Raw genomic sequence first — 72,089 nt, 5'->3', positions numbered from 1 at the left:
CACACGTAATGGTTGCACTTGCAATGATTTTTCACCCGTTTTCTTCAAATACGAAACGTTAAATAGGGTCATAACATGTATGCAGATCATTATGACCTTTTTTACGACTTCATTCGCGTTTATAAAACACGTGAAGAGTCGAATTTAAGCTTGTCGATGCATAGCTTCAAGCACAGTGCAGCAGACGTGCGTCTCGCTGATCGATCCGGAAGTCAGAATTACCCAGCGTGCTTTGCGGCTCGTTCAGATTGGACACCACCTATTGCTGGCGCTCCGGGCAGCGACATTCCGTTTCCAGCCCAGGGTAAAGTGAGCTCACTTTACCCAGGACTCGTAATCCATTATTGAAAGCATAGAGTTAATACAAAGACTCTAGAGGGAAAGCTGCCCGTTCACCCAATTCATTCGAGTGGTGACCGCGTGATTGCCGCCATTGTCACACTGTTTAATGGTTGCCAGATGAATTTTACTTGCTAAACCTGGCACATGAAGATGGTTTGAAGCTGGCAACGTAAATCGTGGGAAGATGGCGGCGTGCAGTTAACCGACGGGTACTGTTTAGTAGGTCCTGTAAACAACGGCAGAATCGTCGCGTCTGGAGCATTTCTTGTGGTATGCTGCGTCGCGTACCTACTGTAACATCAAATAGGTGTCCTGCTTCTCCTGAGTTGTTATCACAAGGCCGGCTATCTCTGCGATTGTTTCGCGCTTCGCATGCATTTCGTCCGTCGAGCGCACATGCATCTCCTCTGTGCCCGATCACCTGAAAACACGTCAGAAATTTACTTTGGTGCAAGACGACAACCACAGTATATTAAAAAAAAAGTGACGAATTCCACAGCAACGGCCCTTGGTCTATCCGGGATGGCTAGTGCTGCATACAGTAAATGTCAAAGGGTGCTCGTGTGTGTTTACTGTTTATCTGCTACGTCTGCTCGCAAACATGGTTTCCAATCGTTCTACATCATTCCTTTACGACCAAGAAGGTGCCTGAAAGATCATATAATATGCTTGAAACTTGAAAACAATGTACAGAAATTTCCTATAGTTGTGTTATTGGCAGCGGTTTTTAAAAGTTTTGTTCAAACCTTTGTTCATTTTTGACGCAGTGAGCAGAAACTGTGCTGGCCACAATGATAAATTTGATGATGGCGGCGAACCAGTGGGAAGCGCGTTGCCCTGCTCAGCTTTCCCTCTAGAGTTTGTGTATTAACTCTATGATTGAAAGTGTCGCTATCTCACGTGACCTCGAGCCATTTGATTGGTCGAAATGCCGGAACCGGATGTCAGTTCAGTTGTCATTCCAAACGGTGATAGTAAGTGGATGCGTTCCTGTTGTAAAAGTCAAAGGGACGTAGGAATTTTTGCACTTTGCCGATCAGCGAACAACAATCAAGAGAAAAATAAGGCCAGTTGACAGTTTCGTATGGAATGATGCAGTAGATGAAAGGTAAAAAGACAGTGCGATAGTAAAGCTCTGTAAGAACTGCGGGAAATAATTTAGAAAGTCATCTATGTAATAAATCGACATAATTTACGTTGAGAAGAAAATTTAACTACACAACTGATAATAACCTGGCAGTGACCGTTTGGTGATGGCTGCTCGCAACGGCGGCGGCGGGGGTTTGTAAACCATAGAGTTAATACAAAGACTCTAGAGGGAAAGCTGGGCAGGGAAACGAGCTTCCCACTGGTTCGTCCCCATCATCAAATTCGTCATTGTGGCTAGCACAGTTTCTGCTCACTGCGTCAAAAATGAATAAAGCTTTGAACAAAAGCTTTAAAAACCGCTACAGATAACACAACTGAAGGAAATTTCTATACATTGTTTTTAAGTTTCAAGCACATTATACGATCTTTCAGGCACCTTCTTAGTCGTAAAGGAATGATGTAGAAGGATTGAAAAACCACGTTTGCGAGCAGACGTAGCAGACGCCCTTTGAGTTTCGGTTTCAAATTTCAGTTTTCGAGTGCCTCGAGGTCAGGCACTTGAAACAACGAGAAGTTTATAGCAAACAGGTGCTTGCTCTTTCATGCATCGCGATGGCGCCTTCCTGCACTGTATGCAAGGCAACAGCTATAAAAAGATCCGGCATATCGCTTCACGTGTGAGTAGACGTGCCACATTTTATATTTGCAAGTTTCATAATAGGTGTTCATAACAATACCTTCTACAAGGAGAGGTATGCGTGAAAGTCGAAACTATGGACTGCAAGGCGTGTAGTACATGAACAAAAACCTTCCTGTCTTTGAACTGTTTCCTAAAGGCAATTAAATGACACCAGGCGAGCTGAACATTTTTATTTGCAGCTTTCCTCACAGGAATAAGGAACAGCTGGACAGAATATACTTACATGATCTCGTTTAATGCTACATGGCTGTGAAATTGCACACTATGAGATGACTAAAATGCTCAGTCCCTAACTTCGGGCTGCAACTCGAATAAAAGGTCTTCAGTGATATGCCTTACCGCTGTGTGCATGTCTTGCCATGAGATGCACAAAAACCATTATGATCCTGTTTATTTTTAAGTAGATTCAGCTTCCTTATCGCCATTTCCCTAGCCTGCTAGGGGACACATTATGCTAATTTTAAAAGGTGAATGATCGAGTGTTTTCAGTGACATCTAAATTTGTTTTAGAGCAATGTTTTGCATCGCTAATACATGCGGTAATAAAGAGAATATTATTTAGCGCATTTCTGATTTCTCATAACTGCTACTGCGTATACCTGTTAAAATGGCTGGAAATGATGCTGTGGTGAGATAATCCCATTGCGACATCGTCCCGCCCCAGAAAAGATACCTCAACTTAATCCTATGCGAAACGCAAGGTAAAAAAATGCACAAGATCCACAGGAGTTAAGAAGCCTTTGACATTTATAAAAGGCTTGCTGGGGAATTCGTCACTGTTTTTTTTAATATACTGTGGTCGCCGTCTTGCGCCAAAGCAAGTTTCTGACGTTTTTTCAGGCGATCGGGCACAGAGGAGATGCATGTGTCCTCGACAGACGAAATGCATGCGAAGCGCGTAACAATCGCAGGGATAGCCTGCCTTACGATAACAACTCAGAAGAGGCAGGACACCTATGTGATGTTACAGTAGGTACGCGACGCAACATACCACCAGAAATGCTCCAGACGCGACGATTCTGCCGCTGTTTACAGCACCTACTCTACAGTAGCACAGTAGCCGCCAGTTAACTGCACGCCGCCATCTTCCCACGATCTACGTTGCCAGCTTCAAACCATCTTCATGTGCCAGATTTAGCAAGTAAAATCATCTGGCAACCGTTAAACAGTGTGATGATGGCGACAATCACGCGGTCACCACTCGAATGCATTGGCTGAACGGGAAGCTTTCCCTGTATGGTAGTAGACATGTTCTTGAAATGGCTAGAGGTCATTATGGTGAAGACTGCTTCAGCTGCAGTCAAGAACGTGGAAGGCTCCTTGTTGAACACGAACTTCCCAACGCAATTGTAATTTCATCTGGCAATGGTTCTGCATTCATGTCGGCATAATTCCAGTAGTTTCTCGCCAGAATCATTTTTTAAGATTTAGTTGTGCTCTACCATCTGTCTTCCGCCCCGCCGGAGTGGCGCAGTGGTTACGGCGCTCGACTACTGTTCCCAAGAATGTAGGATCGAATCCCGGCCTCAGCGGCCGCTTTTCGATGCAGGCGAAAAGCAAAGCGCCCGTGTCTTGTGCGATGTCAGTGCACGTTAAAGAACCCCAGGGGATCGAAATTTCCGGAGTCCTCCACTACGGCATCTCTCATAGCCTGAGTCGCTTTGGGACGTTAAACCCCGCAAATCAAACTAAACCAAACCATCTGTCTTCCAACGGACAGACCAGATTGGTTCAGAAAACAAAGAAAGTTCCTAAACCACTGAAAGTGGACAATGTCAAACTTAGCTGAGCTATTTTCTGTTCTAGCAACACTTGCTACAGAACCGATGGTCGCTTAGGGTAACAAACTGGATTCTAAGTGAAGGAAAGCGTAGCAGGGGGCGGCAGAAAGTTAGGTGGGCGGATGAGGTTAAGAAGTTCGCAGGGGTCAAGTGGATGCAGCTAGCACAGAACCGGGTTAATTGGAGAAATATGGGAGAGGCCTTCGCCCTGTCAGGCTGATGATGATGATGATGAACACTTGCTACCATGTACAACAGGAAGAGGCTCAGTGGATGGAACTACTGCTCTCACGTCAGCTAAAGTCTGCGTTAGATTTTGATGCTTTCCGTGTGTGGGGACATGCTGGTGCTCCTCACAATCCAATCTGGTTTCGAAAGTTGTACTGAATTCCATTCCACTCGGTGCATGTATGTGCTATGGTAGCTTAGTGGCTGTGGCATTTGGCTACTCATCTAAATGACATGGGATCAAATCTTGGCTGCAGTAGCCGCATTTTCAAGAAGAAAAAAATGCCAAAGTACCCATGTGCTTTGCGATGTCATTGTTTGCTAAAGAGGCCTTCTGAGGGTTGAATGAAACTTATAGCCCTTCATCTCTTAGCCTGTATGCAGTTTCGGGATGTTAAACGTTACATATCCCATCGTATGCCAGTGAGTGGAACTTGCTTTTTGAAAGTAATGTAATATACTAAGGATAAAGATCATATCCTAAGCTAACCTTTCAAATTTCATGTCTCTCTGACATAACACACTCCTGAACCGATCAGGTGCGAGAACTGTGCAACCCTGTGAGCTTAATTTGAACGTGTAAGGCCAATTTAGGCAAAACAAGGCGTACAAGATGGGTACACAAGCTCCGCCACAGTGGCTCAATCGTTACGGCACTCGAGTGCTGAACCCAAGGATGTGGGATCGAATCTTGGCCATGGCGGCTACTTTTCGATGGAAGCGAAAAGCAAGGTGCCTGTGCACTGTGCGATGTGATGTCAATGGTTGTTAAAGAGCCCCGGTTGGTCAAAATTCCTAGAGCCCTTCACGGTGTCCATCGTAGTCTGAGTCGCATTGGGACATTAAACCCTACAAATAAAGATAAGGACACTAAGTCATAGGAAACCAAACGAGGTTTGAGGAGAGCCTCAGTCCACTGCCCAACATTTCGACAAGCGAACTTGTCTTCGTCCGGGCAGCGTGGCCTTCATCAGTGGGGTTTAATACTCTTTTGCTTCCAAAGAGAAAAAATAAGGGAGGGCTGAAGAGATGAGTAGGATAAGAAATGAAAAAATGTTGCTTGAGAGATGGCTTTCTCTGAAATGGGAACCTTTGATCCCCTGGCTGAAATAAAGATAGTACAAAAATGGTTGCAGCAAAGAAAAGAACAGTGCTGAGAGCATGATGAATCACCACAAGAAACAGGCTTGATGCTAGCACGTGTTTTGTAGGAGAGGTTAGGTGATTCCCAAGTGGACCTGATGAGACAGCCACAATAAAATACTTGAGATTGCTCCTGAAATGGGGGAATACCAATATGGGTTGGCAAAGAATGCTTATGCAGAAAAAGAAAAGAAAAAAGAAATAGAATGCAGGTGGGTGACCTAGTAAAAAGTGCATCTACAATGGATTAAAGGTCAGCAGAAACCGGCGAAAAATCACTCATAAGCTACATTGACATTTTCACGATATGTGACTATGAATCGGAAATACTCCATTCGTACGTTCCCCTTCTGAATAATTATTACATTAGCACTAAATTCATTCCCCACCCCTCCTGATTTTTCAGGCAGTCAATTTTCTTGACACTGTGCTGTGGGTGAGAAATAAGAGAACTTGGAACTTCTGTGTATGAAAAGCCAATAGGTTGAAAATAATGCCTAGATTTCACCAGCCATCATATAAAACATTGTAAGCAAGGTATATTTGTAAGACAAGTGACATGGCTAAGGAGAGTGTGTAGTGATATTAATGATTATTTGAATTACCTTTAGCCTTTAAAAGCCACCCAAATTCAAAGAAAGTGTCCATGTAAATTGCTTAATATGACCCTTAAAAAAAGCAACCACTGTAAAAATCAACAAAGTGATCAGAATCCAACTTTGAATGCCCGCCTCATTTCATAATAAAATACTCTAACGGCCTTTCCGACATAATATTATGCAGAAGTTCCATGTTAATATGTAAAGACCACCTGAAGCAAATTCCTAGAGGTGGTGCACGTACAAAAACATAACACAAAGCTGAGGCGCATTTTGGTACATTTTAAACTTGATAACAAGCATACAACTCAACCATATTCTTGTTCGCAACATTTGTAAAGTGACATCACAGTCAAAAGCATGGCAAATGATTTTGCTATTCATTTAAAATTAAACTTCGGTTGCATACTGTCAAATTTTGTCTTCTAGGATACTCCTCCTGCCAGAAAAAAATATATTGGAGGGACAGGAAAGTCAGCGAGAGCCAGGTTAAGTGCTCATTACGCAGATACAGGCAGAAACCTCCCAAAAGCAGCTTTTCAAAAATTTAATCAGGATGGCCAATAACTTAGTTAAATGAATTTATTTATTCTCCAGTCATAATTTAAATTTTCAAGGGACAGAAAATAAAGGTAGGCATTTACAATCCATAAACTTAAAATGTTGCAATGAGCAGGAATAAGTATCTCGAAAGGAGAATTGGAATCTAAGAATGTTCTGTCTGTGTCATGATCATTTTGAGGCCGTTCACATAGAGCCTCAGTCGTACACGTTTCTTACATTATTTGTGCCACCTCTGCAGCATGCCTTTCATGCCTTTTTTCATATGTTAAAATTTTTCTTTCTTTTTGAAACCTTTTCTTTTGATATTTCCCCCTTTGCAGGTGTGACGAACCATATTGTATTCTTTTCTTCCTTTTTTCTTCTCTTACTATCACTCCTTAAATATTCCTAACAAATGCTTTCCTACCCCCAATATATATTCTCCTTCTTGATAATCCTTTCCTTGCAGTAGCTACAAGTATTCTGGCATGGTGATTCTCCATCTGATTTCCACTGTACGCAATCCACTGCAGGTGAACTTCTGACCAGTCACAAACTCAACTTCGATTTTTACTGCAAAAACATTTTTGGCTTAGCACAACGGATTTCGACAATTTATGGGTTCTGTCTCCCTAACGATGTGTTGCTACCGTTATACATGGTTATATTATGCCTTGTGATGACTACAAATACCATGACCATGGTGAAGGTGACATCTAATTAGGCTAGGCCTGACTAAGTCAGGTGAGGAAATGAAGTTAGAGCATCTTTGAACACGCACTGAAGTATTGACACCTTTCTAATACCCCTGTCACACAGTTAATTTCAAAGGCGATTGAGTCGATAGCCTTCGAGATTTTCGGTCGCGATTGAACTCGAATGACTCGTGCCACTGCTACATGGCAAAACTCGAAGGCTGTTTAAATAGTTCTGGTGTTTGGCGTCAAACTTTTGTGGAGCCACTATTGTTGCTTTCGGTTTTGCTTAAAGAACTAAAATCTTTCCATAAATTCAAAATAAAATGTAACTGTTATCTCTTTTAGTAAAAACAGGTTTTTTGTTGTTATTAAAGAACAACTTAGTTTTTTTTCTTTTTTGAAACGCGTTGACGTTCATATGGATGTGCTTTTTATTGTGTTTGTTTTTCTCGGCAGTGCAGGTTACAGTGGTAGAGAGTACAAAAATAATGCACCGTAAAAAGATCGATGCTATTTTTAAATTACGGATACCAATATTTTACCATGTAAATTAAAGATATGAAATAATAACCATTGTTCATGTTTTTGTATCATAAACACGCTATGCACGAGAGTGCATGTGGCGCTCCTCGGAACAACACTAGCAACCTTGCACGCCGTTTGAAGGCCTTCAAGATCTCAGTATAGTTCTTAACTGTTCCATTGACTCGATATACTATCAACTCAATGGCCATTGAAAACGCCCGTGTGGCAGCGTTCGAAGGCCTTTGAGTCGATGGAAAATCGGTTCGAGGGCCTTCGAAATGCCCGTGTGACAGCGGTATAACCTATACTCCGTCCCATAACTAACTTGCAGCACTATGGAAGCTAGAGGCCTCAGCCAATCATGAGAACCAGTTAAGCTTGTTCCTGCGCACCTCGTCATCTGCTTGCGGCATATACATATATGGCTCGAAAAAGAGTGTAAATAGATTCTACGTACAAAACACAGACAGAACATTAAGAATTTGTAGCATTGCATTTTATGTGACGTTACGCTGTTAACCACATTCTCACATTTAGTTCAATGTACATAAACGAAGCGGTGTAAAACTAAGTTCATTACTGCCATCTGGTTTCTAGCAATGAAATTTCAATAATCCAGCAACTTTCTTTAGGGCTAAGGGTAGCAGAATCGTCATTCGAAATAAAAAATAATGGAAAGTAATATCTCGTTGATGTTGCTGTAGGTGAGATAAGGCCGAACAAAAGTCTGATATGCCATTTATGAGCGGTGAACATACTAAGATATATAGAAACGACAATTTCACTCCTAACAGAGACATCCTGCTTCGAAGCATGCCACAATATTTGCAACAGTATTTTAGCGCATGCGAAAGTCATCCATGCTCTGCTCAGGAAATCACACTTCGAATGCGAACAAGTATTAAAACTTGCTTCGAAGTAATGTTTAGTGAGTGTACACTTTAAAGCAGCATGTTATTCCATATGTTCTGATACTAATCCAATTTTTTACTTCTATATTTCACAATGATGGAATTGCTTTTGTACTCATTGCAACTCAAATGCCTACCACAAGGTAACTTGGGATTGTGTACATTTTTTGGCAATGTAATTTAATGTCTGAACTTGTCTGCATTTTCTGTGAAAAATTGCAGTCATCTGTGACGGAACTTTTTGTCATGGTGAGCAGATCAGCCAATCTGACAGGCTGCACCATCTGTTGAACTGCAAGACAACCAATATTCTGCATGGGGCACGGCGGGCATCACAGCTCGCCAGATAGCGTAGCCTGTTGAATTGGCTGATCCGCTCGCCACAATGAAAAGTTTCGCTCCAGACTGCAGTTTTTCGCCGATTCTGGAAAATGCAGGCAAGTTCAAACATTAAATTACATTGCCAAAAACATAAAAATCACAAGTTACCGTGTGCATAGTTGGCATTTGAGCCCAAATAGTCCTGTAGAAGGCGCAGGAGAATTTTTCACAACTCTGACAGATAAACACGGAATGTCCTATATAACTGAGTGTGTTAGGCTTAGTTAAGCCTAAGAGGCCTAGCTAAGCCTAAAAGCTCTCTATACTCACATTACTATAGTACTCCATATTGCCCATTTATACACATCCCATAGACTACTTTTCCCAGCTGAACCACTGAATCCTTAGAAATAAAATTTTGCTTGATATGGGGGTTTAGTCAGTAGTCTCGTTTTGTACTGAAAAGGTTGGGGTACTTGCCTGATTGAATCTGAAGCAGTTAGATAATTTCATTGTCTGCAGTAATGGCGATGCAAAACATGCTGCTGTCCCAGCAATGACACTAGTGGCACAATCTGCTTGAGTTCCGAGCTCGAAAGGTCTTATTGCGAGACACAAACAAAACTGTTCAAATTCAGTGCAGTTTTGGCCAAACTAAGCTTTGATGTTAAATATTGATAAAGCTCTTCAGCCCTTGTGCAAAATAACCCTTTCACCTACCTCACTTCGCTGAATATTTAAGCCAGTGTTGTTGCAAAAAAACAAATGATGCGACCGGTGCCATAGCTGGGATGGCAGCTTACTTTTCTTTACTCTTGCAACAGACAATGCAAGTATCCAACTCTTTTCGATTGAACAGGCTAGTACCCCAGATATATGTGTAAAACAACACTAGTGTGCAAAATTCTGGGCTCTAAGGATTCAGTACTTTAGCTAGAAGCAGTCTATGACGGGCATATAATTGTGCAACATGCAGTATGCTGTTGCCTGAACATAAAATTAAACCTTCATATGTATAATTCACCTTTCTTAGGCTCAGGTAAGCCTAATAGGCCAAGCATATTTATGTGAAACCACTTCTAACTATTACTAGTAAAACTTGTGTTTAAACTATTTCTGCATTAATATCGTTGGTCAGCCTATGCTGGCAGGTCACCATTTCAGGAGCACTGTCCTCAAGTATTGTGCTGCAACTGTATTTCTCTTCAGGTCTGTTTTGGGAATTGCTAACCCACTCCTACTAACGTGCATGCACTGAGCCTGCTTCTTGTAGTGATTCATCATCAGACTGTTCTTTCCTATGCTGCTACCAATTTTGTCTCTTGCAAGTCAGGGAATAACAAATGTCCAGCTCAGACAAAAGCAACATTGTTCTATTTCACTATTCCTCACCCTACTTACCTTCTCCCTCCTTCCCTGAATTTCTTCATTGGAAACAAAAGCCTATATAAGCCCCAGCAGGGATGACCACACTGCCGAGGAGAAGACAAGTGTTACTGTAGAAACGTTGCCTACCTGGCTGAGGCTCCCCTTCAATCCTTTGGTTTTCTTTGACTTTAAGGCCCATTCAGTGACATTTGGCCACTGGCACGTTTTCTCGTACACAGTGGCTCAACTTGTGTGTGCGTTTTGCCTTTCTTGGCTGTCCTGGCTTGGCTGGTCGACCGGCCGTAATCCGTGCTGAACCCCGCGGTTGTCCAGCACGACGCCTCGCCACACTTTTTGGCTGCACCTTTATCTTCCTGCCCCTTCGCCTGTCCGTGGCAGTCGCAGCCTTCAGCCGCATCATCGTTGTGAATGCGCCACAACTGCTGTTCACCTTGTTAATTTCGGTTGTGACGTTTTCTAACAAGGCAATGTAAGCAGAATTTCCATCTGCTAGACTGTGCATTCGGCGCAGTGCCTGTTCAAGACCAGCATACGTCTCTTCAACAACCTGTAAAACAATTTTTTGAAAGTTAGGTTTGCCATGCAGACAATTTTATTGCTTGCAGTGCAGCATGAGTAAGCATGGAACCATTAAATTCACCCCACCACGGTGGTCCTATGTTTTAAACACTCAACTGCAGTGCTTGAGGATGCGGTATTGAATCCTGGCCACATTTGCCCTTTTTCGATGGAGTTGAAAAGCAAGGTTCTTTTTATTGTTAAACAAATGTGCTTTACTGTATACTTTCAGTATTGTAACATGCTCATTTTAGGTATTTTTTTCCGTTATTGCCCCCCCTGCTATAATGCCCCTGGGCGCTGCAGGTACTTGTATAAATAAATAAAAAAGGTACCAGTGTGCTGTGCGATGTCAGTGCGCTTTAAAGAACCTCAGGCGGTCGAAATTTCCAGAGTCCTCCACTACGGTGCCCTTCATAGCCTGAGTCACTCTGGGACGTTAAACTCCACAAAACAAACCAAACCAAAATCATTAAATTCCTTAAAAGAAGAGAGCACCTACTCATGACTACAATATCTTCATGGCTGTCCACTGTTCCACATGGCTACTAGGTGACAGCTACCTAGCGAGGGGCAAAAAAAAACAGGAAAGACTTTTCTTTTACTGATAAGCTCATATTGCATGACATGTGGTACTTTCCTACTGTCACTAATGAGTGGGAGGAGTCTGACTATGGACTCCATCTTGCTCTCTGTGTCATTAATGAACATAGCAATGGCTTATCACCGCAAGGCATAATTATTTTTTTTTATCATCACATGCCTCTTCAATAGCTTGGGTCATGACTGCTGAACCATGATAAAAATCTTGGGAAGCACCATTATAAAGCGGTCGTCAAAACTATGTCATAATTTGAGGCACACTTATCAAGCCTTGTTAGCCTTTGTTGCTTTACAATCTGGTGCTAACACCTTATGGGTGGGATTCAATGGTAATGCCAGTTAGGTACCTCAGGTTGGAGACTTGAGCAAGGAACTGAAGATGGACCCTGTGACACTAGAAGTAGCTCACTGCAGCTGCGGTCATCCTCCATGCTTCGTTCATCGCAGCTTGTGGAAGGGACTGCAGTCCCCAAACCTTGCTGGCTACACCTCACGGGCATGGGAAATTCCTCACGGGCATGAGAAATTTCAAGGGTGGGCATTTCTTGCCGAACGCAAGGTGTCCAAGCTGGCAGTAGTCTTCAGGTGTCAGCTCGGGACTGTTGGGAAAGGGCCCCCAAAAGCTTTCTGATGCTTGAAGAAGGCCCATTGGTTCCCTCTCCAGCAGCTGCAAAAACCTATGTCGGTATGAACTTCGTATGCTGTGGTATTCTCAGCATTTGGCACTGCATAGACGTTCTTGCCAACTTCTGGTATGGATGCAGCAGATATTTCTGGGAGTTTCTGGAGCAGGTGCTCAAACGTGAGGCGATGAGATGCTTCTTGGTGGTGAGCATGCCGGAGAAGCCTTGCTTCAAAGTACTTTTCCCATGTTGTCGCAATTTTTTTCCACCAAAGCAACTGCATTATATGCCTTGGTGCGGTGCGGCAGAGCACAATGTCCTTGAATACTCGGATTGAGGCCTCCGAGTAATAATTTGTGTTGTGGCCTCTAGTTGATGTGAAGCCAGTTCGGTACAAAAGCACCCACTCCTTCTCACACCTGAGGAATGTCTTAACCATTTGAATATATGAAGGGTATGGGAGAGAACTTAGGTGCTCCTTTGATTCCTCAAGTGCCTCAGTATCCTTTGAATACAGGATCTGGAAATAAAATAGAAATTACAGTTAGGTACAAAGCATTATTGTTTCACTGAACTTTAAAGCATGTGCAGCCAATGCACATTCTGCTTGTAACCTCTAAGACTCCTCATTTAGCAAGATAGCGTGAAAGGTCCCATGCTGCAGATAATCCAGCATTATTGTTGGTTTTTGCATTAGTGTTATGAGCGAAAAATAGCGGGCATGTCTCTAGCAGGCGGTATTTTGCAGGTGAAATTGCCAGCGTGTGTGATGTAATGAGACCACATCATGTGACAGGGTTGGGAGGAGCTGCGAACTCAAGTTGCTCATTTGTGGTCGAAAGGTGATACATGATTCATCCTTTCAGGAACCTTGAATACTGTGTCAGGCATGCTGCCCTTAGATCACGCAGGCACATTCGTACAGCTTGTTTAAAGCGGGGATTGGTTAAGGAAGTGACATAGTGCATGTATGCAAATGAGGATCTGTAAGGGGAGCCAAAGACACTGGTTTCGTACCCTGAAGGGTACAGGCAAATGTCCACCAAATTTCTTGCACTGTATTTTGATTTCTACCATATTATGCAACCAAATCTCTCTGTGGCTGTTGAATGAGCGGCCGAATCTTTAGAAAATAAATAAATGCAAATAAGCTTGTTATACCTGTTGGAAGGCTGCCATCAGTTGTTGCCTGTTGTCTTTGGCCACCTTGTTGTGCGCAGATGTCAACCTGTGCCACTCGGCTTGGAGCACATGGAAATGGCAGAGCAACTGTTGAGCTGCAGGCCATGGCTCGTTCAAAACGTCCTTCTCTGGCCTGGAGTTGTCGCTCATGAATGCCATAGGTGCCTGCAGTCAGAAGTTTTATGTGTTACAAGTTCGATAAGTGCATTTAATGTGAGCTTTAAAAGGCTTAAACTTTGCATGTAGCATCACTTCATTGTGATGACAGGCAGTGATCCAAATGGAACTGCAACTTGTTGGAACATGTGATTCCTGGTGAAAGAAATGAGGTTCAGCGGGATGGAAAGCAGGTTGAATAGGTTGGCACTCAGTAGGGTTTATGCCTTATTGGTTCTAAGTAAGACTTCGTCCTTTCATCATAAGTGAGAATCTCAAAGGTTGAAAAAATTATTCATGAATGTTTTCCTTCCAAATATATTTTTGGCCTGGGGCTTCTTGTAAGTAAACAAAATTGTTGAGTAGTGATAAAAATATAAGCCAACCTTCAGTACAAATGTATATTGTGCTTGTCCAGTAATACTTTGCACACCTTGTGTTTGGTGCATGATGGCCTTAGTTGCTTATGCATCATAAAAACCAACACAGCACAGTAAGACCTCGTTACAACAGACACTCATAGGACCCGAGAAAGATGTTTCTTGTAACCAAAACTTCTAACCACATGAGGAGTCTGACCAGATCTATGCAGATCAGCATATGCGTGCGTATAAACACAAGTAACTCAGTTGTTCAGTAACTCGAGATCAACTGCAACTAATGATAAATGATCTAGACGGGAGAAGCATAAGTGTAGGCCTAAAGATTAATATGCAGAAGACTAAGGTAATGCTGAACAGCCTGGGAAAGGAATAGCAGTTTAAAATAGGGAGCGAAGCGTTGGAAGTGGTAGGCGAATAGGACAGGTAGTGACCGCAGATCCAGACCACAAAAGGCAAATAACTAGGAGAATAAGATTGTGATGGAGTGCATTCGGAAGGTACTTGAACTTTATGACTAGCAGCTTACCGGTATCACTCAAGAGAAAAGTGTATGACAGTTGCATCCTACCGGTACTGACCTATGGGGCTGAAACACGGACAATACCGTAGCCGTCTGGGCGTGTTGGTTATTCATGATGGAAAAATACAGCGCAGAGAAGGACGAGGACAAAATGAAGACACATAGGACACATGAGCGCTCGTGTGTCCTATGTGTTTTCATTTTGTCCTCGTCCTTCTCTGCGCTGTATTTTTTCATCATGAAACACGGAGGTTAACAGAAAGGGCTCTACTTAATTCAAGGACAACGCAGAGAGCTATGGAACGGAAAGTGGTAGGTGTAACGTTAAAATATAAGAATTGTGCAGAGTGAGTCAGAGAAATAACTCAAGTTACTAATACTCTAGTCGAAATGTTAAGGAGAGGAAATGGGTATGGGCAAGGCATATAGTGCGAAGAGAGGCTAACCGATGGTCTCTAAGAGTAACCAATTGGATTCCAAGGGAAGGTAAGCCTAGTAGGGAATTGCAGAAAATTAGGTAGGTGGATGAGATTAAGAAATTCGCAGGGTCAAATGGATGCAGCTAGCACAGGACCGGGTTAACATTTTTGAAGAAAATCTGTTAATGTTTAAACTATGTGAAAGTACATGAACTCTCCACATCATTGATTTTTTTTGCCTCCTCGAATCTTGCAAACGAGCAGTTATGAAGACGAGAAACCGGACGACCATCCGCTGCCACAGAAGCAAATGACCAGGAAAGGGGGGGCGGGGCACAGCTTGCATAGAAGTATTTGCTCCCAGTCCGCGGGCCATATGAAACTGTGAGTCACTGTGACTAAAGTCCACTCGTGTTTCATGTTTCATGCAGCTATATTGTTTGTAACTTGGAGTAAAAAAAAAACTAACCTGCTCTGGTGGCTCAGTAGTTAGGGCACCTAGGTACTATTGGCTGTGGCGGCTGCATTTGCATAGACACGAAAGGCAAAAAGTGCCCATATATTGTACAATGTCAGTGTGCATTAAAGGTTCCCAGGTGGTCTGGAGAGTCTGGGGCCCTCCACTGTAGCATCTTTAATAACCTGAGTCTATATGAGACTGAGGTTATACCATATACCATACCTGTTAAAAACTGTAAATCTTTCCCATAGTAAGGAATGGGTAAATATATGTACTGATATCAAGATCTTAGAAACCAGTGTACTATCATCAGAAAAGTATGCCAGAGGCCTTTTATGAAAATTTCCAGGAAATTTGTATAAATTGCTGCCTTAGGAGGGCAATGCTGATCCCCTGCTGTCATCACCAAGCATTTGATGTTCCTTCATCATAAGTAATTTAGCATGCTCTGTAGGCAAGATACTTCAGGAATGTTTCCTTCTACTAGCTCTAGTGCAATCAGATAATACCACATACCTGTTTCCTCCCAAAGCATAGAGGATAGGGCTCCTTCAGCAGGTGAAATACTAGGCTGTAGCCCTCCTTGGTCTGTGAGCTGTGTAGGAGCACAGCTATCGGCACTGGTCCAGCCTTGGTTGCCGTGGAGTAGCACAGTTGCTGTGCTTCTCGTTGAGTCACATGACGCAGTAGAGTCAACAAAAATAATCTCTTGTGCTGAGGCTAAGCTCTGAGCACGGCGCATTATTGGTGTTGTGACAAGTACTGCCCAGCAGTTTCTTTGGTTTGATGTGGTGTGCACCATTACTCCTGTGAAAACAGAAAGTAGTATAGATTTTTTTTTCACAGATATTTAGATATTCTGGAAAAGCATGACAGGCTTTGTTATAAAGAGTTTCTTCTGGAGAGATGAAAAAAAAAAGTTTCTGGAGAGATTCAGATAGTGGGGGCTTTTATGAATGTCAGTCTTGCAGCATTCTATTTTTAATGAACAGATGTGCTCTGCCATGTTTTAAGCGCTAGACAAAACTGTCAGAAAAAGCTTCCTGGCTTGTATATGTGACTTCTTTATGTAAACTTTAAATATTGTGTATTAATTGCTTCAACCCACATTAAAAGTAAGGAAGTAATGTACCGTAGAACCCCTTTTTAGTAAAGTCACTGGGACTAGCAAAAATCTGTACTATATCTGGGTCTTTACTATATCAGTTGTTGGTAATGACATTGTCTTGAAGATGTTGTGTGATAGTTAAATGGCCACTTACTGAACATTTCTTGTCGCTTAATGAGAAAAAAACACTCTGATATAGTTTTCATCTCCCTCTTATCTGTTCGTGCAATTTTTTTCAGTTAAAAAAATTTTTTACATCTATTGGAAGTACCTCTTAAGCATGACGACAACATGGCTACGAATACAACCGAGTTCGATTTCATGTGAAAACCAAAACCTTGCAGAAACACAGCGTCTCTTTTTGGTGTTTCTGTCTTTTAAAAGGCAATAAATGATAAATGCGCATGGCAGTCAAGTGCTGCAAGACCGCACACGCTGCACGTCCACTTCTTGCCTCCGCTTCCTCATGCTTTGTGCTGCACAGTACTGTGAATACTCACCAGTTTCTTCCCCTTTCCCATTTATTGCTGCACGTTTACTCTCCCTTCTTTCTTAATGGACTGCGCCGCCTCCTTTTTATGTTTGTAGACAGCTTTACTTTATTTGTCCTACGCGCTGCATGCTTTCCCTCACGGCTCCAGTGCCTTTGTAAAGTAGGCTTCTTCTGAATGCTGATAAGTCTGGTGGTAAAGCTACTTAAAAGGACACTCGGTGTTATTTTTGTGTTTTCAGATACAAATATATATATATATATATATATATATATATATATATATATATATATATATATATATATATATATATATATATATATATATATATATATATAATATATTTTTTTTTTCTTCGCGATTCTAGGTAGTGCGCGGGCGGCGATGTCATATCGTGGGAGTCGTCGCCGCGGTCAGGCGCACTTTACTATAACCGATTTTTGCCAAAAATGTCTTTACTCTATAGGGGGAAATATGTACAGTTGTCTATGGAAGATGAACTGGGACTTCAGTTTCACTTTACTATATCAGAGTATTTACTATATCCGAGTTTACTATAGCGGGGTTCTATGTAATAGAATTATAGGATTTGAATATAGCAAAAAGGTTATGAGTCTGTTTGAGGCAAGCTTCTCCTCAGCCAGTTAATTGCATTGTTTCAGCGACAGTGTTTAAAGGAGTAGGAAATTTCAGATAAAAAAAAACATTTTCTCATTTACACAAGGTTTTTGTATGAGCAATCTTACCTTGAGCCATTTTTTCATGAATCTTGGGCAAGGGATCTCCCACCGGACCATACTTGTTGTTTTTCCATTGTTCATACCAGTAGTACACAGTTCCCTTGGTTGATTTAAGGCAGCATTTGCCAGTAGAATGTGACTCTTGGCACCTTGGGTGAGCACCTCTTCGTGATGATGAATGGCACCTGCTACCGTCATTCCGGCTTCAAAGTAGCTTGCAAATATTTCTCGTGTTTCTGGACTAGCACGAAGCATCCTTAATGCATCGGCTGATTGCGTGCTATGATTGTGGTGGCCCATTACTTTGATGACGGCAGGAAGTGGGGTATCACTGCATAGGTATTTTGTCTTTTTTTTTGGTGTCTGTATTCAGCTTTTTTATCTTGATGTCAAGCTTTGCAGGGCAGTTCGTGTTGCGCCCGTCTGACACCTTGTTGCGCCGGTGGTGCTGGCACCGCCAGACTTTGTGGAAGACCATTCTTCAATGAGAAAAGATGTTGTTAGTGCAGTTCAGAAATTATTATTTTTGATTGGCACGAATTATAAAAGATTATTTTGCTGGCAGTGAATGCAGTACTAGCCTAAGACTTTTGCTTACGGGTTCCCACCTTTAGTATTGCAGATTTTGCAGAGTTATGAGAACAGTACTTATCAGATTTGCATACCATTGCACTGATGCTGTTGAATCTGTGTAGTTGATAAATATTATACACCCTGATGTTGTTCTGCTGTGTAAGAACCAAGGAGATATATCAGAGAGAAGAAAGGGCGGTTTTTACAGTGTAAACTAAGAATTATATGAAATCCGGTTTCAGTTCTTGCTTTGTGCTCAAGCCTGTGAATGGCAAGAGGCATATGTGATGGCGGTCTGCAGTAAAAAGCAGGAAGAGAAAGAACAAATAAAAATGAGATATGATAAAAGTGCACTTTTCAGATGGTAAACTATGGTGCCGCATGGGTAAAACGCTGCCCCCTATATACATATATATATATATATATATATATATATATATATATATATATATATATATATATATATATATATTGAGCTTTCCGTGGATGTTCTTTAATTTGTTCATGCCATGATCTTCCTCTTTCATTTGTACATACCATCATCATCGTCCCGTGGCGCCGGCTCCGGAACGCGCCTGGGTTTTTGTCATCGAATTAAAAACGCTAGACTAGGCATCGCTGGCCTTGCCGTCACCACCTTGCCGTCTCAACCTAGCCTTCTTTCACAAGTGGTGGAGGTCAAATTCGATCCTCTTGCTGCCTGGGGCCCTGCCTCTCGCTGGAGCTACGTTCCGGTCGCCGTTTGGCAACTTCCACCATAATCATGTCCACCGAGAGCAATCCCGAACCGGCCGGACCCTCTATCTCGGCTGCACCGACGCCTCCGACTCTGCCCCCACGTCAACGTGACCCGCCGCTGTCCGCTGGTCGTCGCGACGAATACTTCGATGGCTGGCTCGACACATATGAACGCTGCAGTGCCTATAACCGGTGGGACGATGCTTTAAAATTCCTCAACGTTTCGTTCTATCTCACTGAGGTCGCCAGAAACTGGTTCATTAATCGCGAACCCCACACTACTAACTGGACCACTTTCAAACAGCAGTTCCGACAATACTTCGCTGACCCGGCAGTTCGGACTGAGATCGCGAGAAACAAGCTCGCTTCCCGCCTTCAAGGTCCCGATGAATCATATGCGTCTTACATAGAGGCTGTTCTTGCACTTTGTCGGCGCATTGTTCCCACCATGACAGAACCTGAACGTGTGCACCACGTCTTATAATGAATCAATTTTATGGCTTATCATACCTTAGTTGTCCAGAATCCTTCAAGTGTTGATTCAATCATAACGACCTGTCAACGCCTCGACCAGCTGCAGTCCTCTCGATTACAGCCCGGCTTCGCAACTGGTCCGACCTTTGCTGACCTTGATCTGCGGGCAATGATTCGAGCAATCATCCGCGAGGAGCTCCAAGCCCTCAATCCTTTTTGTCGACATGGGTGCGATCATTTTTCCGCACCTTCTAATGACGCCGTTCTCCGCAACATGATTAAAGAAGAGTTATCAACTATCAGCCACCCTATGACATACGAACCTTCTGCAAACCGTAAAGCGCCGACCTACGCGCACGTCGCTGCATCCACCCCTTCTTTGGTTCCCCCGCCCCGACCGGCACCAACCTACAATCACGTCAATGCAATGGCGATGGCTCAACCTACACCACCCTATTACGCACCTTGGCGTCCCTCCCGACCAGTCTGCTATTACTGTGGTATTAGAGGACATATATTCCGCTTCTGTCGTCGCCGCCTTCAGAACGAGCGCCGTGGTTACGACACCTTCGAAACTGACATGCCTTCAACCTAATAATATCAAGGCCGGTCTATTCGAAGCCCACTTAGACGATCCTTCCCACCTCCAGTATCTTCCTCTGAGCCTCGTGGGAACCATGTATCCCGACGCCGGTCCACATCCCCATACCGCCGCTCAGTTTCCCCTCTCCGCCCCGCAACCGCTCTCCCTGTCCGCCATCCGGAAAACTAAGTGTTGCAGTTTCCGGAGGTCAAACTGCACTCTGCGAACTTACTAAAAGTCCTCCTGATCGCCCGTATAATGTGATTGCTGTTATCGCTGAAGGTTTACCGGTCGAAGCTTTGATTGATACAGGGGCTGCAATTTCTGTCATTCACGCTGATTTGTGCTACCGTTTGCGAAAAGTGACAACACCATATGATGGGCCTGAACTCCGTGGAACCAATGACATCCCTTTGCGCCCTTCAGCGAAGTGCACCGTACGAGTTGTTATCGACGGTATCCGCCATCATGTGCAGCTTGTTGTGCTCTCACCTTGTGCGCATTTGATGGTTTTTGGATGGGATTTTTTATCAACCGCTTCAGCGTTAATTTTTTGTGATGACCGTGTTATCCATATGACAGACAGCGATTTTTCATCTGACTTTTCTGAACGACATCATCCCCTCGTTGCCGCCGCTGATACTGTTTTGCCTCCTCAGTGCGAAAAACTGCTTACTGTTGTTTCTGACCACATCACTGACGGGGACGTACTCATAACACCATCATATAGTCATCTTGCACGCGGCATCGCCTTCCCGTCAAGTCTTGTCCGGTTCCACTACGGCTCAGCGACAGTAGTGGCCACTAACACTTCACGTGAATCCCTCGTGCTCCCAAAAGGAACTTCTCTGCATTGCATGGTGGATGTTCAACCTTTTTCCCTGATGGTGCTCACCGCCCCTCCGCCTCAGCAAAGTGTTTCGTCAGACGTCTCTCTTTCTTTTCTCGGAAATACTATTAATCCTAAACTCACGCCGAACCAACGCCAAGAACTGCTTACATTGCTTCGACATCACCAAGCCATTTTTGATGCCACTTCCACACCACTGGGACGGACTAGTGTTGCGCACCATCGCATCATTATTGAAGGTAACTCTATCGTTCGCCGACGGCCTTATCGGGTTTCCCTCTCTGAACGAAAAGTAATTGAAGAAAATGTAAATGACATGCTCCATCGCAATATAATTCGTCCCTCAACAAGCCCATGGTCCTCCCCGGTAGTGCTAGTTAAAAAAAAGGACGGCTCGGTACGCTTTTGTGTTGATTACCGCGCACTCAACAAAATTACCCGCAAAGATGTATATCCGATGCCGCGAATTGATGACGCCCTTGACTCTCTCCAAGGCTCCGAATATATCTCGACCTTGGACCTCCGCTCAGGTTATTGGCAAATACCTATGCACGAGGACGACAAAGAAAAAACCGCTTTCGCAACACCCGATGGCCTTTACGAATTGTTATGCCTTTCGGACTTTGTAACGCACCAGCGACATTTGAAAGAAGGATCGATACTGTGCTTTGTGGCCTAAAATGGAGAACCCGTTTGTGTTACTTGGACGACATTGTTATCTTTTCGGAAACCTTTAATGACCATCTCACGCACCTGAATGAAGTCCTCACCTGTCTCGCTTCGGCAGGCCTTCAGCTCAACACCAAGAAGTGCCACTTTGCACAGAAGGAAATTAGAATATTGGGACATCTGGTCAGCCATGACGGCATTCGCCCAGATCCTGAAAAAATAATCGAGGTCTTGAACTTTGCTCGTCCACAACGGACTACAGATTTGCGCAGTTTCCTCGGCCTCGCGTCTTATTTCCGGCGTTTTATAAGGCATTTTGCAACTATTGCTGCACCACTTCATGAGCTACTTAAAGCACGCAGCCCTTTCGTGTGGACTGAACAGTGCGAAACTGCTTTTAATGACCTAAAGCACGCCCTCACATCAGATTCTGTTCTTGGCCACTTCAGTGACAGCGCTCCAACTATCCTGCACACCGATGCCAGTGGTCACGGTCTTGGTGCTGTACTCCTGCAGCGTGATGCAACATCGCGTGAGAAAGTGATTGCCTTTGCCAGTCGGACTCTGACTCCAGCTGAGAAAACTACACCATTACCGAGCAGGAGTGTCTTGCCGACGTCTGGCTGTCCAAAAATTTCGCCCTTACTTATACGGTCGGCACTTCACAGTTGTGACCGACCACCATGCTCTTTGCTGGTTGTCATTACTCAAAAATTGGACAGGCTGACTTGGCCGCTGGATTCTACGCCTGCAAGAATACCACTTCGACGTCACTTATAAATCTGGTCGCCAAAACCAAGACGCCGACGCTCTCTCTCGCTGCCCCCTTTCGGAATAAACTTGCTGTTTTTCTTCCCAATGCATTTCCACCTCTGACCTGAGCCGACCATCTCTTTGCCCGACGTATATCACAACCGTTTGTTTTGATGGCTCTGAGAACAAGCACGCTCTCCGCTCACAGCAATTAGCCGATGCCTACTGCCGTCCTATCATCGACCGCCTTATCGGCGCTTCGGACCCGCCCAATGCTAGGCTTCGCCGACAACTTCGCAATTTCAAGCTCGAAGATGGCATGCTACTCCGTTACGTGTATTGCCCTGATGGAACTCGCTGGATCCCAGTCGTGCCGCGTGTGCTTCGCCCACGTATACTGGCGGCTCTCCACGATGACGCTACTGCAAGTCACCTTGGTTTTGACAAAACCTACGACCGCGTGAGAAAACGATTCTTTTGGCCTGGCTTATCTTCCACCGTTGCCAAATACGTCGTATCCTGCCCTCTGTGCCAACGTCGCAAACGGCTGACTTCTTCGCCCGTTGGCCGTCTACAACCTCTTCCTTGTCCCGCCACGCCATTCGACGTAGTCGGCATCGACTTATATGGTCCCCTACCTCTCTCCGATGGGGGTAACCATTGGATTATAACAGCTGTCGACCACCTCACACGATACGCTGAGACAGCACCTGTACCGACTGGTTCCGCTGAAGAAGTAGCAAATTTCTTTTTGCGATCAATTGTATTGCGTCATGGCGCTCCTCGGGTGCTCCTAAGTGACCGCGGTACAGCCTTCTTATCGAAAGTCGTTGCCGAAGTTCTTCACGCGTCATCCACCCTTCATAAGACAACTTCAAGCTGCCATACCCAGACTAACGGTCTGACTGAGCGACTTCATCGCACCTTGTCAGACATGATATCCATGTACATCACACCAGATCATCGAAATTGGGACACTATTCTACCATTCGTCACATTCGCCTATAACACAGCAGTACAGCGGACTACCGGCTATTCTCCATTTTTCCTCGTTTATGGCCGTCCTCTCACTACAATTCTCGACGCTTCCTTCTTCTCTACGCCCGACTACTCCACATCAGTACCTACCCATGTTTTATCTCGTGTGGCCAGATTCCGTCATCTTGCCCGCCTGAACACGGCAGCGTGCCAGGAAGACCGCAAGACTCGCTATGATTCTACACATCGAGTGGCCCCTTTTCGTCCTGGCGAGGAAGTACTGCTTTATACACCATTGCGAACCCCTGGCCTTAGTGACAAATTCCTTGTGGAACAATGCACCAATACACTTGGATATGTGCTCATCTCTGTGTTCACAAGACAAGAAAGCATACTATAGCTTACCGTGTGCATTTTGTGCTCACGTTGTCAATAATCCAGGATGTGTTTGTCGTCATGCTGTACAGCTGCATCCGTTGTTCAGCATCTGATGCATCAAGCAAACTTCCCCAGTGAACTACAAAGTGACGCCTGTTGATCCCCCAGCTGATCGACGCCACCGTGGAACTGAAATTGTTCATGTGTCTCGCTTGAAACCGTTTGTGCGCCGCGATGCATCGCTTAGTTAGGAGCGGCCAGGCTGGCCGCTTCCGACCCCCCGGGCAGATTGTGTGAGCCTTCCGTGGATGTTCTTTAATTTGTTCATGCCATGATCTTCCTCTTTCATTTGTACATACCATCATCATCGTCCCGTGGCGCCGGCTCCGGCACGCGCCTGGGTTTTTGTCATCGGTTAAAAAACGCTAGACAAGGCATTGCTGGCCTTGCCATCACGACCTTGCCTTCTCAACCTAGCCTTCTTTCACAATATATATATATATATATATATATATATATATATATATATACAAGGTACAGAAGCTGTACAGGTGAATGTTTTCATTCATTTTTTCAGTATTCTTTTTTACCTGCTCTTTGCTAACAGCCTAAGCAAGGGCTGCAGTATGTATTAATAAATTAATAAAAACAAAAACAAAACACTGAACAATGTAGCTGTGGTTATCTTGCATGTCCGGAATATTTTGCATCAAGGGAATTAGGAAAAAAAAAATAATTCGAAAATTCAAGGCCTTGTGAAACAATGCACCAATACACTTGGATATGTGCTTATCTCTGTGTTCACAAGACAAGAAAGCATACTCTAGCTTACCGTGGGCATTTCGTGCTCACGTTGTCAATAATCCAGGATGTGTTTGTCGTCATGCTGTACCGCTGCATCCATTGTTCAGCATCTGATGCATCAAGCAAATTGCAACGCAATACATTTATCTCGGAGGTAGAGAACTCTCGGTCCTCCACACATTCAAAGGTGCCTGCCTCCGCCATTATTCTCTCCGAAGACGCTCTAGCAATAGAATGCTACGGTGTAGCTCTGTCCAGAGGAGGCGTGGTGAAATTGATGGCTTTCTTGGTTTTGGCGGCCAACCTGGCACACACGGGCGCAAGTCTGAGAATGACAGTTCCGCGGGCCCAAGTCGGAGGCGCACTCAGTGAAGTATACGACCTTCGGTAACTAGGAAAGCGCAGTAAGGAGGGACAAGCAAAGCACTTAGAGCCACCGATGGTCACCGCAGGGACCACTGTCCAAACTAGCTACCAGTTGCCTTGACAGGTTGAGCGAGCAGCACTGAGAACGGTGGACTGAAATCGGAGATCTCGGAACGAAAAACGCGCGAGCTTGGTTTAGTTCGTGTTTCGGTTTCGTTTGTGATAATCGACTCAGTTGTTTTTTTCTTTAGTTTTGCATTTCTGCTTCTTTATTGTTGGCATGACTGTCAGTAAAAAACATTGCAGTGAACATTTCCACTGCTGATTATGTTCACATTCTTTTAAAGTTAACTCTTTCCCACAGCGCTGCGAGAAATCCTTCTAGGCACTATACCCTAGCGGTTCCAATTACGGAACTACTCGTTTTCTGGCACCTGAATTCGGCAGTAGCGCATCTAATCTCTGAGCGCATCTCGAGTAATGCGATGCGGGAGTGTTTTCGTGCCACTCTTAATTTCGTGGAGTAGGCAAAGCAGCTCATCTGGCGCCGAACTCGCTGAACATGCCACTTGGCGAAACCTGTTTACTGAACAAAATGCCCGACTCTATCATTGGTATTTATTAAGCAAATTACACCGAACAGCGCAGTACATGTTAGCAGATATTGTGATGGTTTTGAAAAATATTTAGCACATATTTAATGGATCGTTTAACTTTAACCTGTTCTGGCGGAACACTTGGCAAAGAGGTGACAACACTGGGACGGCCGACACCGACAGTCCAATCCACCGTGGTCCAATCCAAAATTTACGATGCGAGCACGGTGGATGCGAGTGCGGACTGTTAGGTCTCAGTTACATCAAACGGTTGCACAAAATTGAACGTTGCGCTGTTGTGCGATGTCGTTTTCGCACGTTCTACTGCTTTCGATGGCATGGACAAACTTTCACATCCTTCTTTGCGGTGTCGCTTGCCTGCCCTACCATCAGAGTTTAGTTTGCGGAGTAGCGGTAAGTTTAACCATCTGAATGGTTCATGAATGTTTCATTGACGACGAAGGAAATAGCTTGATGTGTTTTTCGAAGTTTTGTCTGTTGGTCACGAGAGTAGTGTGTGAATTTTTTCTCCTCGAAAATTTCGTGTTTCGAATCCGCGATTCGTGCCGCCTTCACTTTCTCAATCAGAGAAGCATGCGTTCGGTTGCATCGCGCGCGCCTGTAGCTGGCAATGCGCATTTAAATAATTTCTTGCTCAGCTTCCTAGCCTTGGCTATGTCGTTGAAAACATCAGACCGACTTGTATTCTGATGAAAATGATAGAGCGCATAAACGCACCGGGGTGGCGCAGTAGTTAGGGCTTTCAACTACTGTGCCAAGGATGTGGGATCGAATCCCGGCTGCGGCGGCCGCCTTTCGATGGAGGCGAAAAGCAAGGCACCGCGTGCTCTGCGATGTCAGTGATGTCAGTGCACGTTAAAGAGCCCTTGGTGGTCAAAATTGCCGGAGCCCTTGACTACAGCGTCTCTCATAGCCTGAGTCGCTTTGGGACAAACCCCACCAACCAAACCAAACAGATCTGGCTGTTTGGATCTGGAAATTCCCCAGCCATGTGTTCATACTGCTATGAACCTGAGATGTCTGATCATTTTTCCTGTCCTGTCGCCGTTGTCGCCTCCCTCCAAAAACTCTTCTCTAAAATTCCTTGTAAAAATTTATATCCTTTACTCTTCCAGATTTACTTTCGTTGTGCTCTACTCAGCTGGACTTCTGCTGCAGGACAGTTCACTCCGCGGTACACAAATCTGTTAATGCCTCTGTTAGGATTCCCTGCTAGGTGTGCCGATTCCAACTTTGTCACGTGCAGTTTCCTATTGAGTTTAATCGTTTTTTAAACAGTAGGGCCTTTTTTTCTATCGAATTGCATACTTATATGTATCAGCGTATATATCGTTAATCTTTTATTAAACAGCATAATCCACATTTCTGCTGGATTCATGTGAGGCCAATCCCCCTTTGAGGGTATGTGCCATTATCTAAGGGCATAACAACAGCAACAAAGACACTCTTTGGCGAAACATCATCAAGCCTCTGTCGCTACTGCCCGAAACCGTCTGCAATTTCCCAACATTTCCGAACGTGCAGCGAAAAGAAAATCTGTGGATCTGAAGTCCTTTCCACATTGACATAGCAGTTTTCTCATAACGCGCGAAATCATGCTGAAAATTGCTGAATTAGCAGGTTTGTAATCCAGAGAAGGCTGCTGCTGAGACGGCCAGCCTGAAGCGTGTGCCGTGCTATGTGGATTATGATGCACTGAACGAGGAAGCTGGTGTGATTTTTCAACTCATGTAAACACTATCAGCACTGTTTTGGCCGTTGATCATGTACCATCGTCATTGAGGAGTTGTAACTTGATACTGCTTCGAGGTGGACCTATATGTGCCGAACACTAGGTGCTGTTTTATGAACTTTTTTTTATGAAGAAATACTCTTTCAAAGTAGAGCTGGTTCTGCAAAGTGCTGTTTGTTGTCACTAGTATGAAAGCTGTTTTCATAATGACATCAGTGCTACTTCCCGTCAGCGTGGGGAAAAAAAGCTGCTCACCATCAATGTCTGCGTGCGCATCTGTCTTTTCAATAAACAGCTTTGAAATTTTTCGCTTGAAACACCATTCAAGCTGTCACCTGTGGTTCTGCATAAGTGTCCTGCAGAACTTATGCTAGTCCGACGGAAAGAAGTATGACTGTATAGGTCAACAGAAAAGCTGCTCATGAGAGAAAGTTTTTCGTGTAGTTTCATTTTAGAAATATTGTCATCCTCAGCATTTGGACCTGTGCTATCTACAAACATCCTTCCATCACCTATCCATCGTAGACCTTCCTGGTTATAATTGTATTTGTGGATTTGTACACGGCATCCCTACTTTCGTCATGGGGCCACCATTTATATTCCACAAGGTGGTGCACCCAGATGCTTAAAAACCTGACCACTGCCAATCGATATGCAGAAGCTACTCTCGAGGGCTCTATAGGGCAACAGTTTGCTTCAGTTACAAATTACAAACTTATCAGCACCAATTATTTTCAGTACTAAAAGACACAAGGGGTATGAAGATCTGCTGTTATTTAAACGTGGTTGGGGATCCAGTAGGAAGTGAATTCTACAAAATAATGAGCTATGCTATCAAAAAATGGTACCACCGTAAATTCTTGAACCACAAAGAATGCTACGGCCCTCGTGCGCATGGATTTGCGCCAGTATGTCTGCCTTGAGGTTAAAGTGTTGTAACCCCACTCTGTCCTATCGGAAGGAAAAATGCCTGCTTCGGGATTTCTGGCATGTTTGTTTCAATTATATTGCTACGAAGATGACGAAGCGGGCAGTGGCGTGGGGCGGAGCGCTCGCGCCAGGCCCGCTGGCCATTAAAGCATATTTTATCGTCATGTCATCACGTCGTTTTGTTTCTGTTGTGTCCCCGTGTTTCATCACTTGTCATGCCACCACGTAACATTTGGTTGAGGTGCGGTTCATCCCCATCCTCGCCTTGCACCGTCGAAGCCAACCGTACGCCGGGTCCATCTGTCGAAATCCCGTGGAGATCGCCGCTCAGCTCTGCCCCAGCCCTTTTTGCTCAGACCCGACCAGCCGCTGTCCCCAGCCTCGTCCCCAGCCCTGACCACAACACACGACGACCAGGAAGAGCCCAAAGCCGACCCTACCGACCCTACCGACCCCACGACCAAGCGACCTCACGACCACTCGAGCGAAGACAGCACCCCCGCCCAAGCCGTTCGGCGTGTCCATGAGCCTTGGCCTTCGGCAAACGGTGAAGATTGGACTTGATGCTCCGGTGCAAGCAGTCTTCCCATCTTCGCATTCATTGTGGTGTCCAGCGTTTTATGTCCCAATCCTGTGTCTGTGTTCATCGTCACGTCATGCATTGAACTTCTAGCAACCGATCGGGACGATCGCTCGGTGGCCCCGGGTAATGCTACGAAGATGACGAAGCGGGCAGTGGCGCGGGGCGGAGCGCTCGCGCCAGGCCCGCTGGCCATTAAAGCATATTTCATCGTCATGTCATCACGTCGTTCTGTTTCTGTTGTGTCGCCGTGTTTCATCACTTGTCGTGCCACCACGTAACAATATCCACAGCCTTGTCATTGGTGCATAAAACAAGTCAACTTTGCTGCCCGCATTTTGTCTTGGTTTTGGTGATGCAAAAAGGCTAATTGGGGCCATGACATGCTCATATTGCAAAAATATTGTGACTTTGTACTCCTGCAAATGATGCTCTAACTTATTATTCATCCTGTTTTTAAAGATTAAAATTCCTAATTCCACACTATATTCTGAAACTATTTCCTGTTGTGACTGCACTAGTTTTCCCACCAAAGCAACTGTTATGTTGAAACGGTTTGTGTGGTGTCACAGACTTATGCGTGTCATCACATTGTCTGGCGTTGCGTGCCGAAAGAAACTGGTTCCGTGCGGTGATGCTGCTGCTGCATGGGTTGGTGGGGTTGTATGACTGGTCAGAGGCTTCAGTATTAGAGGCTGCACAGCGACTGTTTCTCGTGATCACGAGCACTTCACTAAAGTTATCCTTGCGATTCTTTTCAGATGTGGTATTTAATGCTGGCCAGCCGACAGTGAAGCAGTGGTGAATCGTCAGCGGAAAAGGTGCTGCTTCGCACTACCTGTGAAATAGATTATCAGTAGACTGGCAGTGAGCAGCTCTTCTAGCTGCTCAGAAAGGTGGTTGGTTTGTGAGAGATTTATGATGTGACCGTAGTGTAATATGGCCCCAGGTCACTGCAGTATGTGTGCTTGCAAATAAACAGTTTACTTGGTAAATTGAGTGAGATCACTGTTTCCGCAGCACTGCAGTTTGCCATCATAATCATCATCATCAGCCTGACTATACCCACTGCAGGGCGAAAGTCTCTCCCATATTTCTCCACTTAGCCCGGTTCTGTGCTAGCTGCATCCACTTGACCCCTGCGAACTTCTTAACCTCATCCGCCCACCTAACTTTCTGCCGCCCCCTGCTACGCTTTCCTTCCCTTGGAATCCAGTTTGTTACCCGAAGCGACCATCGGTTATCCTCTCTGCGCACTACATGTCCTACCCATGTCCATTTCTTCTCAATTTCCGCTAGAATGTCAGTAACTTGAGTTATTTCTCTGACCCACTCTGCACGCTTCCTATCTCTTAATGTTACCCCTACCATTTTTAGTTCCATAGCCCTCTGAGTTGTCCTCAACTTAAGAAGAACCCTCTTGGTTAGCCTCCACGTTTCAGCCCCACGTTTCAGTTTGTACGACGAATAAATAGTTTGCTCGTCCTTCTGTTGACTGTTTATTCCAGAACAGACCAATGGTAGTATCCACATCAATCTTCTTGCACCTGTTTGTTGCATTTATTAATAAAAATTGAATACCAAGCCGTGCTCGGAGCAAGGACAAAAATGGAGGAAGTGGGGCAATGTCCAGTTATTGCAGCATTTTCATAAGGTACCTCTGCTCCAGGGTTCGTATATGCTCCTTTCATGTTTCTAAAATTCTGATGTCTTTCATAGGCCTAGTTACAAAGAAATTAGACGGAATTTCGTTTCTGTAATTTGGACTCTCGCTGTCGTCTGCAAGCCCTGCCACTTTCTTTTGCACTGTGCGTGAATTCCCTTATTGCAATTCATTTTGTCTGGCACCAATGTAAGATCACAAACCTTCACAGGGCATACATACTATTAGTGTTTGCAGATTTTAAAGCAGAAACTTCTTACTATTTGAAGTGCCACTGCACTAAGAGCGGTGCACGCAAAACATGATGCGACAGCCCATACATCAGTTGCGCCATCTCTTGGTTTTGTCATCAACAGTGTTAGCCGCGGGTCCTCTCTGAACACACTACCCCATATATTAGTACACTGCACTTGCATTTAAGCCATCGCAACTGCTAATGGCCACTTGTCAGGATCATCTAAAGAACTCAGATTGTTGTGTAACAAAAGTGTTTCTCTTGCTTCACAGCTATCTACAACACAAATGACATAATCTATACTGATGGTTGCAGCATGAGTCATGAGCAGGGTGTCGAACCGGAATTTTTTCTGTTTTGGTTCGGGTTCAGCTCCGGAGACCCATTCCGTTCCGGTTCGAACCGGTTCGACCCTGTCCGAACTGGTTCAAACGGGTTCATAAAAGAAAAAAAATTACGGTGTATTTTTTTTACTGCAATTTTTTATACTGAGTTTTATTTCCTATTTCAGTAATATTAAAAAAAATGAAAATTCGTATAGTAATCCGTCTGTTGCTTGTGTCATCGTCCTCAGAAAAATGTTTATAATGAGTGGTTGATGATTAGAGCAGGATGGGGAGGTAATAATGATTATTTTCATTGGCACATGACAAAGTGAAGCTGTCATGCTCCCGAAGTTACAAGAAAATGTTTCCTGCTGCGCTTTACAGGCACACAAAAATGCACATAAATTTTACTTTAGAGCGAAGCCTTTACTGTGACATGTAAAACGTTTCGTCCGGCTGCCACTAAAGGAGTTTTAAATTAGATAAAGGCCGAACCAAGCACACCCCCCAAGGTTGATGAAGTTCTGACTGATGAGAAGCTCTAGCTTCTGTGAGAATATATATACCCAACGTGTGACTATTTATCGCACAGAACGCGAACGCCTTTGCATTTCACTTTTCTATGGAGGTGAAACACAAAGGTAACCGTGTGTTGTGGCCCAAAAGGCGCTGGGAAATGTCCCCTCCGCCACGTATTGTGGTTGGAATCATTGCATTTGTCGGAAAACCGGATTAATTCATTGTCTCAGTCCTCTGGCAGTGACGCGATACAACCACCGTCTTGATGCGCGTCATGATTCCCTTTATAGGCGTGCTATGCACCTTCTTCTAGAGCCGCTCTGAGACTAGAGTGGTATGTTTAGCAGCAACAAGCATGACGTGACATTATGGCTGCTCGCAAGTATTTTATTATGTGCTCAGTAAATGCTGTCAACATTTTTTTTGCCAGCATGGATAGACAGAAGGAATAGAACATCGTCGAGGGTTGTTGAAACCATCCGGGTTCGATGACAAGAAAGGATATACTTCAGTGCACAAAATGCTCTCTCGACGCTGACTTGTGTAGATGGCACAGCAAGTGCTACTGTAGCTAGTGAACATAGTTCTGGGCGTCGCAACGTCTCCTCCTCCCAAAAATCAAAGCACTGAAGTTTGGTGCTTATTCTGGGCACCTTTCAAATGAGTAGAGCAGGCACTCTACTTCTTAATTTTGAGAGAACTGCTGCTGTCTCAGAGTCCTTGCAGGCAGTCTTCTCGTTCCATGAGAAACATTTCAGGCTCATTCTCAGCTTGTATGCTCGATATTAGGGGGAGATTCTGCTGCCGCCTGTAGCGGTATACTTGATCGCCGCCAGTGACAAAGAAGCCGCTTCCTTGGAGTGACCAAGTGCTGTTCGTTTTGCTCGGCACCTTTTCTCGCTGGTCAGCGTCAGGACCGCCATTCCCTTTTCTGTTTTTTCCCCTTAAGGACCTAATCGCAGGCTTCTTCGGTCCGCCAGACCTGGCCCCTCTCCCTGCTTTTCAAGGTTTTCGTCCCAACCTCCCTCGTCCCCGCTCAACCCGTAGACCAGGTTACTCATTAGTTGCGCTTTCTCTCGTATATAGCGCACGCCTACCTTTCAATGCCACCTTTCTAGACTGTCCTGTCTTAGGTATTCGCATCAGTGATGGTGTTAAAGCAATGAAACGCACTTTTTCTTTCGACGCCCTAGTTGTACGGGCCGGAACGATATCACAACAAATAGAGTTGTGAATTATTACTCCTACCAGTAATTCCACTCAGTTCCTTTGTCGGTGTGTAAATGGCTCCATGCCAGAAGCCGAGCGGGTCCGGCATGTCATTAAGGGCATTGGATTACTCGCCTTCAACGCCCTGGCTGTGCAGAACCCTACCACCATCGACGCCATCATCTCGACCTGTCAACAACTGGATGGACTTCAGTCCATCTGCCTCCGGCCTGATCAGCCTTCCTTCAGTTCTGCTGAAGCCTTCGACCTCCGTGTGTTTATCAGCGGACTAATTCGCGAAGAGCTTCTAGCTCGAGGTGATTCGTGCCGCTCCGCACCTCAGCCACATCCTCCAAGTGCTGGCCTGCGCAGCATTATCAAATAACAGTTGGCATCCATGTCTTCTTCCCCCTCACCGTCGGCCGCCCTTACCACCTGCTCTGTGTCTACATACGCCCAGATCGCATCCTTCCTGCCTGCATTTGGAGCGCCTACACCGCTGGTGCCTCCTAGTGCTCATGTCACCGCATTGGCCACGTACAACGGCGCCGTCATACTACCCCACCTGGCACCCAGCCCGCCCTGTTTGTTATCACTGCGGCTACCGGGGTCACATTTCCCATTTCTGTCGTCGCAGACTCCACAATGAACGACGCGGCTACGACTCATTGGAAACAGATTATTTTAACTGCTTATCCAGCTATAACCACCGCTCATGCCCTGATTATCCCCGACGTTCATCACCCCTTCCGGAAAGTTCTGCAGCGCCGCATGGTTACCGGCCTTCCAGACGCCGTTCCCCTTCGCCTTTTCGCCGCTTCTCCAATGCCCCCCCCCCCCTCCTATCGGAGAACTAACCACTGCAGTTTTAGGAGGAAAAACTGCAAACTTTGGCCATCGAAAAAATCTTCCGGAGCATCCCTCCAATATGATTTTAGTTTGGGTAGAAGGTTTACGTGTTGAGGCTTAGATTGACACGGGCGCCGCTGTTTCTGTGATACATGCTGACTCGTGTTCCCGCTTGCGCAAAGGGAATATGCCCTACGATGGTCTTAACTCCGTGAAGCTAATGGCGCAATCATTCAGCCTTCTGCTAAGTGTACGGTGGGAGCTTTTGTTGATGGTGTCCGCTACCGTGTACAATTTGCTGTGATGTCACCTTGCTTAACACCTGCTTGTCATAGTTTATGGTTTTAATTAAGACGAGAGAACACACATCACAGGTCGAGCTGTCGTTCTTTCTTGTTCTCGTTCTTTCATGCCAAGTTTTTGTTAAGAGCAGCAAGCTGACTGGCTCAAAGTTCTTATTACCGTGTGTGTGTTGTCATGTGACGAACATTGTGGAGGGCTCTGTGCTTATGGCTTCTCTTACTGTTTGAATAAAGTCAGTTATCTCTGAACAAGGCCAGATCATGAATGTGTGAGCAGAGCCTACATGGTCAGCTGCTGGTGGTAAGCAGGGCTAACAGCACCAGTGTAGCTGGCATCTTGTAATTGCCTTGCTAGAGGCATCATAACAAAAGAAAAAGAAAATGCAGGAAGAAATTCTCTCTATTCTGACTACAAAATGTTTATGCAGAGGAGTTTTTTGTACGGTGGCAGCATGTGAAAACATGTGTAGTGCTGTCCCAATGGCAGCAAGTTCAAGACATGCATATTTATTTATTTCTTTTTTTATATATATGTATATATTTCTTGAAGGCCAGTGCTTGTAGCAAAGGAGACAATAACTGCTAAGTGTGTGCATGCTAACCATCTGCATCCTGCTTCTGCAAAAATTCTAGATAGAGGGCACTTTGGACCACTAAAGCGAGATGAGGTGAAAGCCATTATGTTGTTGTTGTTGTCCAAATAACTTATGGCACATACCCAAAGAGGGGGATCGGCCAAGAATTGGGTAGCAAAGAATTTTTTTATTATTATACTTGCATAAAAAATGATTTATGGTTTTAATTAAGACGAGAGAACACACATCACAGGTCGAGCTGTCGTTATTTCTTGTTCTCGTTCTTTCATGCCAAGTTTTTGTTAAGAGCAGCAAGCTGACTGCCTCAAAGTTCTTATTACCGTGTGTGTGTTGTCATGTGACGAACATTGTGCCATTATAGCGTAGTGGATCATAGTCCTCCACTACGGCACCTCTATCTTCCTCTTCCTTCACTCCCACCTTCCTCCCTTCCTTTGTGTCTGCAGAGGATTGCGACAGATACTGCGCCTTTTCTATCCTGTAAATTAATTTCAAACTCCGCTGATGCCTGCTGTACTAATGCATCCTAGATATCTGGGTCTGCTTCTGTTTGCTGTGTGGTGTGGCTGGCTTTATCATTGTAGCGAGGTCAATTGACACAGCAATGATTATATTGCTATATTTTCATCCCTTGCATGACCTAGACTTGACTGTGACGTCACAACCATTGCCCGACTGTTGAAACCGAAACTGAAACAGATGAATAAATAAATTCGATTATAAATTATTGAGGTGTCGTAGGTGAATGTGACATGGTGATCCGTGTACAGTAATGTCCTATGCATCATTACAAATGGTAAAACACCAACCCAAAAATTAGGTGTCTATAGTCCTCTAACTACCAGTTCTAGTTAATTGATGATGCATGTTTCATTGTGAAGAGTGGTAAACCCGTAATAGATAATTTTATATGCAGCCTGCATACTATTATGTCTGTCCGTTTTAAATTGTAGGCCATTAATGGTAACTCGTGTGAGCAACAATCTGAATATGAATGTGAAGCTAAACCTGAGGTGAGATGGCCAGTGGGTTTTGATTTCCACTGGAAAGTACACACTGTATATAGTTAAATGGTACAGACGGCGAGAAAGGCATTTTTAGACTAAATATGACAAATTTCAGGTGTATATGTCATTTTAGTTTAGAATGATGTACTACATGGTATCAGTAAACATCGATCACAACATGAAATAGCAAAGTAAATGGTTACTCATGCTATTTCAGACAGCCAAATGGTGGCTATGATATTGCAGGTGAGAAAACGATAAGGTCAAAAGAGACATAGAAAAACGGATGTATTAGCTGCTTGTTTTGTTACTCTCCTGACAACTCTTGGGCTGTACAGTCATAAAGGCTAGAGTAACTGAAATTAAAAAGCAGCGGCTGTGTTTTTGTACCCCTCATATGGCCTCAATATTTGGTCATTCCAGTTCTTATAGGTGGCGCGGCGGCAGCACGACATGGCGGCTAAGTCGGTGATAGCGCCGCTGCCGTATAGCGCATATTTTGACAAGCGGGCCTGCTTCTTGATGTTGCGGCGTCGTTCGTGTGTGATTTGGCGTTTAGGTAAGCAGCAGTAAGTCATATCAGTCATAAATACGAAGCTATCTATGAGTTTATTCACACTTGCTTTAAAATAACGTTCATTTATACGAGTGGGCGTGGATTCGCTAGCTCGCAAGTGAGAACTCCGTCAGTATTGCCGCACGTACCAAACATACCGCATTAAAGGGGGGCAATCTCTTTAGGCGCCAGTTTTTATTATAGTCGCCTTTTATTTTATGGCCTGTTTCAGCGCGACGATTGAGTGGAAATATTGTTCACATGCTCATATATCGAGTATATAACAGCTTGTTTGTCTTCAGCGTATACTGTATGCTAATGTTAGAAACAGTAGCTAAACGACGACTTGAGCTTAAAAGAACAGCCGAAATTGACACTCGATGTGTGCTCTTTGCCCTTCGCAAGAAAAGCGCGCGATCATTTAGGGAGAAAATATCGGCAAATAAATGACTGCGTTTGTTCAGACCCATTGCTCACCCCGTACAAAAAACTCTAAATTACAACCGAAACGTTAGCGCACTTCAAATATATCGCTCACACTGCTCACCCTGTCGAAAAAATTAAAATACGTCTGAAAAAATGTACACATTTCATATTGTTATGCGCCGCTGTATGGCTAGGAAGCCACCCTTACAAATCTTGTCCTTCGTATTTTTTTTTTTTCAATTAACCCCGTGGTGATGAATCAGAATAAACTAAATCTGAACGATGGCCGTAACGAACAGCTGCACGCGAAGTATAGGCGGTTATTAATGACGGAAAGGGCTCCCCCTTTTGCACGTCCGCCTTAAGAGATATAGCCATATGTTTGATATCAGCTTGGTGTTTAAAGAGTGCAGCGCTTTCGCACCACTGCGATGGCATGATATTAATAACAAATTTAATGCGATTCGCGAGCATGAATGCACTGACGACGCGGATTTTTGCCTCAACAAAATGCGTTACTCAGAACCCACATGGGGCGCCAAGTCAAAACGCCTAACAAACCGGCCCAGCGAACCGAAACTTTGATTTTTACACATTTGCTCCGCGGCAGGAACAACATATTTGCTTTGTCAAAGAGTTTATTGATTTGTTCATCTCGGAATAGCAAAAATATTTGTTTCTTGCTCGCATCTCCACGCTCCAAACCAATGCGATCGCCCGCGCCGCGATGAGCGACCACCTGCTCGCTGCTTCAAAAACAGGCCGCGCGGCGCCGCTACCGTCGCTGAAACGACCGAATTGCCTGTTGAAAATGTAACATAAAGGAACAAATCTAGTTTTACTTTAGTAGAGCAAAGAGCTGGGCCAGTTGGCACATGGCAACAGAAGAAAGACATAAGGGGCACAAATTTAAGATGCACAAAGAACATCTTGTGTTCTTTGTATTATCCGCTGTACTGTGCACTCATCCGCTATCCACTGTACTATCTGCATTCTATCCGCTGCTTTTACTCTGCATTGCGGATCATATTGTGGATGTAGGACATGCTTACCTTTGCATATTAGTGTCTTTCAGACCATTTCACACAAAAAAAATTTTTAGGGGGACACACTAGCTCTGCCTTTAAGCGTGTGATGCAATAGCGTCAATGGCTACCTACCACCTGCGACTCCCCTTGCGGTTCCTCATTTGCGCACGTCTTTGCTTGTTTAATTACTAACCCCTAGCATTTCTAAAAGATTTCACTTGGGATTTCATTCAGGAGAAGTCCAGGGAGGCTAAAGAAGAGGCCATCAGACTCGAGGCTAAAGAAGAGGACATCAGATTTGAGGCTAAAGAAGCAGAGGAGAGGAAAATTGCACTCAGGCAGTTAGATCTTCAAATTGCTGAGGCAACGCGCGCTGGAAAGAATTCTAACAATCGGGCTATTGCGACGGGCGCAACAATTTAAATGAAAGATCTTCTGCAGCCCTACAAGACAAACGAGGACATTGGGATGTTCCTCGTGAATTTTGAAAGGATCTGTGAAAAGGAGGGAATTCAGCGGGACATCTGGCCCCAGAAAATATAAACGTACTTCCTTGTGAAGCGGCTGAAGCAATTGCCAGATTGTCGAAAGAGGATGCCGAAAGGTACGATAAAGTTAAGGCAGCTCTCCTTAAAAAGTACCGGTTGTCAGCTGATGCATTCCGGCGCCGCTTTCGAGAGGCAGCACGGAAGCAAGGCGAGACGTTTCAGGACTTTTCGTACAAATTGAAAGCAGATCTGATCGAATGGCTGAAAGGTGAAAAGGCTTATGACAGTCGCGATAGCGTCATTGAGGTAATCTGCCTTGAACAGTTTTACGGTAGCCTGAGAGAGGAAATGCGCCAATGGGTGCAGGACAGGCCCTGCAAAAAGACTTTGGAACGCGCGGCAGAATTAGCTGACGAGTTCGCGACCTGTCGAGAATCGGAGAAAGCGCGCATCAGATCCAGTGCGAAAGTCGGTAGGGATAATCGGGCGCACTCTCACACACAGGGAAAAGTGGGAGTTGCGTCATCTAATATCCCAGTTGCACAACAAAAAGGTGCAGTAAGCAGCTCGAAGGAAGACGCGAGGAAAGAAAAGGTTTTCGAATCTAAGAAGCCGGTCGTCTGCTTCCGCTGCCAGCAGCCTGGGCACGTAGCAGCCGGCTGCCGTAATCCAAAAGTGGTGTTTTCGTTTCTGAATAACGAGGACGACAACTTGCGATTGTCGCAGCCTTATCTTAGGGTTCTGACCGTAAATGGTAAACCATGCAATGTTCTCCGCGACTCCGCTGCTACAATGGACGTCATCCACTCTGAATACGTTAGGGCTGGAGAATTCACGGGTGAATGCTCCTGGATACGGCAGGTGGTTGAGGGGAATAGCGTGTCTGCCGATTGCCCGTGTCGAGATCGAGGGACCGTTCGGGGTGCTTCACACTGAGGCAGCCGTCTCTCAAAACCTACCCAAGCAGTATCCCTACATATTTTCCAATCGCTCGGACATGCTGCTCAGGGAAAAGGGGCTGAGTTTTGGAGACCATGCTGTCCAACCTCTCACACGTGCGAAGGCGCGAGAAATCGCAGCGCAGACGAAGCTAGAGGAAAAGGGCAAGCATGAAACTGTAAGCCAAGTGCAGGATCACGGTGGCGAGCAGCAACAGGATTTACTCACTAATAGCGCTGATCTAGAAAGCACTGACTGTCCCGAATTATGTGCAACTGCTCAATCTGAGCCAGGAGAGGAAGTCAGTACGAAGCTGGTGCTGCCGTATTCAGAGGGTTTTCCCGAGCTCCTTCGGGTGGACCGAGAAATGTTTGCCGCTGAGCAAGAGAGAGATCAGCCTCTGCAAAACTTGAGCGACGAAAGAGAAACGGGTGTGTCACGCAAAAACATCACTTTCCAGCGCCGGTCTGGCCTATGGTATCGCCAGTATAAGGACAGGAAAGGAGTAGAACACGGCCAGCTTGTTGTCCCGTCTAAGTGTAGGACTCAAGTTCTCGCCCTCTCGCATGGAAAAGGTTGCGCTTGTCACTTGGGTTTATAAAAAATTAAGACAGGCTGCTGAGAGAACTCTATTGGCCCGGATGTTTTAAAGACGTCGAAACATTTGTTCAGACATGCGACACTTGCCAGAGAATTGGCAAACCACACGAGACCAGAAAGGCACCTATGAAATTAGTGCTCATAATCACAGAGCCCTTTCGGCGTGTTGTTGTAGATGTAGTGGGACCGTTGCCTGTAACTACGTCAGGTTACAGATATAATTTGACTATAATATGTCCGGCCACCAAATTCCCGGAAGCCGTCCAACTTAAGAAAGTAAGCTCGGTAGAGGTGGTCGAAGCGTTGCTTTCTGTGTTTTCTCGAGTGGGTTTTCCGGCCGAAGTGCAGAGTGATCAGGGCAGCGTCTTTACCAGCGCTCTGACAACTACCTTCCTTGGGAGATGCGGTATTCGCATTATACACAGTTCCGTGCGGCACCCGCAGAGCAACAGTGTAAAGGCCTGGCACTCAGTGTTGAAAAGAGTGCTAAGGGCTTTGTGCCATGAAAACAAAACAGATTGGGAGGCTTCCTTGCCAGCTACCATGTTTGCGTTGAGGTCTGTGCCACATGAGGCTACCGGCTTCAGCCCAGCAGAAATAGTGTACGGCCGTTCCATGAGGTCCCCGCTTCAGATGCTCCGCGAGGCATGGGAAGGGCGCGGAGAGGACCCCACAGTGGTTGAGTATGTGTTGCAGCTACTAGAACGTCTTCAGTCATGTCGCGAGCTAGTGGAGACTAACATGAAATTAGCTCAGGGCAAGGCGAAACTATATTACGACCGGAACGCCCAAAAACGAACTTTTGCTGTTGGAGACAAAGTGCTCTTACTGACTGCGTCGCGGAAGAACAAACTAGATGTTTTATGGGAGGGTACCGTAGAGGTTGTACAGCAGATTTCGGACACTAACTATGTTATAAGAATGCCGGGAAGACGCAAAGAGGTGAGCATCTACCACACCAATTTAATGAAACCGTACAGACAGAGGGAAGCCGTTGTGCAGCTCGCTCTAAATGTTCCTGAAGAGATGGAAAATGAGTTTTTTTCCCAGTAGTACAACTAGATTCCGCACTCGAAAAACTTTGCCAGAAAATTGAATGCGACGCCAAACTGGAAGATAAACAGAAAGAAGACCTAGAAACGCTTCTGCGAGAGTTAGAGATTGCTTCGTTGACCGGCCCTGCAGGACTAACGTGATCGAACATGATATAGAGCTAAATTGCGACAAGCCCATCCGGTGCAGGCCTTACCGGGTTTCACCCCGGCAGAAGGAAATATTGGCAACTGAGATTCAGCGGATGTTAGACATGGGGCTGATCTCCCCCATCATATTGGTTGAGGCGCCAGGTAAAGACCCTCGTCCATGTATCGACTACCGCCGTCTGAATGACATCACACGTGATCAGAGCGCCCCGATTCCGAATCTTGAGAAAAGGGTTGAGGCCATAAGTGGTGCTCATTATATATCCACGCTGGACCTCACTAGGAGGTATTGGGAGGTTCCTCTGACCGAGAAAGCGAGCCGAATCGCCACTTTTATTTCCCCTCTAGGAACGTTTCGTCCTCTCGTCCTTACTTTTGGCCTCAAAAACGCGCCCTTTTGGTTTTCCCGTCTCATGGACCGTGTGCTGCAGGGCATGGGGGAATATGCTCTTCCATATTTAGATGACATATCTGTCTTTTCTAAGAGCTGGGAGGAACACCTCTGTCATTTGAGGGATGTACTGACACGGTTACGTGAGGCAGGCTTGACTGTGAGAGCGGAGAAATGTCAGTTGGGAAAAGCTCAAGTGACTTACTTGGGTCACATTGTCGGACGCGGTTATCGGCACCCGCTAGAACAAAAAGTAGCGGCAATATCCGAATTCCCCAGGCCAGTCACCAAGACAGATATTCGTTCATTCCTTGGACTAACCGGATACTACCAACATTATAGCCGCAATTTTTCCGAAATTGCCAGCCCCCTTACCGACAGTTTGCGAAGGAATGAACCTGTCAAAGTAGAATGGAATTCGGACAAAGAACGCTCTTTTCTGGCCCTGAAAGCGGCTCTGGCTAGTCAGCCTGTTTTGAGAATTCCAGACTACGCGCGTCAGTTTGTGTTACAATGGGACGCGAGTGACCGCGGTATGGGGGCCGTCCTTAGCCAGCAAGACGACAACGGGGAGGAGCACCCTGTTGTATTTGTAAGTAGGAAGCTCACCTTACGCGAGCAGGCATCCGAAAAGGAATGCGCCTGTCTCGTGTGGGCGATTCAGAAGCAGTTATTTGGGAGGGTCTCCGTTTCTTGTAGAAACTGACCATTGTCCTTTGACTTAGCTTCGTAATATGTCGGCCAAAAATGGCAGGCTGCTTCGTTGGAGTCTAGCCTTGCAGGAGCACGCATTTGACGTGCGTTATAGAAAGGGGCGCGATAATGCTAACGCTGATGGCCTCAGCCGAAGTTTCCCTGGGTAAGGCTCTCTGGTTGGGCTCCCAGATGTTAACTGGCTACGCATATCATATATTTTTCTTTTTCGCTTGCGTAGTTGTCTTTTTTTTTGTTGCTGATGCTGCTTTTACTATCGTTTACCTGCCGCTCCACCTTGGGATATATTCTCACAGGAAGTGGCCTTCTATGGCATTTTTCATGTCACGACATGGATCAAAATTTTAGCTAGCATATTTGCAAAGAAAATAATATTGTTTTTTTCCTTGTCTCAGACATGGTCACTTTTGGAAGAAAACTTAAAATTTTCCGGACGAATTTTATTTTGTTTTGTTTACTTTGAAATGGCAATCATTGTTATGAAGGCAGCCTGGCCCTTCTCAGAGTGTTTTGCGCTCGCTGCTTGCTGTGTTTTGGGCTTTGAGTGGCTGAGTCTGCTAGCGCTGTTCAACAAGGAAGCAGGAACCAGATGGCCAGGTTTGACGTGGCCAGATCGACCAGGCTGAACCAACTCCAGGTCTCTACGGGGTGCAGCGTTGGCTGCTAACACTACGAGACATCTTCGGGCGGCGGACGGGCTGTTGTGACAGGAGTTCCGGCTAGGCTTCAGCAGCTGACAATGGAGGCGTACTTAGCGGACGCCGGCGAGCGACCGCGAACAAAAGCAGCGAAGCGACGGCGACCCTTTCTTGTGTTTCATGGGCACGAGACGCGTCGCCGAGCAGCATTGACCACGCTCGCCGAATTCTCGAGGCAAGCAGGTGGCCCCCTTGGAATTTCGCGGGGTGAATGACCACCGTCAATAGGCGACTTCTCGGACCATTTTGCCCTGGTACCGAAACTCCATCGCCCGCACAAAATCGTCATCGACATCAGAAGATTTGCCCTCACCACCGGAAGATGTGCAAGGAGGTTCACCCTCGGCAGTGGGCGGCACCTCGAGTGATCTTTTGCCCCCACTGATTGGATAGCATCGATGAACTTTGTTTCCTCAGCTAGGGAACTGGGGATACGAAACCATATTTAACTGGCGGATTTTGTTTGGACAGATAGCTCCGTTTTCCTCTCATGACTTGTACCCTCTTCAGTATGTAGAAAGTATATATAAACTTTACTTTTTGCCTCTCCTCCCTGGCTGTCTTCCGCCTCGATGCATCGTCGCCTCCTGAGCCCGCTGCGGTGAAGCTCGCCCCCTGAACCAGACACACATCAACATGTACACCGATCAGGTAAGTCAAATCAGCGCTGATTTTCTTCTATACGATAATGTACTGCAACTAGGTATGTATTGTTTTGAGACTTATGCGCATCTTGTTACTGTAAATGCATAATTTTTAATTGGTGTGCGCGCCTTGCGCTGATCGTGCAGGGAGGCGATGTCAGCTGATCTGGAAACTGCGACAGTGGAAACTCGTTTCACCGAAGCCCGAAGTCCTTGGTCTCCTCTACACTAAAACGCTGGCATTTCACTTCTTCATGGCGGTGCACTTGCCGGACAGGTATTAGCGCTGATTTTGTTCGGGAAATTCGATTATCCGACTCACATCGATAGAACGCATGCAACCCAGTTAAATGTCAAATGCTATCACTGATATAAATATTGCAGCACCCCTCGCCATAGGAGCGATCAGAAGTTTTACAAGCATCGTCGCTGCTGCCAAGCCGAAGCTCGTGCCAGGACTGAGTACAAGATTTATGCCAAGTGCTTTTTTTGCTGCTGTAATGATGTCTATACGGAAAAAATGATGATTGAGTGATGCGGTATGCTGGCAAGGTAAGTGAGCCAGAGCGTTCATTTTGTGGATTTTGGAATTATATACATGTGATGCACACAGAATGAGCCGTTTCCACTGCCATATGATTGATTTTGCTCTGTGCGCTTCCTTTCTGGGCAAGCAGTTGTATTTTCGTCGTGCGGATTATTTCTTGCTGCTCACATGCTCATGAGGTGTTCAGCTAACTTGTTTCAAGCTTTAAAAATTTACAACGGGTTCTATAAGCTTCTACGAGTTGGGCTGTCTAAATCAGTCGTCTTGGCTGCTGAGACAATTTTTTAAATAATGCTCGGTTGTTAAATAACTAAAATAAATCAGATGACTTATCGTTAAATATCCGGTCGCTTTTGTTGTAAAAGTTCCATCTAGTTTGAGAAAATTAAACTGTATTCTACGGAATAAACTAATTGTAGGTTTCATGTAAATATCGCGGAAACTGTTTGTTCTGCCGCGTTGGAATCCCTCATACGCGCTCCATGACAAGCGCGGACGCTTGGTTTTCCTGGAATTATTAAACTGCAGCATTAGCATGCAAGAACGCGCTTCGGGAGGATAAGGCTTGAGTGCGTTGCGGTTAAATTTGAACATCATGACTCCAGCAAAACCAAGTGAGCGCGCCTTTCTCACGGATTCACGGATCCTGATTACCTATTGCGGCTTTGCGCTAATGCGTTTTCTGTCGGGTCGCATGAAAGTCAGGCGCATAAAATATATTGATGTGATAGTGCAGTTGGTGGCAGTGAGCAAAGACATTTGTAAAGAAGACAAAGAACAGAAAACGCTGCGGCATCGCCATCACCATCGCTTGTCTCCGGCGCCCATCTCGCTCGCGCTGAAGCTGTGCCCTGCGGCTGGTAATTCGATCCCTTGTGCCCAAAGTACTGCCAGCGCTAGACGTTCCAACCAACCATTAAATCCACATTTCACTTGGTGGAGGTCAATCTGAAGTTCCCTGTACCCATCTCGCCCTGGAACTTCGCAGCAGAACATTGACTACCCCAATGACGGAGCCGACTTCATTGCACCTGCCTCCGCCCGTCACCTGCACAGGTGCGCTCCGTCAACGGGACCCGACTACCTTCAGCGGAAGCAGCGATGACGACGTCGACGATTGGCTGACCACTTACGAACGGGTCAGCCGTCACAATAACTGGGACGACAACCGTAAGCTCAACAATGTCATCTTTTACTTGAGCGACGTCGCTAATCTGTGGTTTCGAAACCACGAGTCGGACTTTTCCACCTGGGCGAATTTCAAGACTAAATTTTCTGATGTCTTTGGCCGCCCCGCCGTCCGAAAACTCCGCGCGGAACAGCGTCTTCGATCGCGACTACAGCTGCCCGGTGAAACGTTCACCAGTTATATTGAGGACATTGTTGATTTGTGTCGCCGCGTTGACCCGACCATGACCGAGGCCGTTAAGATACGTCATGTCCTCACAGGAATTGATGCCGGCGCTTTCAACATGCTTATCGCCAAAGGTCCCAATACGGTCAAGGAAATATACGACCTCTGTCAAAGCTACGACGAACTCCGCAAGGAGCGTGCTTTGATTCGCCAGCCTGATGCATCACTCGCTGGATTAGCCGCGGAGAGGGAGTCATCTAGCCTCTCTGAAGACATCAAGGCTTTTATACGTCAGGAGGTCGCGCGCCAACTGTCCCTACAGCCATATGTTAAGGAGTCCTCAACAACTGGCCTTGTTCCGGAGCTTCGCCATGCAATCCAGCAGCATGTCTCTGAAGTCCTCCCTACTCCTGTTCCTCAATCAGCTGCTGTCGCACCCTCAATGCCGTTACTCACGCCCACAGTTTCATCGTCCGGCGTTGCGCCACTGAGCTACGCTCCAGCATTCGCGCCGGCTCCTCCTCAAGTATTGCGTCGCACGTATGCCGAAGTCACTTCAAGTCCACCGCCTGAGCCAGCATATGCCTATGCTTCGCCCCCCATGCGGTCCGCACCAACAGCCTTTGCTCCCCCCTTGCGTCAGACACCATCTCCATGGCGCACTGCGGACAACAGGCCTATTTGCTACCACTGCGGCATCCCCGGACACACTACACGCTACTGCCGGCGCCGAATAAATATGGCCTTTGCTGCACGGCCTGCGCCACCTTATTTGGCCCCCCAGTTCCCAGTCCCATCGGGTCCTCCAACAGCACCCCCTGAACCTCCGGACTTCCGCCCTCGTCGTTCGCCATCACCACGTCGCCGCTCCATTTCGCCAATGCGCCGACGACCCGCTACCCAGCCGGAAAACTAACCGCCGCAGTTCGCGAGGCACGAAGTGCGTATCCGACCGAATTTCAAAGTCCTCGTCTTAATCCCGCGAATGTTATTCCTGTCATCGTTGAAGGTGTTCATACTCTTGCGCTCGTCGACACCGGTGCCGCTGTATCAGTTATCAGCCAAAAACTCTGCCGCTCCATCCGAAAGGTGACTACGCCTCTCGAGGGACTATCGCTTCGTACCGCATCCGCTCACAGTATACAGCCGACAGCTATCTGCACTGCTCGCGTCGTCATTGCTGCAGCCTTGTACATCATCGAATTCGTCGTTCTCCCCACATGTTCTCATGACGTCATTCTCGGCTGGGATTTCCTGTCCCAGCATCATGCTATCATTGACTGCGCCAGTCCTCAAGTAGAGCTTATTGAATCGAGTGATGCACCGTCTGATGCCCTGCTCCACGAGCCGTGTCCTCGTTTTGCGACCAAACTCCTCGTAGCACATGACACAACCATCCCACCCGTTAGCGCTGTTCTGGTTCCCCTCACTGCCTCTTTTACCACCGCCGCGACAGTCCTCTTTGTGCCCTCTAACGTTGTCTGCCGCCGCCGCCACTTACCGCTGCCGTTTGCCGTCCTTGACATGAAAAACGGCGCTAGCACACTTCTGGTAGCCAATCCTCTTCCCTCTCCCGCTATGTTGATCGAAGGGGAGTGCCTCGGCCGCATCGAGCCCGTGGACCTTCTGTTCACCTTTGATGATGTGTCATTCCCTGCTTGCCAAGTTGACGCCTTGACTCCAACTCGTGTGGCTTCAGATCCGCTACAGCGGGACCTTTTTGACCATTCCGTGGACAGCGCTCTAGAACCGCGCCACCGCGAGCAACTTCTTGACCTTCTACACCAATTCCGCGCCTCCTTCGACATTCCGCAATCTTCCTTGGGCCGCACGACGACCGTTTCCCACCTCATCGACACTGGCGCTCACCCACCTCTCCATCAGCGGCCGTATCGGGTGTCCCCGACTGAGCGCCGTGTTATTGCCCAACAAGTCGATGACATGCTGCAACGCGGAGTAATTAGAGAATCCTGTAGCCCATGGTCGTCTCCTGTGGTTCTAGTTAAAAAGAAGGATGGCTCCATACGATTTTGTGTTGATTATCGCCGCCTCAACAAAATCACTCGTCGTGATGTGTACCCCCTCCCACGAATCGACGATGCCCTAGACTGTTTGCAAGGCGCAGAATTCTTTTCCTCACTCGGGTATTTTCCTCCGGGTATTGGCAGGTGCCCATGGCAGAGGCGGATCGTCCTAAGACCGCCTTTATTACTCCAGACGGACTATACGAATTTAATGTTATGCCATTCGGACTCTGTAACGCCCCAGCCACATTTGAAAGAATGATGGACACTGTACTGCGCGGCCTGAAATGGAACATCTGTTTATGCTACCTCGATGATATCGTCGTCTTTTCAACCGACTTCCCGACCCACCTGACTCGACTTCGCCAGGTCTTCACCTGCCTAACCCGCGCCGGTCTTCAACTCAACCTCAAAAAGTGCCGCTTTGGTGCCCGCCAGCTCACAATACTCGGACATGTTGTGTGTAAAGATGGAGTTCTGCCTGATCCTGAGAAGCTGCGCGCCGTCGCTGACTTTCCGAAACCGACCACTTTGAAACAACTGCGAAGCTTCGTGGGCCTCTGCTCGTACTTTCGTCGTTTTGTTCGGAATTTCGCAACCATCATAGCCCCCCTTACACAGCTCTTGAAAGGCACCCCTAACCTCTCCTCTTGGTCGCCAGCCTGCGATGATGCATTCGCGACACTGCGCAATGTTCTGACGTCACCCCCAATCCTTCGCCATTACGACCCTACTGCACCTACAGAACTTCACACCGATGCCAGTGGTGTCGACCTCGGCGCCGTCCTCGCCCAGCGCAAGCCTGGCTTCTCCGAATACGTTGTCGCCTACGCAAGCCGTGCTCTCACCAAAGCCGAGTCCAACTACTCCGTTACCGAAAAGGAGTGCTTAGCAATCGTGTGGGCTGTAACGAAGTTCCGCCCTTACTTATACGGCCACTCCTTCGAGGTAGTTGCAGATCATCACGCTCTCTGCTGGCTCGCGTCTCTCAAGGATCCGTCTGGCCGTCTCGGGCACTGGGCTCTCAGGCTTCAGGAATACGACATCCGTGTAGTGTACCGCTCTGAACGCAAGCACTCTGACGCCGACGCTCTTTCTCGGTCACCGGTGCGCTCGCCTAACTCATCGTCCCCTCCTCAAGCATTCTTGTCAGCACTCACCATTGAGGATATGCCTTTCGAGCAACGACAAGATCCTTGGGTTTCTAACCTGCTGGATATCCTCGGCACTACTTCCGCGGCTACGCATCCTCGGGCACTCCGCCGACAGGCCTCCCATTTCGCCATTCGGGACGGCCTTCTCTACCGCAGGAACTACAACTCAGACGGCAGAACGTGGCTTCTTGTCATTCCGCGCCACCTCCGCTCCGAGGTTTGTGCCCACCATCACATTGACCCTCAAAGCGCTCATGCCGGCGTCCTCAAAACCTATGATCGAATTCGTCAGAGGTACTACTGGCGGGGAATGTACAATGTACGGGGAATGTACGGCGGGAATGTACGGGGAATGTACGGCGCTATATTCGCTCTTGTACCGCCTGTCAACAACGCAAGATTCCTCGCCACCCCGCTGGCCCTCTCCAGCCTTTACCTTGTCCAGCTCGCCCGTTTGATCGCGTGGGAATCGACCTTTATGGTCCGCTACCATGCACGGCCGCTGGTAATCGATGGGTCATCGTCGCAGTCGATCACCTGACCCGTTACGCCGAGACTGCTGCACTTTCCGCGGCGACAGCCCGAGAGGTAGCCCATTTTCTTCTACACCACTTCATTCTTCGACACGGCGCCCCTCGCGAGCTACTGAGTGACAGAGGTCGTGTCTTTCTTTCCGAAGTAGTTCAAGAGCTCCTGTCGTCTTGCAAATCGATACATCGGGCTACAACCGCGTACCACCCACAAACAAACGGCCTCACGGAGCGCTTCAACCGTACGCTTGGGGACATGCTCGCAATGTATGTTACATCTGAATCGGGAAGCTCCAACTGGGACCAGGTACTGCCATTCGTAACGTTCGCGTACAACACAGCCACCCAAGCAACAACTGGGTTTTCGCCCTTCTTTCTCTTATATGGCCGTGAACCATCTTGTACTCTGGACACAATTTTGCCATACCATCCAGATGCCTCTGAGTACAGTGCCTTGTCAGATATTGCACAGAAGGCCGAGGAATGCCGGCAGCTAGCTCGCACGTTTACCTCCAACACTCAAGGCTATCGCAAAGATCAGCATGATACCGATACCCCTGCTCCCACGTTCCTGGCCGACAGCTTCGTTTGGCTATGCGTTCCTGCCACCAACAAACTAGACACCAAATACCACGGACCTTATCGCGTCTTGGAACGCACATCCCCTGTGAACTACGTCATCGAGCCAGTCACCCCTTCTTCCGACCACCGCCGTCGCGGCCGCGAGGTTGTCAACGTTAGCCGCCTCAAGCCATATTACAACCCTCTGGTCGTCTCTTCTCCCTGAGTCGCCAGGATGGCGACTTCTTCACGGGGGGGGAAATGTAAAGAAGACAAAGAACAGAAAACGCTGCAGCATCGCCATCACCATCGCTTGTCTCCGGCGCCCATCTCGCTCGCGCTGAAGCTGTGCTCTGCGGCTGGTAATTCGATCCCTTGTGCCCAAAGTACTGCCAGCGCTAGACGTTCCAACCAACCATTAAATCCACATTTCACATTATTTATTCTACCTTTCCACCCTATATTTGCCTGCAATGTAAAAGTCTAGGCGAAAATTAAATATTTATATAAAAAAACTTGTCTTCTTACAGCTGGCCAAGATGGAACCCGCCGCAGATCCGACCAGTCGCAGACATCAAGTGATCGACAGGCTGCCAAAAGAAGAAGACCAAGCCTCAAGCCCATCTTCCACATGTGGCACACGCGTGTTCTATAGTCAGTCGTATATCCACGCTTATTAAAAAGCAAATCGCGAGCTTTTTCTGAACGCTGTTGACAAATAAATTTTCACCAAATACTGCAGCTTTTGTTTCTCATGGCACCAGAAAATCTACAGCTTTTCTTGGTGCATTTGTATGCGCTACCCCGTTGTATATGCATGGGCCACAATATATTAAATGCATGGCATGAATACCTGCACGAGGGGCGATGCCGGACGCTATCAGCCGTCTGCGGGCCACTAACCGGCATCGGGAAGCAACCGGCCGACGTACGGTCTTTCGTCAGCAAAATAGCTAGGGCAGGCGAGCGGCCGACCATTCAGTAACGTTTGCAGATGGCCGGCCCACGTGCGGCATGTGGTCGGTCACGTCGGGCCAAGAGGTCGGGCCGTAGTCGATTGCCGAAAATCGGTCGACGTTAGGTCAGTGTCAATCCCCGACGCCAGCCCTCAGTCGGGTGCCGAAGGTCGGCCGGCCACTATTTGGTCGGCGAGAAAGGTCGGCCCTACCTTTTGCCATACACTTTTTTTTTTGCTTGGGTAGAGGCTTTGCATTAAATCTATGTTGTAAACACGTCACTGGCACAGACGACGCGGTTTTCGACATGTGTTTGGAGGGAAGAGGAGCGACGAACACTGTTGCTCGTGTTTTTTGACGCACACAAATGACGCTCACCTGGCAGTCGTGCTGACAGCGCAAGATGCTTGACGACCTGCATGGAAAGCTGGCACTTGTATGCAAGACTGCTGAATGCAAGCTTCTGTGGTGATCATACCTTTGCGCAGACAGTAATCCGCGTTTTTCACAAGATGTGGCACCCTCTGGGGAGTGGTTCGACATTCGTCTGCTACTGGTTGAGTACTTTCTTGGGAGACGCAGCTGCCTGCGAAGTGGCGATGTGTTTGCTTGACAGCTACTACCATCTGTTGCAAATGCCTGTAATGAACATGAACTGTGCATGGCCTCCACGATCGGCTACGCCTTCGCCGATCTCGGAGGCTAGGAATTGCGCACGCGCCGCTGGGATGCTGGTTTGTTTTCAACCAGGAAAGGGGCACGCGTGCGCAGAGCGGTCTTGTGAAAATGGCGGACTACGTCACGATTTTCATTAACAGAGACATTGGAAGAAGATAGAAACACAGTTGGCGAGGCGAGGCTTTTTGTTTTGTGGAGGAAATAAATTGAAGTTACGATGTGTAAAAATCAGTGCTGTGTTTTTTGTGTCTTGCATGCGTTAGCAGACGATTCAGCCGAATTGTTGCATTAGAGCGAGACGATTGCATGGAGACGACTGTCCGAAGAGCAGGATGAAATAATGATTAAGTTTATGGAAAGAAACCCCATTCTTGTAAGCTCTGGGGGAGACCTTTCCCCAGAGCTTACAGCTGCAGGGAAGCAGCAGCGGTGGTCAGAATTGACAAGGGCTCTCAATGAGGCTGGTCCCCGACAAGAAAACGCACCCAGTGGATGAAGACGTGGCGAAAGTGGGTCCATAGGTTCGTGCGGATGCCACACGGTATGAGGTGGAGACGAGGTGAGTGTAAATGAAGAAGGGTTTCGTGTGTCGAGCTTACGCGCAAATCGCAGGACCACTGGTGGCGGAGGCTGGGTGGTGTTAAGGGCCGCATCCTGTCACTTCTGAGCCCGGCTAGTTCAACCGGATTCGGGCGCTCAGCCTACATGAGCGATGGTAGTGAGGTGTGTATGAATTTTGCCTTATGATTCTGCAAGCTGCTGTCACAAAAGTTAAATTATGCGGTGCGGAGGAAGCACACAATACATGGTGATAAATGTCATTTTGAAACCCTGTATGTCTGCAGGATAGCTCTCTGGCCACGCCTGGCTCTGGCTGCGATGAAGAGCCGTCGCAGCCAAGCACTTCACAGCCTCTTGTCGCACTACATAGGTCTTCTCCTGGCAGGAGCGTTGGAACCAGACGAAGTTGTGAGTTGTATTGTATACCTATGTGTTTAGTGGCCATAGTAGAGAATCTCTCCAAAACGTCCTGAGCGCCTTTCATAGCCTAAGGTGCTTTGGGACTTTAAACCCTATACAATTTCTTCTCTCCTTCCCCTTCCCCAGTGCAGAGTAGCAGGCCAGATTTGAACTATTCGGGCCAACCTCTCTGCCTTTTCCTATCATTAAATCCATCTATCTATTAAACCCTATACAAGTAATCCAAAGTGTCGTGAATGATTTTGAAGCGGGCTATGTTATGTTTTTTCAGCCAACGGCAATAGCACTTTGATATATATAATAAAACATAGATAGATGGCATCACACGTTAATTGTCGGGGTGGATTCAGCATGTACGAACATTACTGCTGCAAAATCATTAAGGCAGTGCAGCACTACCATGTTCGTACCTGTGGTGACCGCAGTAGAGATGAACTTTGTACAGGTGCTCGGGAAGATGTGTGGTTCATAATCCTAGTACAAGGTAGTTGTCGTGTTATTTTTCAAAAAGTTGACAACCGTTATAGGTGGTCAGGAAAAGATACAAAGGAAACCTATCGCAGTGAGGGGGACAAAAACCGCTGGTGCAAAAATGAAATTTATTCAATGCATAACACAAGTGTAGGCATTCAGGAGACTATACATAAGGAGAGGAGGAAAAAAGTCACAATTTAACTCTACTTATCCAGGCTTACACTGCATCAACGTTCAGAATATACATCGATGTTGTAAGTTACATGCACCTAGGAGTTACATTTGCAGGACAGTTGAAAGACGTCCGAAAGTTTTGTCTGCTCCTCTGATGTCGCAAGGTCTGCTCTCGCACAAACAGATGCTTGTTTATGATTTCCTGTCAGTTTTTGTACAGAAAAAGCGACGGGTAATAGCACGGAAATCAGTAGCACAACGCTAACCCATCCTTCTTTCGCTGCGCACAAGGCGGAAGGAAACTTTGGACATGCACCTTTTTATATGCGGGACCGCTTGCTTCTAAACAAGCTTACTCTCATAACATAAAAATATGCTCCTGATTGTATGCTCAAATAATACAGTCTGAGCCCTTCAATTTCGTCCTCCTCGACGATCTCTAGACCAACCGCAAAACATGTCCGAAGATCACTAAGGTCACATTTTATGTTGAAGGCTTCTCCAAGAAAAGAGAGAATATGGAATAAAATATTTTTTCTGAAGAAAAAGAAAACCGCGTGCCTTCAAGAGTGCAGTCGACACCGTGAATAGCAGACGACATGGGGATGATATCTCGTGACGCCAGCGGCCATTGGTTGCCAGTCCAGGCAGCTGTTTTCAATATTAATAATAAAATTTGATTTTAAACTTATCTACGTATTTACACGGTTGTAAGTTGACTCGAATGTAAGTCGACCCCCCAAATCGGGAAGTCCGAAAAAAAAAAAAGACATACTGGCGTTGCACTTAAAGCCTGCACTGTTGCTTACTAGTACTTTGATGCTTTTGATGCTTTCAGACCACTGCAGTTAATTTCATATGTTGTATAGGGCATTGGCAGCGGCGGCTGGTCATTTGCCACACAAAGGTAGTAGTACAGAAATTTCGCACACGTGGTGTCATCCAGTTTAGTAATGCAAGATGTGCAATTGCCCAAATGAAATTCGTTTAACTGAGATGGGAAGTGAACTCTCAAATAACCTTTTTGCTCTCTTCCCTTCTCCCCTTAACTACAGATAAGCACTGAATGGAGGACGTAGGATGGAGACTACAGCTCCGGAAGCGCCGCCGCCTTCGTGTGCCGCAACTCCTTCAAGGGACTCTGAGCTGCTCGCAACCGTGCCACTTATTTTTTTCCAGTGTGCTTTGTACTGTTCTAGTCTTAATTGTTTTTTATTTTCTCGCTTGCTTCCGATTCTTTTTTTCTTTTTTTTTCATCATAAAATTTTTCATCATAAAAGTTCGTCGGCCTTACCTTGACTGTGTTGGGCAAGGGCAGCTACGTTTGCTGTACAACCAGTGTTGAAACTGCTGCGCCAATTGCGCCAAACTGTGCCTAATCAAATCGTGCTACATGCTGCTACAAATTCATTTTTTTGCCTACTTCTGCGCCACACCTGCGCGAAAAGTTGCTGAATAACTCTGCCGACAGCGAAACCGAACTGTCGCGAAACCAAAACTAACATCTGCTGGCTACAGTGTGCAAGACGGAAGACGTTTTTTGCAGGTCCTGGACGGACAATCACGTGACACAAAATTGACGTTTATCTACGTCATTTCTGCGTCTACTGCCGGTGTTCTTTTTTATCTACTGGGGGCGGGGGATTGAGAGGGGCTGCATATCTCTCAAGTACAATGCGCGGGAAGAGTGAAAGGAGAGGCAGGCAGCATGGCTGGCAGGCTAGCCGTCGAAGGTTCGAAGCACGTTCAATATCGTGACGGCTTCGAGCTGCCCCGGGATCTCGCCTAATTTGCGTGCGTGTTCGCGTGTGTGTGCAAATAATGTGCGAGCAGGCTGGACAACGCAGACGACGCGATTTCAAACGAGCGACGGTTTGGACAAGCACTCAGTAATGCACAGCTGGAGCAGTATGCACGCTCTTTCTTTTTTTTTTTTCGTGCCAGTGAGGTATTGGCTTCGATGACCTGAGTAGCAGCAGAAGGAGCCCTAAAGGTTTGACTGCTTCTGTGCGCGCGCACTGGACTCTGCTGGCCACTTTTGTACCTGAAATTATACCCCTTATGTGGAATATGTATAATTTCAGAGCTTAACTCATATGCAGGTGCTCAATATATTTGCATCCCCGCATACGGTCGGTAAGTACCCTTGAACGTTTTCATTACAACGAGAAAAAACATACGCACAATCTCTGCAGTGCCCTGCTAAGGAGCACACTCACCCGCCAAACCACCGAAAGAAAAAGAACGAAACCAAAGATTACGAACTCATGAAATCGGTGCTAGGTCCGTTCGATTTACCTGCACTACGTGAACTGGTTCATGTGGTGCTGCACTTCGCCATTCGATTCACCGATGCATCATGGCACCCTCTGCACGACGCCGTTCGTTTCAAAAAGTGCAGACGACATATACAGGTCGAGTTCACGAAAAGTTCAGCAAAACTATGCACCAGCTCAGAGGTCAGTGCCGATATGGTACAGCTGCAACCGCCGAATAAAAGCAGGTAGCTTGCGCGACGATGGCTTGCGTGTTGTGATCATTGTCAACGAGAACGGCGGTGCCCGTGTTCGCTAAAAAGCGACGACGCGTATTTCAAACTATGCCTATAACAAGTAAGCATGTGCGTGCGTTGCATACTGACTTCAATCGTGATCAGGAGCACACGCATTGAGCTCGAGGTATGCGTGTCAACACTTCATTGCGATGTGCTTCTTGACAATTCGTCGCCTTATTCGGCATGTTGGTGCCGGTTGATGCGAGTAGCATTATTCACAGCTAGCCTACCACATGAATGCAGTCGGCTTTGTGCACCGAATTCCCGAATGAATGAATCCTATCGGCTGTGTATACAGCAGCTAAGATTAATGGCGGTAATCATCCCGATTATATGAAGATTTACAAATAGCAGATCACAGTAAGTACGGTTTACGCAAGTGCAAGTATATTCACAATAATTGCGGCAGCGGGCGATTGAAACGCACATTGGACAGGACTGACCTGCATGCATCTCACCGCATTCGTGTGTTTACTATGTCATCTGCTATTTGAAAATTCATCAAGTTATCTGGGACGTTAGCTTCGGCTGACGCGAGTTGCACACAGACGACCGCAGCTTCTTGGGGGCGTTAAGGCTAGCAGACGAACCGGCCTGCACTCTACCATTCGTTTAAAAAGCTGCCGGTGCCGCAGAACTTTACAGAACTGGTGCAGAAAGTGCAACTGAATCGAACCGCGCATCGGGCCTTTTGACTGAGCAGCGCGAGCAGCCCGCCTCTCTCGAGAAAAAAAATAATCTCCACCCAAGACTTGCAAAAATATTCTTCCCCCTTTCCCTCCAATCAGCACGGGTCTTGAAGGAAAAATGCGCCTCGACGTTACTCTGGTGTGCAGTATAAGGACACCCAGAAAAGAGGTCAGAATCAGGAAAAGGTACTGGAAGAGATCAGGCTGGCGATTAATATGAGCACCAATGTTGAGCTGCTTTTCTCAAAAGGCGTCAAGTCTAAAAATTTTGCAGGTTTTGAGAGTGGACAAGCCCTTCTGAAGAATCGACAGGAAAGGCTCGCAGCGGCACTGTACGAGCTAGAGTCTTCAAGGCATGAGAAGAAATAGTGCCTTAAAGTTGAAGTTTTAGGAAGCGACAGTTCTGAATTAGTACAGTTTTTATATTAAGACAGCTATCTACCTTCTTTTTAAGGCTAGGTGCTTATAGTGTAGTTGCACATACTGTTATGCCATCCTTCTGAATAAAAGCGGCTTTGTTTTTAGCAAAACCTCCCGTTTGCTTAATTTGGGTTTTTTTAAGGAAAAGAATAGCACTTGAGCTTGAAGCTTGTTTTTGCATAGCTATGGTTGTTATAAACATCTGAGCAATTGGGCTCCATAAATAAAACATGCCTTCTTTATTTAGGCGTCTTGGGATTTTAAATTTTGCCACGAAACATTTTTCTGCTACAAAAGCTCAAATATTTGCGCTACAAGATGCCATTTTTCTTGCTATAAAACTTCAAATTTCTGCTACAAACTGTAATTGTTTTCTGCTACAAAAGTTCCTACAGGAAGCCAGTTGCCTGTGTATAGAGCATTTTCTGAGAGTGCTTCTCTTCCGTCGCGCCTTGCTCATCTCGTGTGTGCGTGATTTTCATTCGTTCATCTTGCCTCCTGTCAGCCCTGTGTAACGAAACTCTAAGAATGAGTCGTTTTCCGTGTCCTCTGCCCAACCGATAGTCTTGTTAGACCCGCCTCGTGCGGGCGCTTTTGAAGTGTTTTTTGTGTGCATTGCCTTGAAGTTAGTTGGCATTCGATGGACCACAAGTGTATTGTGACATCCCCCCCCTCCCCCCAGTGCCCTACTCGCCAGTGTTTGTTTCGCTTCCTTCTGAGCTGGTAACGATGACGAACTAGACGCGCAATCCCTTCGACATGTGCCTTAAGGGGCGTTCAGTTCAGTTCCGTTCAGTTTGTTTATTTTCCAGTTTTGCTGGAAGGTTTCCTGAATAAAAGCTGCTAGAGCAGCTTGAGTAAGTCCAGGAAACCGTTGCAAGGCATGGCGTACACAGCAAGCGTGTCAACAAAATGTAACATTGAATTATACAAACATAATGAAAACTCGCAATATAAAACAGAAAAGAAATATCAGAAAGACTCACGTATAAAAGAAAAAGTTTCATACAAAAACAATCTTCTATAGCAATCTTCTATTTTCTCTCATTTACCTTACAGCTCTGTTAAACATAGCTGTAAGGTAAATGAGGGGGAGCCTTTCGAGGAGGGGGAGCGGGTTCAACGCCGGCTGGCGGAACCCCATCCCCTGCTCCCGCATCCACACGAGTGACGAAGTACGAGAAGGGTGTCACTATGTCCAGATGACAGAGGCTCGGGGCGCGCCGAGGAGAGCGGTGCCTGCGCTGCCTGCCTCGCTCCTTCGCCGCAGCCGGGTTCAATGTGCATTGTTGAAATTTCGAATTCAGCTAGTGTGGATGGGACGGAGAAGTCACGAGGAAGCCGGAGACAGGTTTACGATCAAGTAGCGAGGATATTGTATATAAAATATCACATCAGTTCAATGGCAAAATAACAGCATAAAAACAAGGTAGGCATCAGAGCCACGACAAGAACAGACTAGAACACATACCCTCATTCTTTTACCATTACTACTAGGTACCTAGGTGAGGAGAGCAGTTACTTCAAAAATGAAATGAAATGAAAGTATTTTATTTAGTTTGCACAATACTACAACGCACGACAAAGATTAAAAGGCTGCCAGCCGCAGCTTGAAAAACTCTCTGTATACCTATTCTACAAACGGAATCGGGCTTGAGCATACGGGGAGGTAGTATGAGATTTCTGGTTTGTACACAGAAAGCAACGTATTAGAAGAAAATAATTACATACCGCACATATCAGTAGTATTTTACGCATCATAGACCCTGAACTTGGCAGGAAAAAAATGGTACATGAAACGTGCAGCAAAAAAACAGTTGAGTGCGAAACAAGAGACGCGAAAACGTCATGAAAAACGTTATATAGAACGTGAGGCGCTACAGCTAATTATTTTGCATGATTTTCTATGGTCATGCCAAGTTTCGCAAGAATGCTCAGCTGCTCCGGAAAGTTGCAGCACAATGATTGCGTATAATTAGTAGTGCGTCTGAGTGGTAAGACGAAAAGTTGTGATCTTGCACTGGATAATCAGGCATGTACGAAAATAAATGGAGCATTTTAAGCATGCAGTCAATGTTACCAAAGAGCAGTTTTATACATGCGTAAAAGTATCAGTGTATAAAGTCGCTGAACTGATGATGATAAGTTATGAAGTATCATCAGTGTATACATGCGACGGCATGTTAGCAATAATTTGCACTGAGTTTTTGTACGACATATTCTTACTATTATGTTTGGTTATCGAATTGCAGACGCGAGGGCTGTACATGATAAATGGTTAACGAAACACTGTAGATTAGAATTTTCCCTGTTGTTGGAAGACTGCTTGAGTGCACCTTGGATGCCAGCTGTTTTATTTTCGTTTACTATGAACACTCTATACTAACTATTCGTCCCACAAACAGAGAGGGTGGTGTACGATCGTCCACTTCACTATGATCTTCCACACCAACATACTCGAGATGCTTTATTGCACTCCACATCTCGACCGACATACCGATCGACATATGGGTACTCCTCAGCCAGTGAAAATGTAAAAGAATGTTTCTTGGTACGTCACAATAAGGTCTGTCACAGAAAGGGAGCACCCCACCACACCACAACCAGCTACTACAACGCGCTTCCCGTAGAGCGCAACCCACAAAGTTGCCAGGAGAGCGAAGAAAAGGCCGCGGATACCCCTCCTCCCGGGGGAGGTGTTATGCCAACCGACAAAACTCCCCCAACCCCCGAAAGGCGCCCTAGAAACCGGTTCAGGTGCCTAAAGGCGGCTCGTTTCCACAACATCGCGGCCCAGAGGGGTGGGGTTCTCCCCCGTGTGTCCACCCTCTGGACGAAAATATTTTCTTCCCCCTTGATTGTGAGGCTTCGCCCCCAGAACGCAACGCCGAAAAAAAAAAGTTTTTCACAAGAGTAACTATTAGCGCAGCTACAGCCACCGCAATCACCCGATTCCGTAGTGTTTCTCCCCTCCGGTTCCCTCGCAAATGTTTTTCACTCTCCTGCCCAGTCATCTAGCCTCTGCAAGCCAAGATACTATTTCACCTCCGCCTTTGGTTGGAGGTGGGGCGTGGCACTCTTCGTGCGCAAAAACGAAACGGGCGAGGGAGCGCGCGCCACTGCATTCATTGCATTCAGTCCGGAAAATGGCATGGGAAAAGCACTCAGCAGAGAGCTGTAGACACAATTAGTGGTGTACGCCCATCCTTCACCAGTCAGTGAGCGAGACGGACCGGTGAAAGTCTTTACTCTGACGTCAGCCTTGCGGCTCGACGGGCCAGCATAGAGAATGGGGAAGCTAGTTTCCTAAGGGGGAGGCTGAGAGAGCTTTGATTTGCATTTTTGCTGCTTTGCGGCGCGGGTATCGCTGTAGAATTTTGCTGATACTATCTCCAGTACCTGATCGAAGCATTGGGCTCCTTTGCTTAAAATGTCATACCCTGGAAAGTGGCCCTTTAAAGCGTACAGTAAGGCCGGGCCTTGCCTTAGGGAATGCGCAAGTTCTTCGGTAAAGTGAAATGTATTTCACAAGCATGTGTGCTTGTTGTTCTGTGAAAAAAATACACTCTAAACAGCTGTGTAAGTTCACAACTGACTGGCCTCGCTTAGTCGTGAGAGCTAGGGTTGAGTACGTTTCGAATGTTTTCTAGTTTTTACTTGCAAACATGACTTAGGGCCCACACATGCATGGGCATTCCAGAAGTACGATTGTACATTGCTGTGCGATTACTTGACATGACAGTTAGCCCCTACTAAAGAATCTTGTGCCTCCAGAATGAGTACGGATGTGTACGTAGTGTATGTGCAGCTTTTGATGGTCCTAAAGAACAAGTTTCATGTGCAGCAGTATTGTCACTAACTTGTGGGCTTTGGCACAGGGATCTAGTTAATGTTATGTTACGTTTGATTGTCCTGACAGGCAGGATTTGTGTAGGCAGTACTTTGTTGTGTTTATGCATTATGGTGAAGTGGCGGTGTGCAATTAATTTTATAGTGAAAGTTTACTCTTTAATGAGTCGAACACTAGCCCGAAGGTCAAATATCCCAGAAATATTTTCAGAAACTTCAGTTTTTTGGCAGCACTGAGTCTGGAGACAATTTGTGTCCTCGCATTCGGAGGGGGTGGGCTGCTAGGCAAAGTGCTGCTTTAGCCCCATTCTGTGGAGGGTGCAATCTGTGATATATATGGGATCATACATGTCACGCTGCCAACTCATTGGAAGAAAGCCCTGGGTGATTTACTCCTCTACAATTGATTTACGGCATGTTGTCGTTAATATGTGCTTCAGGGAAACAGATTTTTGGTATTTCATTGCGCTGTCTGATTAGTTTTAAAGTGGAAGCGCCCCAAGACTTCTTTATAGAAGTGGCTGTTCCTGTGTGGGATTAGGATATTGCCGCAAAGGTGTAGTTCATTCATTGATTAGTACCTTCAAGCTTGTATTACTTTATTTCTGAGTGGGATTTACCAACAGATTTATCTGGAATGTTTCTGGGTATGTGAAAACGTCTGTTAGAGATTGTGTACGATGATTGCAGTACCAATTTCAAAGGTTTGATTGGTTAAAGTTGAGCATATCTAAGAACGACGGCCATTTTGTTTGGTGACCACAGTGTGAGCTTGTTGCGGTTATTGCAGAGTTCAATTCGTGGGTGCAAGTCAGTCCAATAAAGATTCTATTTCAGTACCATGCTGTTCTTCTTTGTCACCTATAGAACCGTCACCACCATGGGTCAAGTTAGAGCTTTCAGTAGTCTGCAGGAACATCTTTAGTTGTAGGGCCAAATTACGGTGGTATTGGAACTTCAAGAGACCGGAAAAATCTTCGAATTATTGAATAACCCCTAAAATACAGTGAAAAACCTCTGCGCAAATTTATTTAGAGAAAAGTTGAGAAATAGTCACATATATTTACTTGAAAAGTGTGTGAAAGCGATATTTTATAGTCCTATTGGGAATCTCGAGACGATTGTTACAGAATGGCAGGAGCCTCTGCGGCCTATCTTGTAATGTGGCACGATACCTATGGAAGCTCCTCGCATGCAGTGTTGTCAGATGCACAGAGTGCGCATTCAACGATTTTGACCTGTTTATGAGCCAGCTATATGGCCACACACTTATTGATGTGGTGTGGTGTGGTGTGCTCCTGCGTTGAGCAGGTTTGTTGATGCTAAAGCTAGCATTAACATGTCCTGTAGATGTAAACACAGCTGTTAATATCCTTCCTCTGAAGAAATGAAATGTGAAGAGCAATCCCAGTGTGCTGCATGGTCTATGTGTTGATGCGCCTACTTATGTCATGCCATGTTTGCCTCAATTGAAGCTGTCTTAGCACTGTCTTCTATGCTTTTAAATTTCCTACCTGCCAACGTTCGTGGAACTACAGGGCTTTTTTCTATCCGCACTGTGACCATTGAGATGAATAGCCAGCTTAAAGAAACTACTGCTTGAGCTGCCTGTGACGCGTATTTTTTGTTGGTGTGCTTTATCACTGTATTTGTTTGGTTGCTGTAATAAACCATGAATATGAAAACCATACTTGCCGTACACTGTATTGCAAACTGTGCACTTGAGCCTTTGTGCATCATACCTTGTACTCAAAAGTACTAGCGCCAGTATTTCAACCAAGGTTTCCACTACGAATCATGCATGATTGCATGCTTAGCCAGCCAAGGTAATCCAGCATCTGAAAGTGTTGCTGCCTTTCTATGCTGCCTTCTTTGCCAGCCACTTTCATTGGGTTCCGAATTGCACATTAACAAGGTCATAACTAGCAGGAACTCGAGCACACTTGACTGGCAAAGGTAGGTGCGCACTGAAAGGCAACCTTCATGAGATACCGGAAAATGTGGGTTCTATAAAAAGACCACTTTAAAATTCGCGCTAAAAACATACGTATGCGTGACGTCATTCGTCGTCACTCATACGTAGTTGTCCCCCAATATGGCGGTGCCGATGAGCCGCCATTTTTTGGACCAATGGGCGTCTAAGGAGCTTTCGCTACCATGGTATATCTATCTACCTTGGTACCGTCGGGAATGACTCATAGTCCAGTTGTCCGACGCGGCGAAGGATTTCGTATGACCCAAAGTATCGATGCAGCAGCTTTTCACTTTGTCTTCGGCGGCGAATTCCGCCGGCTAAGTCCAAACCCACACTTGGTCTCCCGGATTGTACTGTGTGGCGTCGTTGTAAGCTGTATCGTCGGGTGTCAGTGCGCTGTTGGTCGTTAATACGCAGCCGTGCGAGTCGTCGGGCTTCCTCTGCACGCTGCAGGTAGGCGGCGAAGTCACAGTTGTCCTCGTTGGTTACATACGGCAGCATTGCGTCGAGCGTCGTCGTGGGCTCCCTACCGTACACAAGCTTGACCGGGGTCGCTTTGGTCGTCTCCTGGACTGCCGTGTTATACGCGAAGATCATGTTCGGTAAGATGGCGTTCCAGGTCTTGTGTTCAGCGTCGACATACATAGCGATCATGACAGCGATCGTTTTCTTCAGGCGCTCCGTATGGCCATTGGTCTCGGGGTGGTATGCAGTTCTTCGTCGATGGCTTCTATGACTATCCCATGATGGCTTGCGTCAACTCTGCCGTAAACGTCAGTCCCCTGTCCGTGAGGAGCACTTCTGGGGCGCCGTGTCGCAAGAGAATTTGCTCGACAAAAAATTTGGCAACTTCGGCCGTGGTACCATTGGGCAGTGCTTTTGCTTCGGCGTAACGGGTAAGGTAGTCCGTGGCCACGATGATCCACTTGTTACCCATAGAAGAAGCTGGAAAGGGGCTGAGGAGATCCATCCCAATTTGTTGAAATGGCAGGTCTGGAGGCGGAATCGGGTTCAATAGTCTTGCTGGTCTGATCGGTGGCATCTTGCGTCATTGGCACTCACGACATGCCTTCACGTAGTGGGCAATTTCGGCAGGCAGTCTCGGTCAGTAGTACTTCTCCTGGATTCGACGCAACGTGCGTGCAAACCCGAGATGGCCTGCTGTGGGCTCGTAGTGCAACGCCTGCCGAATTTCCTGCCGGAGGTTTTTAGGCACAAATAGAAGCTGCGCGGTCTTGCCGGGTGCGAAGTTCTTAACGAAGAGGCCATTGCTTAACGCGAACGATGATAAATGTCGCCTGAACACAGCAGGAGAAGCGGTTTTTTCTTCTAAGTAATCGGCTAGCTCTTTCAGCTCAGGGTCTGATCGCTGTTCAGCGAAACTGCTGGCGCTTACCGGTCCCAAAAAGGCGTATTCGTCGTCTTCTTTCGCCGGCACATCAACGGGGGTTCGTGACAAGCAGGCAGCATCGGAGTGCTTGCGGCATGACTTGTAGACGACTGTGAAGTCGAATTCTTGAAGACGTAGGCTCCATCGGGCAAAACGGTCGGAGGGTCCTTCAAATTTGCCAGCCAGCAGAGCGCGTGGTGCTCGCCTTCCACCTTGAATGCTCGGTCGTATATGTACGGGCGGAACTTAGAAGTGGCCCAGATGATCGCAAGGCCCTCCTTCTCGGTGGTCGAGTAATTCGCTTCGGCTTTCGAGAGGGACTTGCTAGCGTAGGCGATTACTTGCTCCTGTCCGGCATTCTTCTGAATGAGCACGGTACCTAGGCGCAGACTGCTCGCGTCGGTATGCATCTCAGTTGCTGCGTTCTCATCGCATCGAAGTGGCCTAGCACAGGAGGAGACTGTAGGCGGCGCTTAAGTTCCTGGAAAGCTTCCGCTTGCGGTGCTTCCTATTGAAACGGCGCGTCTGCCTTTGTAAGCTACGTCAAAGGTTCGGCGAGGCGCGAAAAGTTCTTGACGAATCGTCGGTATTATGCGCACAGTCCGAGGAATCGGCACACAGCTTTTTTGTCACCTGGCTGTGAAAACTGTGCGATTGCAGCTGTTTCTCGTGGGTCGGGGCGGCCTCCTTTCTTGCTGACAATATGACCAAGAAACAACATCTCGTTGTAGGCGAAGTGACATTTTTCTGCTTTCAATGTTAAACCTGAGGACTTGACTGCGTCAAGTACTGTTCAAAGCCTTCTCAGATGTTTCTTGAAGACATAGCGCAAAAACGACGGGGACAACTAACACAGATGTAGACAGGACAGGCGCTAACTGACAACTTTATTTTCGAGGAAAACCGCAGTACAATTTATGTCAAAACTCACGTGACAATCAAGGGGCCTTATACTACGACCAGATACAGTTTAACAAAGGGCGACCGACAATCTTGATCCGGAAAAACCATAAAAGAAACAAGGGGGGCCGAAAAGCATTATCAACAGATTATTCATTCTCAGATTTATTCTACAAAATTTGACGAGAACACAATTACGTCGTCCAAGTATACCAAACAAATCTACCACTTTAAGCCCGCCAGGACACTGTCCATTACCCGTTGAAATGTGGCTGGTGCGGAGCACAAGTCAAATGACATTACCTTGAATTCGAAGAAGCCGTATGGTGTTATGAAAGCCGTCTTCTCGCGGTCTCTTTCGTCGACCTCAGTTTGCCAGTACCCGCTCTTCAGGTCCATCGACGAGAAGTACTTAGCGTTACAGAGCCGGTCCAGAGTGTCGTCGATGCGGGGAAGCGGGTAGACATCCTTCTTAGTTATGCCATTCAGGCGGCGGTAATCAACGCAGAAGCGAAGTGTGCCGTCTTCACCACAACGGCTGGTGCCGCCCAGGGGCTATTGTATGGCTGGAGGACGTCATAACGCAGCATTTCCTCAACTTGATCGTGTACGGCCTGGCATTCTCGCGGCAATACACGGTAGGGGCTTTGACGTAGCGGTCGAGCATTTTCGTCCGTGATGATGTGATGCTTTGCCAACAGAGTTTGCCGCACCTTCGACGCTAAAGTAAAGCACTCGCTGTAGTTTTCACGAAAAAGTGGCATTCCGGTATTGTCGCTCTTGGGGTGGCGCTGGGTTAATGTCGAAATTGGGCTGCTTAACTCGGTGGGGTGCATCGTCTTCAGGTTGGCTGCGGAGGGCGAAGACTTCTCTGGTGTCCGCTAGCTCCTCAAGAAAAGCAATCGTCATGCCCTTGTTCAGGTGCCGGTATTCGACGGTGAAGCTCGTGACGAGCACATCAGCTTGTCTATGACGGAAACGGACGATGCCTCTTGCGATGGAAAGTCCTTTGTCCAGTAACTACTGTTTCCTTCAACAACCCCTTCCGCGATTTCGACTTCTGTTGTAACAACAGGGATGATGACGCTTGATCGGGGCGGTACGATAAATTGTCCGTCGAGGACGTTGAGAGCGACGTGATGCGTCGAAGTTCTCGTAGCAGGTGTGGCTTTGTCGGTGAAGAACGTGATGAGTTTGGATAGGAGGTCGATGATTGCTCGATGTTCGTTCAGAAAAGCCGTGCCAGAATCACATAGCCGGAACAGCCCTGTAGGACGACGAAGCTGGTAGGGTAGGTACTTTTATGTACTGTAACCCTTGCGGTGCGTCGCCCCGACGGCGTAATAAGGTTACCACCAGCGGTGCAGATTAGCGGGCCATCCCAAGTGGTCGTCACTTTCTTTAGCTGGGCGCCGAAAGCTCCACTGATGTGAGAAGTCGGCACCGGTTTCCACTGGGGCGGTAACCGTGCGTCCGTCGACAGCAACCTCAAGGTCGCTGTTTCGCGTCCTAGTATTGCACGTTGGCTTCGGTGTTCGATCTCTGCTTCGTCTTGCGCTGAGGTCACGGCCGGAGCACACCGTCGTAACGTCGCTGGGCGGCGATGTCAACTTGAAGTCTGGGCGTGATCTCGTCGTCGTTGTGTTGTGGATTGCCGATTTATAGGGTGCGTCGTCCTCACTCATTGTCGGCGATGGAGGATCTTCGTGTTTTCGCCGTGAAGCAACCTCACCTCCAAAAGTTGCTCTGTTTAGTTTCCCCTGCGCGGGCCTGGGGACCTTCCGCGCACACTCTCATCGTAGTTACGGCCTGGCGACGCAAAGCGGGCCCTTTACAGCGATGGAGACCTGAACCGACGGCTTGGTGGCACAGACTCACCGCTACGGAGATAGTCCTCGATTTCTTGCGGTCGTTCACCAGGGCGTAGTCGTGGAGCGTCAACTGAAAATCCGCGGAGACCGATTCGTTGGTGTGGGTAGTGGCGCAGAATGTGGGCGGCCTCACCGCAGTGGAGGCATAATGGCCGGTTATTCGCTGTCCTCCAGGCGTCGCACTTCCTGGAGCTTCGGGGTCGTTAGTAGGCTTGGAAGGTTGGGCTAAGGGGCAGCTGTCAGGAACTGCACGGTAGCGGCGAGGGCTTGGAAAGGTATCACGTCGGGGCGCAGGGCGACGTAATGCAGCAGCGTAGTTTATCGCTGTTGCCTCTTGTGTTGCCACTGTCGCAGCCGTCGCTTTAGGAACGCCCAGCACCTGCTGGACTTCTTCACGGACGACGCCCGCGAGCGTCGCCACCTGGGGTTGTTACGATGATGGCAGCAATCGGCGGAGCTCCTCTCGCACGATCTCCCGGATGAGGTCCCGAAGGTTCTCTCTGCTTGCAGATGCGCTCGGGTAGTGGCTTGAGTAGTCCGGTTGAAGTGGCCGCTCATGATGGCGCTTCCGGGTGTCCAACGTCTTCGCGATAGTCAATGCTTCACTTCCAAATTCGTCCAGTTTTCGGTGAGTTCCGGACAAGTCCTGCAAAAAAGCGACTTTTTAACGCCTGCATTAAAAATTTCACTCGCTCACCTTCGATCCTGTTATGATCGGCGCGGCGAAACAGGCGCTTCATCTCTTCTATGTAGACCAGAACGGGCTCGTTTGGGAGTTGAAGTCTCGATTGGAGGAGGGCCTGAGCTCTTTTCGTACAGAACTTGCAAAGGTCATCAAAATCTCTGCTTTGAATATCTCACAATCCTTTAAAGAAGTATAGTGATTTTCGATCCAAACTCGGGCATGTCATTGAAGAACAAAGTAGGCTGGCCTGAGTTTCGCAGCGTCGTTCCACCCGTTGAATTCTGCCACACAGTCGAAAAGGTCATTCCAGTCTTCCGCATCTTCACTGGGCTGTCCTTGGAAGATGGGGGGCTCCCGGGGCTGCACGAAGACAACTGGTGCTGTTGACTGGGCCATTTCGAAAGTTGATGCCGTCCGGAGTCGAACGGGGTCAGGCAGCAGACCGTGTTCGGGTTTTAGGCCTTGGAGTCGGCGGCTGGTTCGGTGACCTGTAGGCTGGTCTCCCAGGGCGACAGGAACAAGGCTGGGGTCTTCGCTTGAAGGATAAAAGGCAGCACCTCCACTAGATGTCACATAGTGGTGACAAGGCCGTAGACACCAAAAGAAGACACAGGCTTGATGATACTGAAATTAACTCTTTATTGGGCTGACTTGCGCCCGCAAAAGATCTAAGCAACTCGGCGGCGGCGATAGCAACAAACGTCCTGGTCGATCGTCGAGCAAAGAATTTCCGTCACACTCGTCAATGCTCAATTTAAAGGCTGCTCAGAACAATCTAGATGACGTCGCAAACTGCTACTAGCACGAACTGGAACATAGTAGAAGCATACGCAAGTGATCGGAATCTTCGAGACAGATCTCGGTGTATCGTTCGCGACAAAGAAAATGATAACGCGTCGTATCGCGACAACCAGCAAGAACAAGCACGGGATACACACTTGACAGGCGAGCTAGAATCACAGTGATAAGGCCGCATGCCGGCGGCTGTTAAATAACAACATATACAGTTTTGAAGGTTTGGCGGTGAGAGCAAACTCAAACGTTTGCGAAAAGAAAGCAGAAAGCCGGTATTCAAGTGCTGCCGACAAAAAACACGGAAAGGCAGACGCGAGAAAGAATGCTGCCGCAATAAGGAGAGGAAACTCAAACGACAGCGAAAAGCAGAAAGCCTGTGTTCCAGTGCTGCCGTATAAAAAGCGGAAACGCACCCGAGTGAAAGAATGGAGCAAGTTAAAGCGGTTGCGGAAAAGAAAGTGACTATCCCAAAGGCACAATTGCGCCCGTGCCGAGAAAATGTGTGACTTGTGCGCAAATAATAAGGAGGAGATAGGTTGTTTCGAAAAGCGAGTGACTGGGGCTCTTATGTTTCTTTGCATTGAAACAGGAGGGTAAGGTTCTTCCGGGAAACGAACAGCCGAAGCTGCAGTGAAAATGCTGATCTCAACGGTAACACCGATGGCTTAAGTCGGAGCCCCTAACGTGAAAAGAAGCCTGTTTTCACTTGTTGGTGTTTTTCTTCCAGACATAGGATTTTTAACATTTGTATTGATTATCTTTGAAGTGACGGTTTTGAAAGCGCAGTTTGCAAATTTGTGGACGCGTTCCAAGTGCTGCTGAGCTACCTTTTATTATAGATGGGGGCACAATAGGAAATAGTCTATTATAACTTAGTGAAGGTTGTGCCGTGCTTGCTGGCTGAACCGTTGGGTTTTTAGCGTGGTTTTGACGTTTTGGGTTGTCAGAAACTCTCCAGAAGACAGGTTGCAGAGCGCTTTGGGAACCAGGACTTGCCAAATAAGCCTTCTGGCTAATTGGGCTCAAGAGCAGCAGAGTCGGACGGGCACGGCTAGCAGCAAAATACCGATCCCTCTGGACAGCGTATGCTGTCGCCTGCCCTTCGGGATCTACGTTTCGACATCGACAAGTGTGACAGCTGACGCGGCTACCGCATAGCTACAGGCAAAGCAGCGAGCGGCTCGGCCATTTCAGCGCCGTCCGGCCGGCCACCAACGCTTCCTCCCACGGGCGGGCTCTGACACGCCGACATCACACGTGCCTGTGTGTGTGCGTGCGTGTGTGCGCAAATGCTGGCCAAACCCGGCGCTCGAGGGCTTCACCCTCGCCCGTCTGCTGGAGGTGGAGGAGATTCTGTCGCGCCACCGACGATAGAGTCAGTCCTCTCGTCTTGTTCGGACTTGCGGGATCTCCCTTCCCCTCTGAACTGACAAGCCTATAAAAAGCAGCGGCAGACTCCGGTGCGAGAGAGACCACTTGAAGCGTCGCAGAGACGACGCTAGACACCAGCTGTGTGAGCATGTCAGTATTCTCCGCGGGTCAGCTTCTTTGCCCGTTCTTTCATGGTGTATTGAACGGTTGTTTTGTTGGTCGACGCCTCGTCTTTGCTGGGACCGTTGATGTCGTCCGCCGAGCCACGGATCCGCCAGGCCAACACTGCCGAGGGGCCGCGAGCCCAAAATGTAACAACCACAAGACATATCACAAGCGATCCGTATCCCCATTCTAGGAACGGAGAGACCAAGAAAATGTCGTAGGGGACTAAAGTACCGCTACACAAACTTCAGTATTGAAGCATTACATATCGACTTCTAAGGTGCCAGTGCGACCATTCAGCACACTGGTGGCAAGCTTATGTTTGGACGACACGTAAGAACCTTAGGTTTGCTTTATCCTACAAGTTCGCCGGCTACAGGAGGCGAAACCATTTCCGCTGCGGTATTTCCGCTCTCTGACGGCAACCATCCTTCGTTCCTAAATTCGCCGGCTCTACGAATTGATTGGCGGCCAGCATCACTAGAAAAGTGGCCAGTGTTCTTTTGCGGTCTCGGTGCATTACTGCGGGCCACTGCAAAGTAGACATGCCGACCACATGCAATGGCGCTAGAGCCCCGATGTGTAAGGCCTGATCCTCACAACCGGCTTTCCACTGTTCAGTTGCCTCCGTGCCGCCGGCTTTTGACTTAGGTGGGAGTTAATCAGCTCGTTGTTCCCCGAAATCTAGCGGCCTGTGACGCGAGCCCCTACTCGACGCTTCCGTCGACCGGCAGTGACCGAGCTCCGCCTGACGGAACACGGATCTGAGAGCGCGAACTGGTTTCCCTTACCTGATTGCGCCCCACGGCTTAGGTGTAGCTGCGAGCGAGAGGAGAGTCGGCAATGCTGGTGGCCACGGAAGCGTACTTCGCCATCCTAACAAATGCACGCAAGTCTCACACCCAGGCCTTCATGCGTTCTCATGAAATATCTTGTATGATTTTATTCAAATGCATATGTAATTCAGTACAGCATTTAAAGTTTGTACGCAGTTACTGGTAACCCACATCATATGAGCGGCTAAAAACTTAACCAAACTTTCATATGATCTATGAAGACATTTGTCCGTATGAAGGCTACAGAAGCTCAAATGGCGTCGCTCATAGAGCGGGAGGTGGCTGTGGCTGCAGGTCGTTCATGTTTCATCTGCGCTAGTTGCCTAACACCAGTCATAGGTGGAGAAAGGTGTGCACCTATAAAAGCTGACGTAAAGCGCCCAACGAAGCCCCAGTCACGTGTATTACGCTTTCATGTCTCAGGACAGCTTGTAGTGCATGAAACGTGAAATTTTGCAGAAAAACGCTGCAAAAAATGAGAAGGAACGCACGACAAAGGCAAGCTTCTGAATTGAGATTGACCGTAGATGCTCAACTCATGGTGGTTCTCTTATGCACACCTCAGAGAGCGACAAGGCGGCAACTCGTCACGTGATCGTTGGTCATTGACATTATCGTTTGCCATTAATCTCACACGCACATGAACGAACGAATGGCTGTCTGTCTGAGATTATTGAGTTCCTGGATTGTCGCGAGCCCTGGGATCGTTGAATAAAACTGTGTTCGACAGCAAATTTTGAGATTGCTGATATACTCCCCACCACCCGGCAGAAAACTCATGGAACCGACATACTAACATAAAAACATCGATGAAAATCCTTGCAGGATAAAAAAGAAAACGAAAGAAATGAAGCGTTTGTGAGAATATAATGTCGACTGTCCTATTGCGCCGACATACATGAGTAAACAGAGTGGCCACTGGAACTGGTCGTCGTGAGAAGCAGAGTCTGTCTGTCTACCGGCAAGATTAAGAGCTTGGGGTGGTGATACTAGCTAACATTGCAGGCAAATTATCATTATCAGCATCGCCACAACAGCATATTCACATAAGAAAATACCAATGCTCGCGAGAAAATTGGTGTCGCGCCTAGACAGCCTAGATTTTTCCTCTAACGCTTATCACAACCTCGCCAAATTGTTTGCCCGTCGAGGGAACTGCTGGTGGACGCTTGGCAGGACAAGGGAAATGGTGTCCAGGCAGTGCGTGCTCTTGGCCGTTTTTTGTGCGCCAGCGGACTTGATTCGCGCTTGTAAAACAAGCTACTGTATCTGTATATGTATTTCATATGCCTTCTCCCACATCGTCACCCATCATGACCTTTCTTCTCTCCTTCCCCTTCCCCAGTGCAGAGTAGCACGCCAGATTTGAATTATTCCGGCCAACCTCTCTGTCTTTTCCTTTCAATAAATACATCTATCTATCTATCTATCCTAACAAATGCACGCAAGTCTCACACCCAGGCCTTCATGCGTTCTCATAAAATATCTTGTATGATTTTATTTATATGCATATGTAATTAAGCACAGAATTTATCATAAAATATCTTGTATGATTTTATTAAGATGCATATGTAATTCAGTAGAGCATCTATCTATCTATCTATCTATCTATCTATCTATCTATCTATCTATCTATCTATCTATCTATCTATCTATCTATCTATCTATCTATCTATCTATCTATCTATCTATCTATCTATCTATCTATCTATCTATCTATCTATCTATCTATCTATCTATCTATCTATCTATCTATCTATCTATCTATCTATCTATCTATCTATCTATCTATCTATCTATCTATCTATCTATCTATCTATCTATCTATCTATCTATCTATCTATCTATCTATCTATCTATCTATCTATCTATCTATCTATCTATCTATCTATCTATCTATCTATCTATCTATCTATCTACCTATCTATCTATCTATCTATCTATCTATCTATCTATCTATCTATCTATCTATCTATCTATCTATCTATCTATCTATCTATCTATCTATCTATCTATCTATCTATCTATCTATCTATCTATCTATCTATCTATCTATCTATCTATCTATCTATCTATCTATCTATCTATCTATCTATCTATCTATCTATCTATCTATCTATCTATCTATCTATCTTCTATCTATCTATCTATCTATCTATCTATCTATCTATCTATCTATCTATCTATCTATCTATCTATCTATCTATCTATCTATCTATCTATCTAT

The 72,089-nt window shown here is 46.7% G+C and overlaps 2 pseudogenes; both read right to left on the bottom strand.

Moving 5' to 3' along the window:
- Positions 1-11,920: 11,920 nt before the first annotated feature.
- LOC146184910 (uncharacterized) lies at positions 11,921-15,917 on the bottom strand (annotated as a pseudogene).
- A 1,566-nt stretch (positions 15,918-17,483) lies between these two features.
- LOC146184909 (uncharacterized) lies at positions 17,484-24,836 on the bottom strand (annotated as a pseudogene).
- Between the last annotated feature and the right edge of the window lie 47,253 nt (positions 24,837-72,089).

The sequence above is a fragment of the Amblyomma maculatum genome, chromosome 7 (assembly GCF_055883805.1).
Source record: "Amblyomma maculatum isolate TAMU_Amacu chromosome 7, ASM5588380v1, whole genome shotgun sequence".
Taxonomy (NCBI): domain Eukaryota; kingdom Metazoa; phylum Arthropoda; class Arachnida; order Ixodida; family Ixodidae; genus Amblyomma; species Amblyomma maculatum.
Note: the sequence above shows the minus strand (reverse complement) of the source record. Positions and strands in the feature narration are given on the sequence as shown.